Below are 72,089 nucleotides of genomic sequence, written 5' to 3' on the forward strand. Positions count from 1 at the left end.
AATGATTAAAGAGTCCTGAAAAGACCTATCATGCGATGAAAGAGATATTTTTCGTTTATCGAATTATGGAAATTTGACCTTGTTCTTATTTTTTTTTGGTGGGGAATATTTTTTGTTCTTTTTCAATTTTGATTTGTTAGGGTATGACTAGGAATATTTGCCAAATCAAATGTCAGGATATGATAAAATAACCCGTAAGACCATTTTCTTGGAAAACTTAAAAAAAAAGTTTGTAGCGTCCAACGTAAACTTCAAATAATTTGCTTATGGATTGTATTGTAAAGAGTGATTAACTACGCGAATAGTTAGAATAGCCCATAATGAAAAGGAACATAAAAGCTTAACCCTAAACAATTTGAAGAAATTAAAAAACATACAAATAAGTCTTCGAGCAAACATTAAGACCCGTATCACAGACCAAATAGATCTTCGAGTAAAAACCTAAATAAAACTAAGTAAAATAACCAGAAATTTTGACGTTTGAACAGTTTCGATCTATTTGGGACTCATCAGTATCGTGCGGGATTTGTAGATAATTGTTTATTTTGATTTAGTTAGGGTGTTAATACTTCGATACGGCTCGGGATAGTCGGGGATTTAAAAGTACTTTTTAGGTTTTAGAAACGTATTGCTAACCGCATTCAACTGTTAGGTTGTTAATTATTTTACCTTATATTAAAATGATTATTGTCCCGGTATCCAGTGCGGACATAAGTCCGTCACTGGATACCGGGACAATAGCAATGCAATAAAAGGCGGAAAATAAATATTAATCAGAATCAAGGCAACGAGAGGAGCGATTGATTCCAAAGAGGTTAGTGCAAAAACGCGGCTTGGCGATATTACGGAAAAATGGAAGCGTGTCTTGACTAAAGAGGTAGAATTCTCGAAGACAACCGAACAGTAAATTGAAACGAGGGGTCCCCCAGCCACGTGTCGCCCGAACCGGTATGCCTCTCCCTTTCAATATCAGATTATTAGAAAAGTAGAGAAAAGGTTGGCGAGAGGGTTTATAAGCCGAGTGAAGGCTGGTGGTGTGCCCCAGCATTATAAGTAATGCGTGATGGGAAGGAGGATCACCTCGTTATAAACGAAATGAATCTAAATTTTTTTAACTGATAAAGATCAATTTCCCCCCTACGAATGGACGACGTTATAAACTCCATGTCTCGACCGAAATACATCACCCACATCGACCTTAAATCAGACTATTGGCAGATTCCCTCGCAACCTTACTGTCACGACAAAGCGAAATATAGCACCCGAAAGTTTTGATAATCGACTTTTCCAATGCGCCTAGCACTTTTCCGCGAATTATCAACATGTTTATTAAGAACAGGAAAGAAGGTGTTTTTGCGTAATTAAATAATTATATTATAGATACGGACAGTTTTGTAGACCATCTTAGGCTAGTGGACAAATAATTATTTAAGTATCGGATCATAGGTTGATTGCGAAGGCCTCAAAGGCCCGATTTTGCATAAGCAAGACGATTATTTTTCGGACTAAGGTAGACCCGGACAAAATGAAATCCAAGAAAACCCTAGGCTCAATCAAGCAAAGATGTATGTAATGTACATATTTGTTTCTGATGAAAAAGAAAATTCATTCTCAATTTCGCTAAAATAGCGAAGCCCTTAATGGGGCTTCTCCATAAAGACCGCGCATGGTCGTGGAGGTGGGATAACTTCCAGGAATTAAACATTCTATAAAATGAAATAAATGATTAGGAAAATAACTTGATTAATTGTCCAACTTGAATATACAGAACTGCATTAATAATCCACTTCTGTTTTAATCAAATATATTTGTTGAAAGTTTAATTTCTTACATTGCAATTGAATAAAATATAACACAATTTGATTTGGAAATTTTAAATCTGCCCAATTTTTGATATAATCAAATTCGAGTAACCATTTTTATTAGGGGATAATTAAGTAATCCATAATTATTACTACTAAATCACAGATGTTCAAATGGACGATTTTTTTTAATTGTGTGATCTTGATCTAGAGTATGTTGATTTTGAATTTGAAAATGATAAATTTTTAAATCGGAAAATATGCAATATATACTACTATTACCGTTTTATAGTATAAGACTGACTAGAAAAATGTGGGCGCCGTTAGAAAGAGCCACAAAAATATTTTTGTAGAAAACCAAAAAAAAAAACAAAAACGTAGCATTTGGTTTCCTTAATACTTGCGTGTCACTATTATTTTAAAACGTTTTATAGGCCGTTACTTACCAACAAAAATTATAATTTTCCCAATTTTCAGAAAAAGTTTCCGATTTTCCAGTTTTTCAAACTATATATGTGATTTTAAATAACTCTATATTTTATATTTTTTAAAGTTATATAAAAAGATAAACAAAAACCAGATAACGCAAATGTATATTATCTTTTTCTTTATGTAACTTTCCGCTTGTCTCTCTGGTTTAAAAAAAAAACGTGTTATAGCTCGTTAAACAAAATAAAAGCTTAATTTTTCTACTGTTTCCACAGTTGTCTGAAAATTTGTTTAAATTATATACGATAGTTATTTGACTTTTTGGAAATATTTAACGTTAAGGAGTAAAAAACAACTATAAAATTTATAAATTCAATAAACGGTTTTGGAAACGATAACTAGAATATTCTTACTATAACAAAATGTATCCAGAAAACTAAATAACTAAAGCGTAAAAACTAGAATGGGGTATATCTGTACGCGATACAAAAGAAGAATTGGATAATTCTCCATTTGTATGGATTATCGCTTTGTGGAAGGAGTAATAAGCTTACTAGTTTATTGAAAAGAGCGTGAATATAGGGATTTCAAGAACGCAAAATACGTCTAGGAGAAACGTATCGTGTCTATTTAAGGTTACTGTTAAGCCTATCTACTTCTAGTTTAAACTAGACCTATGATTTAAGCTTGAGAAATGTTTACACATATTTGGCACTCTTTAATTTCAAATGACGAAGTGAATGAACAGGTGGTTTCCGCATTCAATATTGAAGGCTTAGAATATAGAAGAATACAAGACTGTCGTTTATTTTCCATCTAGTTTAACGCTTTCATTTGAATGTATTTTTTCGCCTGGTGTTTTCTTGTTCGGACAAGTGATTTTTCACAAAATCTACTAAACCGTAAAAATTTCAAATTTATACCTTTGGTATATTTACCGTGAAAATTGGTTGGTGAAATTTATCGTTTTTTTTTAAATTATTTTCACAGCTTTAGAAAAATTATTTATTTTACCACTAGGTGCTAGATCAATTTTGACAATTGTGAAATTTCAAGAGCATCATCTGAAATCTACAAAAACATTGGATTCAATGGAAAAAGACCTATTTTGCAATGAAAAACACGACTTGAAAAATAGACAAGTTGGGAAAGCCAAAATAAACTTGTTTGATCTGGAAAAGCGATAGTAGCGCTTTTGTACGAAAGCAAAGCTTAATCATCTTAAATATCAAAAGCTATTTTTGTTCCGAACGTTTTTTAGCCCCTAAAAAACTTGAAAAGGGATTTTGAAACCTCTATTTAGACATGAGTGAATTAAAAATCACGTACATTGTTGGAAGTCACTTTTTGTTTAACATCAAAAGTTTATTTTAAACCATGAAGTATCTGTCTCTATAGTATATAACTTACTATTTACTAGAAGTGAAGAGAAGCACATTGTGAAAAACTAAATGAAAATAGACTTAAAACGGTTTTAAAATTCACAATTTATTTATTTAAAAATCCAACGTTTCGGATTAACTCTTCCTCCTTCTTCAGGGATTTTTACAAGAAGGAGGAAGAGTTCCTCCGAAACGTTGGATTTTTAAATAAATAAATTGTGAATTTTAAAACCGTTTTAAGTATCTTTTCATTTACTATTTACTAGTTTAAACGTAGACAATTTCGGATGAATTTGGAGTTTTGTAATTTATTGGGTTGACGTAATAGCCAAATACTAAAAAAAAAAAAATTGAAATTAAAAAAATATATCTCTATGTGGTTCCATATCAGGTTTGCAAAAGTACTATGACACTTATCACCATAAAAAATTCAAAACTTTACCACCTTTACCACCCGAGCTACATGCGATTTACCATTTTATCTAAAGAGAAAGAGGTAAAATCGTAAAAAAAAGTCAAGTAAAAAAATTATTATTCTTTAAAAAAAAAGCTGGTACTTCATGGATTTAAATAAACTTTTATTTAAATCGGAGCTTTCAGACCATGGTCCTTCTTCAGCAAAGACTATAACGTAATAGTCGTTCGCTGAAGCAGGACCACCTTTATCACCCAAGCTACACGCGATTTACCCTATTTCATTCGTTAAGTAGTGGAGATGCGGTGCACCGTTGAATAATCGATTCTAAAACATTTAAACGAAGATGTACGTACACGACCTCGGCAGCTATCAGGTTGTTTGCTTATAAACTTTTTTCCAGTAGGGTTTTTTGAAAAATAATAAATAACTAGTCAAGAGTAAAGTTAAGGCACGTGTACATGTGTATCAATTTTCAGAGCTGTGTACCAATTCCGAACAAATTATCACCATACGCTCTCACTATTTAGGAATTCTTTGGAAAATCTAAGACAAATGCTTTGGGAATTAATATACGTTCAGAGTGCCCTATATGTCCTATATGTGAGCAGTCCATTACAATTTTAAGTTAAATTCTTCACCAATTATTGGATAACGGTCGCTATTCAGCAGACATCTCTTTGCTCGGGCATCCGAAACTAGTAGGGTGAAATATATTTTAAATAAAAACTCATGTGCATTTTATTAAACTTCGTTGGTCTCTCTTTCTTAAAATAATAATTTAAAGAATTCTTAAAAACATTTTAGTAAGTGTACACTGCGGGTCTGTTGTTTTATGATTTTGTCCTACCTAGCCATGTGCCTCTGCTTCACCTAATTTCCCTGATAAGAAATAATTTTTACCTCTCCGAGGGGATAGGAGGGGTATTGCAATCACCGTGTCTCTCTGTCTGTGGGTCTGTCTGTCTGGGTACGCATTTTTGGGGCAAAGTGTACTACTCACTGCGTTCGCAGTTTCTTGGAATTAGGGAAAAGCTTTTTTCAAAAGAGCCCTCTTCTTTATTGGGTGTAGTATAATTTTTTTTCAATTTGCGTTAGTATCGGGCGGGATTGGAACCAGAGCCCTCCTGCACCACAGAACCACGGATACATGTTACTATTCACTGAAAATTAGAAACTCTTCCGGGGAGAGATATATTTTGGTTAGAGGTCGGTGACGGTTAATCATTATCCATGATTAAATTGATTTTTTTCGGGGGAAAAATGTAAACAAAGAAATTTACCGGTTAATATTTCGGAAAATGATTAAAAAACATGTATTATTCGTAAAATTTGAGCTTTTTATCGAAAAAAACGTCGTTTTCCGTTTAATTTTACAAATTTATCAAAAAATTAATCGGATAATACAGAAATATAAATTACTTGATCAAAACGTTTTACGAATAACTTTGAGAGCTTTATCTATTGAATAAAAGTTAACCATCCCCGACCTCTAATTTTGGTTTGCCAACTTGTTTTTTTTTTACAATCGTAAAGCCGATTGTATGGTTTGGATGGGTTTTAGCGGATTATTTTTATTGTAAAAATCAGCTAAAGTTTAATGCCACTTTTCAGATTAATAATAGTGTGATTTATGTGGTTGTTTACTTTTAACAATAACCGAATAAACATTATTTGAATATAATTAATTTGAAATGTACCTCAATCATAGCACTTCAATTTATGGTGATGTTGTATATAGCTCGTAACGAATCTCGTAATGTATGCTGTCTTCCTGGTTGATATCATGAAATTAATACACCCGTGGATTATCGTTTCACGATATCAACCGGTCGCAAGGGCGGGACCTTAGAATCATTGTCCTTAGTGCGAAGCGGAAGTGAAATGACGTGGAAGCCTCGCAAGCTGCGACTCTTTCTCGCAGCTCATATGATTCCACAGCTAGAACGCCTAGACATTGGGTTTTGAAGCGTCGTTGAAATCGATATAGTCCTGCCTCTATATCTGAAATGAAGCTAATGATGCAAATTAAGCTAATAAATGTAAGGAAGTAAGGAGTAACTTTGGGTAGTATAACACGCGACAGCGAGGCGAATTTAATGATATTGAATACTAGTGAAGGTTATTTTTAATAATATACTGTATCATTAAAACCTATTTCTACATTTAGATATATCATAAATACCTAATAGTTTAATATAATTTATTCAGTGCATCATTCTACTAATTTAAAAACTAAGACTGGCCAACAACAAGCTAATTCTACAGAGAGCTAAGAAAATGTACCGATCGAAAATGACGCTATGCTGCAAAGGTATGTATGCGCGACGCGACCACTAAGCGTAAATGAAAATGGCTCACGGAATTTGCACGCAGAACCAAAATATTAAAATAAATACAAAAAAAGCATAAACCCACTCAGTATATTCTTAATCAAACTAATATTGACGGTGAAGTTGGTTTAAATAGTAAGTGTTGAAATCAACAAAGCTATTCTACGTGAGCGTCTTTCAGTAAACACTGCAAAACTAATATTAGTGAGATTACTTCTTGCATTTTATACAAACCCCTTTCATAAGTAAATAGAATAAGCTTAAAACCTTCACCTTTTTAAAATCGATATGACTTATAATGGTCAAAACGGAGTAATTGTTTTCGGTAGCTAGCGACATGTTGTCTTAGCGCTTCTATTGACGGAGCTTGTCCTGGTTCGTTTTATCATTAATAATAATAATAATGTGAATGTGTCCTCATTTACTGGCCTTATCCTACAATTTTCTTTATCCTGTACTTGAAAATGAAGAGAAGGCCTTCCATAAATGGAGCAGCGATAAAGTGTACTTAAGTAAATGAAACCCTTAATGTGCGCGTGAATTATTCACTTTGTTTACGTGATTAACTTCGCCAATATGTTCCTATTCTCACGAAACGGGTTCTTTATTCCGTTTCAGTCGCAGACCACTCACCTGGATATTAGTATTAAATAATGAATTGGAAAGGTACAAAGATCTAAAATAATAGATAAAAATAACTTATAACTACCCCGAATTGGAGCTCGCTAAAGTACGAGATTGTTTCGCTGTGAATATTATACCAGAACCCTAAATTTAGAAAAGTGTTTCTTTACCCCTTGAAGTAGCTCGTGCTTTCCCGAATAACGAAGTGTTATTGTCAGTTTGTGGAAATAGGCCGTACCTGTATGAGCTAAGGCAGCACTGTATTTCCCTAAAGTGTTGCGGGGAAGCGCCGCCTTGTCCGAGGACAGGATAGCTCCTTTTACATTTTGCCTAGTTACGGAAGTATTTTTAAGCGTTGATTTTCTACTTGGTTTTAGAATATTTAGATGCAACAGTATAATTTTTCGAAGAAAAATTCAGTTCGTCGTACCTTTGCTGGGTAAAAAAAGGGAATTTTATTTAGATAGAGATGATGATCGAAAAAGTGATTACGTCATTACCATTGCGTTAAATCCACAAACGGTTTTATAAAATTAAATAGGATTTATAGAGTTCGAGAAAAGACCACAAAATAATGTAGATATAACGTTTTTGAAAGTGGTTTTGGTCATCCTAAAACAAACATGTAACCAAATGTTTTTCGGAAAATCTTTGGAAGGGCGACATCGAGTCATTGGCAACACAAAATCGTCAACGTTTAAATAAGAGTTATACTATAGTTGACTGCCGTCATTATATTTCGAAAATTGTACGCCAGCCACTTAATAATTTGATCTGGTTTTAAAAGTCTTAGCAAAGAATGGCTTAGAAAGAATATTTAAATCAATTAAGTGTTATCTTTGATGTGAAAATCACATTCCAAGAAACCAATTTGTAGCTCGAAAATAGTACTGATCAATAACTAATATTTTTCTCTGTATAAATTTTAAATACATATTTTATGAGTTATGAAGAAATGAAAAATATATTTGTTTCTCGCATTCAAACGATAGCAAACCTAGTGAATCATGATAATATTTCATCTAAAATATTTATAAAATATTCCGGTACTTACGTATTAGAGTTTTTCGATAAAAGCCATAATAAGCTACGATATAATTTGTGGTGCGCTATTCTTTGGCAGAATATTACCCGAATATGATTATACGTTTAACCGCGTCCAAGGGAAAGAAAATAATTTGTCTGAGAACAGTATGAATGAAGCGAAGTGCCAGCTGACTTAATGACCACGTTTTCACACAGCAGCTATGGCCCTTATACTTTCAATTTTCAAGTAGAGTCATAGATCAATACATTTCCCGACAGCTATTGAAATTCGCAAAATAAATATTTTTAGTCAGGGTATATAAGAAGCACGTCCACTAGTTAAGAAACGAAAAATATGAAATGTCCAAGAATTTTTTTCCTGCTTTTTCAGAAGTAACGAAATGAGATCCGCTGGCAGTTGTGACGAAAGTGCTCGCTTGCTTGAAGAATATTATCTCGCAATCAATGACATTAAAGAAATATCAACATTGGCTATCATTAGTGATTCCTTGGTTCAGAACGGTATGTTGATATCGGTTTTTGATCTAAGCACTGGAAGTAGGAATCATTGCATAATAATCCAAGGTAGAGCAAAGTCACTCATATTTTAAAAACTAAGCCTAATAAGGTCAAACAATTTAAGAAGATAACTTAGCTGTATAACGGAATATTAGCTGATTAGGTATTATTCTACAACTAGAAAAATAATGGTAATCACTCATATTATTTTAATATTATTATTATTAATCTATACGCGCAAATTAATTTTCCGAGTGTCATTTCAAAATATAGGGTCCCTAACCAAAATCGAAGCTGATTTTTTATACCTCCAAAAAATAAATTTTTTAAGCTGCCGCATATCCATATTCATCCTTATATCGAAATTAATTCATGCTCAGTCTTAATCTCATAGAACGCTTATTTACAATTGTCGAATGTAGATATTAACCAATTTTATACACGCGCCAACAAAATAAACTTAAATAAATCCTTCTTTAACACTGTCTCGATCCCATATTCATCCTTGTAATAGAAATAATTAATGCACGCAATAGCATAATTAAGGACTCAAAATGGCATATTTATGAACTAACAAGGAGACTACTACTACGTTTTCGGTTGCCATGGTATTTGCATTTAATAATAATAATAATAATAATAATAATAAGCTAGGCTAATACCCAAGGCACCACCTTAGGCTTAAGTCATCAAGCGACTTTTGAAGCCTTAAATTCAGGTGGCCGGGTTATATGCGTAGGAGGGTGAAACAAAATCGGTGAGTAACACCTAGGGTAGTCTCCTTGTTAGTGATATATCGACAGAAAATAAGTTTTAAATAACTTGTAATCAAGTGATTCAAATACAAGTCGTTTTTTGATCTTAACTTTTAAGGTATATTTTATCGAAAACTATTAATATTATGCTTATTATTATCTAATTTTGAACTTGATCTAATAGGAAACCAAGCTGCCCAGGTTAAGAGATAATTAAGTCTTATCCGAGTGTCAAATTTAAGACCAATAAAACTAATTCAAATTATATTTAAATATGACCAAAACTTTAGCTTGAAAGTTTATATTCAGAATGGCGAAAATACTACTTTATTTCTATTTGATCCTTATTGCATTCTAAAATTAGTCTCCTGTTTTGGTTAGGTCAGCTAAATCATATTTTATTTTTAGTTTCTTCAGCTGAATAACTAATCCATAATTAATCTAGAAAGCGTTTTTGCTTGTGTAATTGTAATTTGAAGTAAACTTTATTTAATATTTAAAAAACATTCTCCAATATACGTTTAATCTCTTATATATAATTGACTTAAGCACTCGAATAAGGTTAAAATGAGTATTTTTTACCAACAATTAAGTTTGTAATTTTAGACATTGTTCTAAACTTTTCAAATCTTCGAAACGATGGAAATTTGCATCCCTATTTTCTCTTTATTACAGTCACTTTTAAAACTTATTTAGAACGGTCAAGCATTAACCACTTAGATAGCCCTATAGCCCGTTAAAAACTAAAATTTATAGCGAAAACCGCATAAAAATTATCAAGTGGTTAATTTTTAATAAAATAACGAAATTTCGGGAAATTGAAAAGCGCGCGTCCGCTGCGACACCTGGTGAGACAGAAAATCAACCTAAAAGCGCGCGCGGCTGAAGACGCTTAAGACAGAGAGTGTAAAGATTATGAGAGGCGTCTCTTCCTATTCCCGTAACGTTAAAATTTCGTACAAGATTTTGAGAGCACGCGCCCATAGGAGAGGTTACGATACTATCCGACACACGATGTCGCTACTGGAAAATTTTTAAATTTTGTAAAAATCCGGAAAGTATTTTTCATCAGTCATGGCTGTTAAACATAGTTGAATTATGCTAATTTAAAATTAATAAAATTCAATTCCATGAAAAATAAAGAAACGTAAGTACAAGAAAGCGGACTATTTATAATATTTTGATACTAAAAGAATTAATTTGTTTGATTAACCAAGGAAATTCATTGGAAATTTTATGAAATTGCCGAGGCTTAACGAGAACAGAGCGGTATAAGTTAAAAAATACGAGGAAACATTGAAGTTGGTAAAATGTGATTAATATTGTATTTTTAACAGTTTCCTAACTTATCTTTTCTGGGTTTTCATGTATTCATGGTTGAGATCTTGTTTTTTAAGGGAACTATGTATGCAGAATTCTATGAAAAAAGATATCATGTTTTGGTAAGCAGTTGCACATGGAGAATCTTCATTAGCTTTAAAATATTTCTTGTCAATTCTTTGAATGATGAATCTCTCCAAACGTCCTTTAATATTTGTCATGTGCGATAAAAGCTTAAAACTGGTGTCAAATACTTCATTTGTCTCCGTTACAAATTTGAAGAAACTATCAGTTGGTACGATGAGGCTGCTGAACAGCTGATAGAAGAATTCTTTGCTGGTTTGAAAGCTTAAAAGTAAAAGAGCAGATTTGTTGGGTCAACAATTGGATTGTATTTTTTGAGTTGACTTATGCAAGAAGAGCATTGAAGGTTTGAGTAGCAGCGGTGAATTAGATATTACTAAGAACATTTTGTTTTAGCAGGTTTGGACTTTCAATAGATTTACAAAATTCTAAGTCTTCATCGGAACATTGCCCCTGGCTTTGCGAGACTACAAGATTTTCAAAATTGGAGAAATCTTCATCCGGTCCTGGAGTTGCAGTTTTAAAAGTGTCAATGTTTAAAATGAACTCATCCAAATCATCAATGCAATTAGAATCCGGTGGTTTCAAGAGATTATTACAGAGGCAGCCCTGTATGCAGCTCGAAATTGTTGTCTATTGTGATGATCACGGTTGCCTCCTTTCTGTCTTATAGATCCAAGAAAATTATCTACAAAATCTTGGCTAATCCTGTCCGTTAATAAAAACTTAAAACCAAAATTATCATTTAGATCTTCCCAGAGGAGTAGCAAGGCTTGAATTGAAATTACCATTTTCTGAAATTTCCAATGGTGTAGAGTCATTAAGACTGAAAATTGTTGGCACAGCGGATGGTGTGAGCCTATTTTTAGTTCTAATATTCATGAAACTGGCATCAATGAAATGATTCGCGCAAATTCTATGGTTAACGTGTAAATATTCCGTAGTTTTATTTGTAAGTCCATCATTATTTACAATTTTCAGCCACAAAATAGAACTAAAATTTATATTAAGTTAATATGCCAATAAGCCTATCTAATGAAAATGCGAATTTACCAGGCTTTTCCTTTGGAAACTTAAAAAAAGATAAACAAGGATTTCTTGTTTTCGATATTTTACAATTTAAAACAAAAGAATATACCCCAGACCTACTAAATTATTTAAAAACCTTGTAAAACTAGCATTAAAAATCTGGAAAGTTTTTGCGTCTCTTTTAAACCTAACATCGAAACGCACGCGCTGTGAGAACGGCGCCACTGGTGGCGCCATCGCTCTTACGGTAGTAGTGGACATTTTTGGGAAAAAAAAAGTTAGTACGCTTTTTTGAAAGAGAGACGCCTCTCATAATCTTTATACTCTCTGCTTAAGATTTGTTTTGCACGCGCGGCGCGTTCCAGTTATACGAGACCTTAGCCTAAATTGCGCGATTTCAAAAGTTAGAATAGTTCGCACATCGCTCACTAAGGTGCTGCTGGCGCTGGCGATACACCTTAAGATGGCGGCGAAAATTCAAACCCAAATACTTGGCGTTATTTTTCATTTCAACTTTTTAGGCCAAAAACTATTTTTTCAAGACAAACTAAGGTACGTGTAAGTATATTGTATAATTTAAGTATATTGAACGTCTTGTTGATCTTTTGATATGCAAATAAGGCGATATTTGGAAAAGCTTGGCCATTCCCCTTTAATATAAATCAAAATGTAAAGTAGTAGTAAAGACATATTTAAAACATTAATAAGACTTCTGTGAATAAGATATTAAGTCTGAAAATATGATATGTGCTTGAGATTTCGTTTAGTCTTAAATATGTCATATTTCGATATCTCGGAAAAATCGGTTTATTTCAGTCTAGTCTAAGACTTTATCTTTAATTTTACTATTTCCTTCTTAAAAAGCGACACCTATTTTGGAAAGTTCTGGAATTGGGATTGAAAGTGGCGTGGCGGAGTGGTTAGCACTTTCGCCTCGCAGCAAGAGGAGCCGGGTTCGATCTCAGCTTGTGGCACTGGGTGAAAACTCGGAACAACTCCTTCTGCGTTGAGTTTGCAAGTTCTCTCCCCACTGGTTTAAGGGGTTTTCCCCCGAGTTCTTCGGTTTCCCCTTCCATAAAAACTTGTCTAGGTTAAGGGTAATAGTTAGAGTAGGGAGCTGTTGGCTCGATCTCGTGGCATGCAGGGCTTGCCACCACCCTCCTACGCATTGTAACCCGGCCACCTGAATTAAGGGCTTCAAAAGTCGCATGATGACTTAGGCCTAAGGTGGTGCCTTGGGTATTGGCCTAGCTGATTATTATTAAAAAAAAATCAAGATGATAAAGTCCATTATACCATTTTCTCTAACCATTGTGTATAACTGTTTCAGATTGCCTTCGCGTGATATCTTCTACTTTGGAGAAAAGGTTTTCATTAGCCATAGCCTTTTTCGAAATTCCAGACGTTTGTAACGTTGATTGTCACATTACGTTAAATGAACTTTCCAACTTTTCTAGAGACACAATGTTTCTACAAATTCTTGTCGTTGGCTCTTGGAATATTATTAGTCATCTTTTTTCAAAGGTAATACTTTTCTTTAATAAAAATAATTGTACAAAAATTATCTTTATCTTGACTGTGGCTAGATAATTTTTCATATTAAACTCTTTGTTGACTGGTTTAGTGTCATATTCTAAAACGACGTAAGAAATATTTCACCAAGTTGTTTAAAAATGTGTAAAATCAAAGGATCTGTTGGTTTTAATACTTTTGAGTTATTAATGACAAATTATTTTCATCTAAATGTGGTCTACATCTATTCATGTATACAATTTGTTTCGGTGTGTAGCATTTTACACCCCTAAAACAAGTTTCATTTTGGCCAGCTAAAACCATAATAATGTTACTGTCCACACTATCATTTCTTGGATTCATCAAAAGATAGATAGCGATCGAGGACACATGTATTAAGAGTGTCCACAAAATACTTCCTTTACATTGGGCAAGACTAGTTCTACGTAAAAAGTGAAAGTTAATGCACCCGTATTTTGTGCACCGTATGGCTGCATATATAACCAGTGGTAAAAAAGTTTTCTTTTAAACTGGCAATACGCAACGGTTGCTTCAGAGCGACTCGAAGAAATATCCTTGCTTTGTTTTGATATTGACAACCAAGAATATAACTTCATTAACAAAGGGTAGAAATGTAATAGAAGTGTCTCTATCATTGCGACCAATTCCTGTACTGTACTGAATTTCTTTTTTTACATTTTCTGGATACCACGGTTGGTTATAAAGCCGTATCAGTCATTTCCTTGGTTGACATATACGATTATACGTACTGGTATATTGTTATCATTGAGGTGGTTTGTGGTTTAAGTCAACTGTAAATATAATATTAACAAAACGGATTCTTAAATTAAAAATTGTTGCTAGTAGAGAGAGTAGGTCCATTTTCTGAATAAATATTTACCGAAAACGAGGTACAAAAAGTTTGCCATAAGATGAATTATACCTCCTTTACGATATTTGTAAAGCGTTCATATAAAAAGTATCAATATAATTCCTTATCTCTAACATACAAATAGCCAACCAAGTAGCGGAACTATGAGTTATTTCATTCAATGCTTCCGATTTCAATCAATCAAATTGCTCGTATTCATTAGTAATTTATTTGTGTAGGGTATCAAAATTGACTATCTATGCAAGTTTTTCAACTGGTGGACTTTACTAACCCCAGTCAACAACACAAATCAGACGATATTTAGTAGTAAAGATTGTCAAATTGCTTCAATTGAAGCAATAGGAAATACTACTTATCATCATCGCATTTATAAGTGGAGTGGTATTCAAGGAAATAGTTCCTCTTTTAAAGAAGTTGGAAGCTGGTCAAAAGCTAACGGGCTTGCAATTGAAAAACCCTTATTTGATACCAACATAAGAAAAATGGTGAAAGACCATGTTTTTAGAGTTGCAATGGAAAAGGTAAAAATTGAGACGAATCAGATTAAAAACATGGTTTTGTGTTTTGTCGTATTTCCAATAGAAAATAAGTATCGTAAAGTATGATTTTAAATTAATTATGCTAATAAACTATTTATTTATTAAGACTAGCTTACTTCATTTATTTATTTATTAGGTAAGTCAGAAACAAAACGGTTAGAAACATACAGAAACGTTTTCAAACAATTTCAATTAACTACTAAATAATATCTAAAAGAACCAACGGTCACACGCTCAGCTTTCAGACCGGTTTGAATATTGTTACATTGTTATTAATTAAGAAGGTGTAATATCAGCTACCGTAATCGAATTCTGTGAACATACGAATTCCTGGTTTCAATTTAGAAAAGTGGCGTGTATTAATCGAGGGGTAAGTCACTCTCGGATGACATGTACACCGAGTTCGCGTACTTAGTACGAACTCTTATAAGCACGGTCAGAGGTACGAGAGTGTACACCGAGTTGGCGGAGTGACCAACCCCTAGGTATTAATAGTGTAACAGCTACTTTAGTGACGTCCTTACTTCTGGGGTCTTCAAGGACCCTTAGGGTACGCGGAAAGGTTTGGTCACACGACTAGAAATGAAAACGTTTTTGCGCCTAATTAACGTGAGTAAGACGGTCCTTCAATCGAGACGACAATCTTTCAAAATGCATAGCTGTCTCTAGAAACTCTTTGCACTTTGTTGTTATAAAAAGATCAAAATCTATTGCTAAAATACCGAAAAACCAGTGCCACATTATCCAAAAGGCTGACTGGGCTGAAGCCTCTGGGACTAAGCAGAGTCCCATGCATCATAAGGATGAGGGGGATGTCGAGGGGCTCAAAGAAGTTCGCGGCCTAGGGACACTGCCATGGATTGGCTAGTATTACATTAACAACCTTTAGAGATTTTGATAAAAATTAATATTATCTTAGAAAAATCGAAATTCAACATTTAAATCGTAAGATTAACTTCATGGGACGGATACCTCAAGAGCTAAATTTACTGACTCTAGTTAAATTCCCGTTATCTCGTAGTGCGAGTTAGTATTCGCAGAGGCTTGACCTTAAAATTTACAACATTTCAGAGTTTATGGTTTTAAAGAATTTGTATATTTTTTTTAGTCTAAAAATAAAAACTGGACTTTGTTGTCAAACCGACAAGCAAACATCAGAATGTACTATCGTTACTACATGGATGTATAAACTAATAGATATTGCACTCCGAGAAAAACGTGTAAACAGAATTCGCCATGTTCGCTTGCGTCATCTAGTAACGATGTTTGTCTTTATACCGAAAGTGAGGCGCTACGTCCATGCTTTGGGGGGGGGGGGGTGGGATTACGTGCCGGGTATTTCACGCATGCTCGCAAGCAGAATTTAGGAATTTTTCAAATTTTTAAACTGATGTACGGTCGAAGGCATGTTGTTAAAGAACGTAAGTATGAATAGTTCACATTTATTTCTATTAATTACCGTAAATAATTATTAATAATTTTTAGAATGGATTATTGGAGCTTAAATACGTATGAAACTCTAGGCTTCTCCGAACAATATAGTAGTTTTGAATCAGACTCCGAAGATGAATATAGCGCAATATTAACATCTTCCTTTGAAAGTTCCAGTGAGTTTTTGTTTGTAAAGTAATTTTATATAATCCTTCAAATAACAATTATTAATTACAGGTGAGGGAAATTCTATATCAACTGCTATAAACAATGGTACTACACCCCAGAAATCTTTACGGTATGTTCTTAACAGTTAAGAATAAATTTTACTTGCAAATTTCAATTCGTCAGATGAAAACAGTACAAATAGTAGCGAAGGTGATTCAGAGGATGAACTCGAAAAAAAGCTTGATAACGATGCCATCGAAATAGCATTATTGGACCTTAATCCAGTATTACAAGTTTCTTCCACTTCAAATCTTCTAGGAACAATACCAAAGTAAACCCCCAGAAACATTAAATCTAAAATACTAGAAATTCCCACTAATCAATGACTTTTAGCATTCACACTCGAATTTCACCACCAAGAAATTTTATGATTGCTGGTATATTTTACTTTGAGCTTTAATGACGGTTTAGATTTGAAATAACTTAATACCAAATAATTTTTTAGACTAAGACTTCAATGGAACCTTTAAAGGGCTGGTTATTGAAATATAAAATAAATTGAAGTCTTCAGAATTAGGATCATTAAAAGTTGATGAGAGCCATAAGAAAATCTATTTGTGGATAATGAAGCTACACTTCAGGGATCTGAACGAACTTAACTATGGCCAAAAACAAAAGGAACGAAGTGTAAATTTCCTCTAACATACTACGGTAAAATGACTTTACTTACTCTATAGTGTAATGTTATATTTTCATGTTATTCCAGGGTTACAATGATCTCCACGAAAGGGCAAGAGTGGTGGGGTGAACCTTCTTTTGAAGCGAGTAATTGGAAGTGGTTCGAAGAGGACCGCTATCGTACCAATAGATGTTAAAGACAAAATTGAAGAATGACTTTCGGTGATTCAATCACTATGCAAAAAGAGTTTGAAGGCCGCTAAGTGCAAAGATGCGAACGAGCAAAAAAAAATCATCCAAGGAAATGGATAAATTATCAAAACACATGGGCTTTGATTTATCATACGCGGCAGGTATACGAATTCTTTGTAGAAATATACAAAATTGTTATACCATTCTATAGCAAAACGTACGTTGAAAATAGAGTTCCTAAGGCCAAAGCTGCTATTAAGGCGAATTAAATGATTATGGGATCTTGGATGCCGTTGTGCGAAAATTGCATTCCAGAAAGTGAAACGCTGAAGTTGTTCGAACACTGCCTGAAATATTTCGTAAATACCATTGTCAATGGACATCTCAAAAAGCGTAAAGACGAATTCAAAACCAAAAATAGATAAACCTCTCTTAAATCCTTAGCTTATTCTAAAGCGAGATTAAGAAAGCAGTTAGAACTACTTTCTTCGGGGCAATTTCCGAAGAAGTAAAACTATTGTAAAGGCTAAGTCTCATGAAATTTCGTACAAAGGTTTATAGTAATGTGGCAATAATATTGTGATGACCAGATAATTAGTAAGATTTTAAACTAAGATCTATTTTACTTTTATAAATTGCATAAGCAAACCGTGATACTTTAATACAATTGTGTTTTTATGTAAGGGCTATAATATTACCCAGCTTCAAATTTATTCACTCTAACTTTGCTGGTCCGAGGGCTTACGCAGATGTGTTTCCGTTAACATCAAGCGTAGGGATTTTGTAACGTCTCATTGTAAGAAGTGCTTCACGGTTATTTCTAACATTTTCAATTGTTGGATTAACATTTATCCCATTGGCTCCACGATGCTTTGAAAATTCAAGTTCCAGAGACTCTTGGAAAAAAAATTCCCCGTCAAAACAAACGAAGCACCTTTTCCGAGGAGAAATTTTATCACGGCAGCCATTGCCCTCGCTGCAATAAGAAATGAATTAGTGAATACATAAACTTAAAATATACTTAAAATGATTTTTCCTTAATAGTTTGTCCAAAGCCAGACAAAGGTTTCTGTGAAAATATTTTTTTGTTCCTGCCTTCAACTGTAAATCAGCAGGTCTACCCTGCGTTTCTTCTTTACAGACATCAAAGTATTCCAAGAAATCTTTTTCGAACCACTAAGAACGAAAAAAGTTATCATATTTTATTGGTAAGTACATAAAAATTGCATATTCACTTGTAATCGTTCGTCATTGTCTTAAATGGTCTTTTATTTGGTTTTCGCTTGGGGTAAGCTTCGTCAAAATTTGTTGTGTTACGAATGTCGAACCATTTTTCGAACATCTATATAGACTTCACAGTTTCCGAATACTCATTGCCAAACTCGGATGTTATTGCGTTGGCAGCTGTTTGATTGAGAACTTGTGCAGCATATCTAACTTTCATTTTGCTGTATGAATTAGGAAATATATGATCTATTGTCAGTTTGTGGGCTTTTTATCCGGCTCCCAAGTGATATTCTGTCAATTTTTATGCATCAGGCAAACTTGACACGGTTATTTACTTGAAAATAAACAATTTCTTGTTTTTTTGAGTAGGTGGGGTGCATCAAAAAATAAAAAATGGCCTTTCTTCATCCACACTAAATGGACTGATACAGTATTGAGGGGTATCTGCCGTTGCAATCATTGAAAAGAACTTTGGATTGGTTGCTGCAAAATCCCCGATAACCCCTAACACTATCCCAATTGCTTCGAGTTTCTAAATTGCTTCCCACATAATGGAGTTTAGATCGTCGCCTGTTAGTCCATTGGTTGCAAAATGCCCAAATCAACATAAAGACGTGACTTGCCACTTTTTTATCCGAAAAGTTTTCAGACTGCAGGCCATTTACCGGGTTTCCAGTTTCCTTTTTGTATATTAGTTCTTCTTTAACTTCCATTTCATCTAGAAGAATAGTGAAATATTGTTGATAGAGTTTTAGATTCCACGGTTTTCAATTTATTGAAAACATCATCAGAAAATCTTGGCAACTTCCCATCATGGGTAGAATGTCTCAATAAAATGCTATATCAAGGCAGCTGCAATATTTTGGAATTAGCCAAACTATTGTACGCATTTGGAGCTTTATGATACTGATAAAGACACCACGAGGGTCTTTACGTTTGATGGCTTTGAGTTGTTCTTGTAAAAATAAGGCTACAAATGATTTATCCTGTGGGTTCGGTATAGACTGTTTCTAAATTTCTTCTATAGAATTGTTATCCTCTTCTCTCTCTAGTCCGATCACTGGCAGCTTCTATATGGTTCCTTGCTTTTTTCTTTTGTTGCTTAATTGGCCTTCTTGCTTTTCTTTCGTCTGTCTTCGACTGCTTCAAAAATGTTATGAGTTCTTCTTTAAAGAGTGACTTGTATTTCCTTGGTTTTTGTTTCTTCTCTCCTTCAATAATGGTTTTTAACGCGTAACTTCTTAGCTTGGCACAGTGGATACATGTTTTATTTTGGGTAAATCGTATGCAATTAACATCTCGCATAACATTAAAGCTGTTATTTCCCCGAGATCTAGCCTTTAATAGGTCTTACATTTTTTGCTCTTTTATACCTTGGGAAATTTAAACTGGTTAATTTTTGTTAGGAATTCAGCCAAAGAATTTGCGCTAGATATAGTTTCTGGAATCCCAACCAATGGATGGTTTGCCAAGTTCTTTTCGTGAACTCTACCTATTCTGCTGTGGTCCTCATCAACTGTGATGGATACCAAAGGCATGCTGGTATCATTCATTACCTTCAGAAATTGAACTTTGTTATTTTCTAAATTAGAGAGGTTGGACAACCAATTTTCAATGACCAGTTTCATTCATTCTGGTGAGGCCAAAAAGTGTTTGTAAATGTAATTTTCAATAATCATATCTGTCACAGCAATAGAAATGTATTTATTTTAATATACATGTATAAATTTTTTGCTGCGGCTTGTGTTTAAATGATGTAAACTCGCAGTTTCTATGTATCTTACATTGCCTGATATTGATAATCGTGAAAGTGCTTTAGGCGTACTTGACTAACTCTGTTTCACAATAGATATATTTTAAAAGAAAACCCAAAATTTGATGTAAACACTGGAATTATAAACATTATACTATTACTAACGTTCGTTTGTGCTGTTTCTTCCAAACTTGATTGGTTTTCCGGAATCGTATTCTGCGCTGACACAGGTTTTAAAACAGAAACCAAGCTCTAAAAAATTCATATATTATATAGTTTTTCAAATTAAACGATGAATACAAAACTGTATGAGATGAGATGTTATTACTTGGGAATTCCTGAGTGGGTCCTTTCAATCCGACAAAATGTTTAGTGCATGAAAACGTGCTTTTATTTATCTTAGCTTGATTAAAATCTTTTCTAACCTCTTTAAGGCATTTTAACCATTTAAAACATAACGCGGGTTTCGATATTGGATTTAAGAAAGGTATAAATGAGACTCCAAACATGTGTGGTTTATCAGAACGCCTTGAATCGCTATTACAGGACGTATACTATGCAGTTCTTATTTCTTCCAATGATAACTAGTTGATTTTGGACGTCTTAATGATTTGAATTATGTTTAATAAATCAATTTCTGCGAGTGAAATAACACGAATTACACGAGTAACACGACTAACTTCCTAAAAAGTACAACCGTTGAAAACAATGCCGACGACAATTTAAAAAAAACAGGAAATTCGTTTCGCCAAAAAGCGCCTCACTTCAGCCGTGAATAGCAGATGACAAGATCCGAGATCGCGATCTACTGAAAATGCCTTACAGAAGGTACGTGTGCAATATCCATTACTTTCTACATCCATGGTTACTACACCCGCCCCATCGTGACTTATCCCTGAGCTAATTTATTAGCTTGACCTTACTTTAATCACATTGGCAAATTAATTAAAAGCAAAGGAAGGGGCTAACTTTTACCGTAATCTGAGTTATAGTAAAAAATTACTAAAGACCATAATTAAAACACAGTGGCCAGTGCTATTTTGTGATATTTAATATTTATTGATATAAATTTAATATATAACTGAAATGTGTAACAACTTACAATTTGGCAAACAAATGAGTAATTTATTTCAGAATTTAATATCTTTTAGCACTTTCCGTTTTATATACCACCAGAGAAGAGTAAGCAATCAATTCATGAAGGACTTGATGTTTATCTTTTTCAAATACTACATCAAAAGTTAAAGTTCAAGTATGTTAATATTTTAAAATATTTTAGACGTTTAGAAAATGAGAAAATATGGCATTAACTATAGCAAAATTGACTAACCAATGACCAGTGGTAGAGTTGGCTTTGGTTCGCTCATTTTGGGGCCTCTTGACCGCCCACAGCTGTGTACCCTAAGGGGTTTTATATCACCATTGCTGTCAGTGTCGTTTCCCTTCAATTTCCCTTCGTTACTTCACTAATTGTCTTTTTTTTCTTCCTATGAACAATCGTAACGGTATAGGTACCTTTCGCGTTATTTCGTTATCTTTGTGGTTAAAAAATAAGTCCATCACCCCATGAAACACAAATAGGTCCATTAGATATCCAAATGATATTATCTTGGATATCCATGATGCCTTTAGTATATCCCAATATCAAGGTATAATATTAATGAGATATTCACTAGATATCCATATATCATGGGTTTGAAGACCCAGTAGATATCAAAACGCAGGATGTTCAATATCGGGGGAATTTTAATGGGACATACTAAAGATAATAAAATAACGTTTTTGTGATAAATATATTAAACATAACATGCATAGTTGATTTTTCATAGATAAGATTTAAATTTCAGTAGCGTTTTCTATCTTCTTATGGTATTTAGTATTTATATTTTAACTTTAATTAGGAAAAAAAATATTTTTTCCGTTGTATATGTTGCTACTTTAGCTTACAACGCACCTTTGTATGGTTTCAATAGCATCATAGACCACTCCAACATTTACAATATAAGAGTCCAGGTCAATTGCATCCGATAACTTTATAATATGTTTAACTTATTAGATCCTCTTTGTTCTCCTATGGATTGAAGAAATAATCAAAATAAAATTTGGATAGTTTATTTTTTTCACAATTTATGACGTTGTTCTTTAATTGTTAGGAATTCTCAAGATTTTGTTCCAAATTTCTTTATAATGATTCAAATGTATTTTGATAAAACTTTAATTCAAAATTGACTATCTCCGAAATCTTTACTGAATAATATTTATCGTATATAATTTACCAAACTAAGTTGTATTGTTTATTCATATTTTTCATGGACAAAACAAAGTGTATATTTTTTTGGATATTCGGATACGAGCCCTATAAGCGTTTTGGATCAAACCAAGATATCCTTGTAATATCATTTTTTTGTGATATTCGGATACCACATTCGAAGAAGATTCGGATTGAAAAGATAACCTTGGGGGTCTAAGGTGTTTAGTCGGTCCCTTTCCTCGTTTATGACCTGCTTTTTTTTCATAAACAGATTCCTAAACTTCGCCGCTAACCTTAGAAAGAAGAAAGATATTAATTTAAATCCAGATTTCAAACTATTCGAAATACCAAATATTCTCAACCCCTTTTTCGAATATTCGACTATTTGATAAGAAAAATTGAAAATTCGCGAATATTTCAGGCTCTATTCAATTCAAGGAATCACATACTCGATTTAATATTCTATCGAACTATTTGGTGAAATCAAATATTTTGCACACCCCTAATAATTACAGATAATGATGGATATTTGATTTCAGATATCAAATTGTTCGTCCACCGGACAAAAGATGGGGATCAAAGGAAAACGGCTCTTGGGTTGGAATGATTGGACAGGTTGTGAGAAAGGTTAGTTATTATGATAGATAGCCCACTTTTTCCCATTAATATTCTCTATAGCTAAAGATCTACTGGACTACTAGAGATTTAACAGACGTTACATTTCTGTAAATACTGTAATCACAAAATCAACACTCGTTCGCAAAAGACTATAATTCTAGCTTTCCAAATGTGAAAATTCAGACATATTTCAGTTTGTTAACAATAATGCACTGCTAAAGCTATCGTTGATATAAAAACGAACGACAAATATCCGGGTTTAATTCGAAATAAAAAATACAGTAAAATATAATTAAATTCTGAGATATATTATTTGAAAAAAATTAAAACTTCTGAGATAAATTTTGCATTATGTTTGATTGTTAGACTGATAACTTGCAATTATAAAAAACAGGAGCCTTTGATTGTAGCATCTTTGTAGTCTTTCTCAATTGATTATCCTTTCTTCGAGCCTTTTCATCTTCACGATGTTTTTAAATCGTTACTTTTTATATTTTATTTATTAATAGTTTTCTTGTTTATAAGGATGCTGACATGGCAGTTGGTGGAATGACCGTCACTGAAAGTAGAACGAAAGCCGTATCGTTCAGTGTCTACTACATGCATGACAGAGTTACGTTCGCCACTAGAGCTCCGATTTCCGCGGATCGTACTTGGGATATAATTCTTCCATTCTCTATTAAGGTAAGAGAATGATTAAAAAACCCCTTCCCTGTCGTTGTCCTTTAAAAGCCTCCTTCACCCAAAACTATTTTATTTAACTATATTTACTTACAAAAAACTTTAAAAATTAAAATTAATTCACCTAAATTCATTTTAAATGTTTTGATCTTTAGAAGACAAAACTTTAGCTTTAAATTTCCACATATAAGCATCAAATATCGATTTTCTGCGATTAAGAAGCTAAACAAAGTTATTTAACTAAATCAGACCAATTGATAAGAGCATCATTAATTCTGACAACGTTATTTGCTAAAGATTTTCCTTGGGGAATTTTCTCTGCACTGTCAAGTGAAAGAATCTATTAAAGATTTGATAAATACCTTATCAGGACTTCAAATATCCGATATTTATATCTACGATGGTACATTACTATATTTATAGTTACGGTTATACTGTAGAGTGGATTACTTAAATTTAGGGTGTTAAATTGACAAACACTTTCTACAATTTCAGGTATGGGTGGCATTGACGGGCGCCGTGTTTTTCACATCAGGAATTCTTACCATAATCGAATACATATTTTGCCGATTCACTTTCGTCAGCCGGTGGAAAAGTCAAAAACGACCAAAGAGCCTGTCTTACACCGAAGCTTGTTTTCAAATTTTTAAAGCCCTTGTCATGCAAGGTAAAGTCTTTTCGTCATACTAGTACAGTTCTCTGTAGAATAAAGATCTACTGAATTTTGAATGAAAAAACCTTCACAGACATATTTTTCGAATAAAAATTATCCTCCTAGCATGTAGGATGAGTTGAATTTTCGTACAAATTGTAAATTTTTGATAAAATAATCTAAATTTCTACATATTTAGTCGCTAGATGGCTTGGGCCTAGGGTGGTCCCTCGGGTATTAGCCTAGCTAATTATTATTATTTTATTTTTTAGGTGATCATTTTTAGCCTGCATGCTCAACTTTTGTCCATCTTTAATCGAATAAGGGGAAATTGTATGTGTAAAAGCTTCTGTTGAGTTTGTTGGCTGATATTTGTCTTAGCTTTATAACGGCATTTGTGTAGTTGGGTTATTCGTTGACGTCAGTCACCCAGGATTCTAGATAGCGGATTTTGAATTTATATTTATTAATTGCGAATTATGGAAAACTGGCTAAGCCTTGTACTTACTAGTATATGAAGTGAAATCCACTATAGCACAGTTTCAAACTGTGCAATAGTGGATTTTACTTTAAAACCTAATTGCAAAGTTCTTGCAGAAATCACAAAAACATCGTTATATCTATCGTCCGTCATTATGAAACCAAAATGGCAGTTATTTTATTAATTACTAGCTGCATTTTGTTTTCGCTAATTCAACGGAATTTAAAATTAAAATCTCGAATCCAAGATGGCTGTTATTTTACCATGGCAGATTTTGAATAGTGGATAGGCTCTTGCCGCCTTCTGGAACCAGCATGGTAAAGGCAGTGTTTAGCGTGTTCTTCTAGTGCCACTTAAATTGAAGGAATATTTTCAATTAATCGCCTTTTCTTCGTGACAATGTGGTTTTACAATCCTTTATGGAAAATCTTGAAAAGGCTCTATCGTAGAGCGAAATGACAGAGCTCAGCTCAGTAGTAGCTTTTGCCTTTTTCATTAATTTTTCCATAGCGCACAGCAATTCTACAAATGTTTCACATTATTGAATAAACTTTAAGCAGCCATGTGATTACGAGAAGCCCGTAAACGCTTTTATTACAGGCAGATAGCAAAAATATTGTAGGTCATAATGCTATCCTATTTAAACGGTGTGGTAGTTTTGGTTAAAGACTTTTTCAAAGAGCTTGCTCTAGTGAAGCTTTATATATCTTTGGATCTAATAACCATCAAACAGACAGATACCTAAGTTTGGGTATCCAAGATGACCAAAAATAGGCATAAAGGCTAAAAATGATCTACTATATTTTAAATACTTCTGTGAAAATTTTAATGCTGTTATCGCAAATTGAAGTATTCCGGAGATATCCACCCTACTATCATAATTTAACACGTTGGTTGGAGGAGTGATGAGGTGAAAACTTTCTCTTTTTCCTCATTGGAATCTTCGTTGAAGTTGCGAAAGTATATGTTTAATTTCTTGGCCTAAGTTGTCATCGCTTAAAAAGTAGATAATTGCTTATCATTTTAGCAGCGAACACTTTTACGTAACCGTTCTTAAGTTGGTGACACTAGTTTTATTCCCATGTTTTACCTTTTATTAACATTTTCCAGACTCATATACAACAAAGAGAAATGGCAGTAGAATAGTAATCGCCACCTGGTGGATCTTTACTGTGACGGTAATGGCCGGCTACAGCGGGCTTTTGTTCTCTTTCATGACTTGCCCCAGGACGGAGGAGCCGCTTGATACTATTGAAAAATTAGTCAACCAAATAAAAGTAGGAAAGTTTCGCTGTGGAACCATAAAAGATTCATCTGATCACAATATATTCAAGGTATGTTTCCGTATCCCAAAAACAGTTTATCATAAATAAATATTTCATAAAAACGTTTCGGAATACGCCTCATGATTTTTTTCAAATAGTGTTATTTAACGCGTGCCCTTTAAACTAGTTCCCTTAGGCAAATATCAAGGTGAATTTCTAAACCAATTCTCTGGAAAAGTTAACTCTTACGCATTGTAAAATAGTTCTTCATGGTTCACAAACGCGTCAGTGAATAGACCTTTCTATAAATTCCTAGATAAACAGGACAACACTTTCACAAAGACAACATAGCACTACTTCAGTAGGACTTGCAAACTTATTTATTCTTTGGTTTTTAAAAATCTGCTTATGTTCATTCCAATTTGATAGTTATTTTCTGAAGCGTCACTCATAAAGTCGATTTTCAAAATATAGCTAAGGTAGCCTACGTGAAGATAGTATATTTCAAAATATAGTAGGTCCATAACTGAACTATTTACCAAATCAATGAGTTATAATTAATTGACTATATATAATGGTTTGTATAAAACTATAATCGTTAAATGAGTAAGTTTTGATAAAAAATCCCCTAGTTATCCAGACAACTATGTTGGTAGGTTTGCCTGATAATCCTTTTTGGAGCGTCCCTTCCTTACCAAAATGTGGGTCTTACTTGACTCGCTAATTAGTCTCAATGAAGGATCAAGAATTTTTAAGTATTATGTAAGCATAAAAAACAGAGACCAGAATTTTGGGTCCTAACTAAAATGTATTTTAGTGTCACTAAAAGAGTTTTATTATTTTATATTTAAATGAAACTCATTATAGTCTCATTTGGGAAGACCCAATTCTGGAGACTTGAAAGAAGCTTAATTGAGAGTTGATTGTGGGTTACAATATTAGATTAAAATAAGGGTTATTTAAGACTTCATTTTAGTCTCATATTGGGAGACTCAATTTTGGGGACTTGAAAAAGGCTTAAATGAGAGTTGATTATGGGTTACAATATTAGATTAGAATAAGGGTTATTTAAGACTTCACTTTAGTCTCATATGGGGAGATTCATTTCTGGCGACTTGAAAGAGACTTAATTGAAAGTTCCTTAGAGGTTACAATATTAAATTAGAATAAGGGTTATTTAAGATTTCACTTTAGTCTCATATTGGGAGACTCAATTTTGGGGACTTGAAAAGGGCTTAAATGAGAGTTGATTATGGTTTACAATATTAGATTAAAATAAGGGTAATTTAAGACTTCACTTTAGTCTCATATGGGGAGATTCATTTCTGGGGACTTGAAAGAGACTTAATTGAAAGTTCCTTAGAGGTTACAATATTAGATTAGAATAACGGTTATTTAAGATTTCACTTTAGTCTCATATTGGGAGACTCAATTTTGGGGACTTGAAAAGGGCTTAAATGAGAGTTGATTATGGTTTACAATATTAGATTAAAATAAGGGTAATTTAAGACTTCACTTTAGTCTCATATGGGGAGATTCATTTCTGGGGACTTGAAAGAGACTTAATTGAAAGTTCCTTAGAGGTTACAATATTAAATTAGAATAAGGGTTATTTAAGATTTCACTTTAGTCTCATATTGGGAGACTCAATTTTGGGGACTTGAAAAGGGCTTAAATGAGAGTTGATTATGGTTTACAATATTAGATTAAAATAAGGGTAATTTAAGATTTCACTTTAGTCTCATATGGGGAGATTCATTTCTGGGGACTTGAAAGAGACTTAATTGAAAGTTCCTTAGAGGTTACAATATTAAATTAGAATAAGGGTTATTTAAGATTTCACTTTAGTCTCATATTGGGAGACTCAATTTTGGGGACTTGAAAAGGGCTTAAATGAGAGTTGATTATGGTTTACAATATTAGATTAAAATAAGGGTAATTTAAGATTTCACTTTAGTCTCATATGGGGAGATTTATTTCTGGGGACTTGAAAGAGACTTAATTGAAAGTTCCTTAGAGGTTACAATATTAGATTAGAATAACGGTTATTTAAGATTTCACTTTAGTCTCATATTGGGAGACTCAATTTTGGGGACTTGAAAAGGGCTTAAATGAGAGTTGATTATGGTTTACAATATTAGATTAAAATAAGGGTAATTTAAGATTTCACTTTAGTCTCATATGGGGAGATTCATTTCTGGGGACTTGAAAGAGACTTAATTGAAAGTTCCTTAGAGGTTACAATATTAAATTAGAATAAGGGTTATTTAAGATTTCACTTTAGTCTCATATTGGGAGACTCAATTTTGGGGACTTGAAAAGGGCTTAAATGAGAGTTGATTATGGTTTACAATATTAGATTAAAATAAGGGTAATTTGAGACTTCACTTTAGTCTCATATGGGGAGATTCATTTCTGGGGACTTGAAAGAGACTTAATTGAAAGTTCCTTAGAGGTTACAATATTAGATTAGAATAACGGTTATTTAAGATTTCACTTTAGTCTCATATTGGGAGACTCAATTTTGGGGACTTGAAAAGGGCTTAAATGAGAGTTGATTATGGTTTACAATATTAGATTAAAATAAGGGTAATTTAAGATTTCACTTTAGTCTCATATGGGGAGATTCATTTCTGGGGACTTGAAAGAGACTTAATTGAAAGTTCCTTAGAGGTTACAATATTAAATTAGAATAAGGGTTATTTAAGATTTCACTTTAGTCTCATATTGGGAGACTAAATTTTGTGGACTTGAAAAGGGCTTAAATGAGAGTTGATTATGGTTTACAATATTAGATTAAAATAAGGGTAATTTAAGACTTCACTTTAGTCTCATATGGGGAGATTCATTTCTGGGGACTTGAAAGAGACTTAATTGAAAGTACCTTAGAGGTTACAATATTAGATTAGAATAACGGTTATTTAAGATTTCACTTTAGTCTCATATTGGGAGACTCAATTTTGGGGACTTGAAAAGGGCTTAAATGAGAGTTGATTATGGTTTACAATATTAGATTAAAATAAGGGTAATTTAAGACTTCACTTTAGTCTCATATGGGGAGATTCATTTCTGGGGACTTGAAAGAGACTTAATTGAAAGTTCCTTAGAGGTTACAATATTAGATTAGAATAACGGTTATTTAAGATTTAACTTTAGTCTCATATTGGGAGACTCAATTTTGGGGACTTGAAAAGGGCTTAAATGAGAGTTGATTATGGTTTACAATATTAGATTAAAATAAGGGTTATTTAAGACTTCATTTTAGTCTCATATTGGGAGACTCAATTTTGGGGACTTGAAAAAGGCTTAAATGAGAGTTGATTATGGGTTACAATATTAGATTAGAATAAGGGTTATTTAAGACTTCACTTTAGTCTCATATGGGGAGATTCATTTCTGGCGACTTGAAAGAGACTTAATTGAAAGTTCCTTAGAGGTTACAATATTAAATTAGAATAAGGGTTATTTAAGATTTCACTTTAGTCTCATATTGGGAGACTCAATTTTGGGGACTTGAAAAGGGCTTAAATGAGAGTTGATTATGGTTTACAATATTAGATTAAAATAAGGGTAATTTAAGACTTCACTTTAGTCTCATATGGGGAGATTCATTTCTGGGGACTTGAAAGAGACTTAATTGAAAGTTCCTTAGAGGTTACAATATTAGATTAGAATAACGGTTATTTAAGATTTCACTTTAGTCTCATATTGGGAGACTCAATTTTGGGGACTCGAAAAGGGCTTAAATGAGAGTTGATTATGGTTTACAATATTAGATTAAAATAAGGGTAATTTAAGACTTCACTTTAGTCTCATATGGGGAGATTCATTTCTGGGGACTTGAAAGAGACTTAATTGAAAGTTCCTTAGAGGTTACAATATTAAATTAGAATAAGGGTTATTTAAGATTTCACTTTAGTCTCATATTGGGAGACTCAATTTTGGGGACTTGAAAAGGGCTTAAATGAGAGTTGATTATGGTTTACAATATTAGATTAAAATAAGGGTAATTTAAGATTTCACTTTAGTCTCATATGGGGAGATTCATTTCTGGGGACTTGAAAGAGACTTAATTGAAAGTTCCTTAGAGGTTACAATATTAAATTAGAATAAGGGTTATTTAAGATTTCACTTTAGTCTCATATTGGGAGACTCAATTTTGGGGACTTGAAAAGGGCTTAAATGAGAGTTGATTATGGTTTACAATATTAGATTAAAATAAGGGTAATTTAAGATTTCACTTTAGTCTCATATGGGGAGATTCATTTCTGGGGACTTGAAAGAGACTTAATTGAAAGTTCCTTAGAGGTTACAATATTAGATTAGAATAACGGTTATTTAAGATTTCACTTTAGTCTCATATTGGGAGACTCAATTTTGGGGACTTGAAAAGGGCTTAAATGAGAGTTGATTATGGTTTACAATATTAGATTAAAATAAGGGTAATTTAAGATTTCACTTTAGTCTCATATGGGGAGATTCATTTCTGGGGACTTGAAAGAGACTTAATTGAAAGTTCCTTAGAGGTTACAATATTAAATTAGAATAAGGGTTATTTAAGATTTCACTTTAGTCTCATATTGGGAGACTCAATTTTGGGGACTTGAAAAGGGCTTAAATGAGAGTTGATTATGGTTTACAATATTAGATTAAAATAAGGGTAATTTGAGACTTCACTTTAGTCTCATATGGGGAGATTCATTTCTGGGGACTTGAAAGAGACTTAATTGAAAGTTCCTTAGAGGTTACAATATTAGATTAGAATAACGGTTATTTAAGATTTCACTTTAGTCTCATATTGGGAGACTCAATTTTGGGGACTTGAAAAGGGCTTAAATGAGAGTTGATTATGGTTTACAATATTAGATTAAAATAAGGGTAATTTAAGATTTCACTTTAGTCTCATATGGGGAGATTCATTTCTGGGGACTTGAAAGAGACTTAATTGAAAGTTCCTTAGAGGTTACAATATTAAATTAGAATAAGGGTTATTTAAGATTTCACTTTAGTCTCATATTGGGAGACTAAATTTTGTGGACTTGAAAAGGGCTTAAATGAGAGTTGATTATGGTTTACAATATTAGATTAAAATAAGGGTAATTTAAGACTTCACTTTAGTCTCATATGGGGAGATTCATTTCTGGGGACTTGAAAGAGACTTAATTGAAAGTACCTTAGAGGTTACAATATTAGATTAGAATAACGGTTATTTAAGATTTCACTTTAGTCTCATATTGGGAGACTCAATTTTGGGGACTTGAAAAGGGCTTAAATGAGAGTTGATTATGGTTTACAATATTAGATTAAAATAAGGGTAATTTAAGACTTCACTTTAGTCTCATATGGGGAGATTCATTTCTGGGGACTTGAAAGAGACTTAATTGAAAGTTCCTTAGAGGTTACAATATTAGATTAGAATAACGGTTATTTAAGATTTAACTTTAGTCTCATATTGGGAGACTCAATTTTGGGGACTTGAAAAGGGCTTAAATGAGAGTTGATTATGGTTTACAATATTAGATTAAAATAAGGGTAATTTAAGATTTCACTTTAGTCTCATATGGGGAGATTCATTTCTGGGGACTTGAAAGAGACTTAATTGAAAGTTCCTTAGAGGTTACAATATTAAATTAGAATAAGGGTTATTTAAGATTTCACTTTAGTCTCATATTGGGAGACTCAATTTTGGGGACTTGAAAAGGGCTTAAATGAGAGTTGATTATGGTTTACAATATTAGATTAAAATAAGGGTAATTTAAGATTTCACTTTAGTCTCATATGGGGAGATTCATTTCTGGGGACTTGAAAGAGACTTAATTGAAAGTTCCTTAGAGGTTACAATATTAGATTAGAATAACGGTTATTTAAGATTTCACTTTAGTCTCATATTGGGAGACTCAATTTTGGGGACTTGAAAAGGGCTTAAATGAGAGTTGATTATGGTTTACAATATTAGATTAAAATAAGGGTAATTTAAGATTTCACTTTAGTCTCATATGGGGAGATTCATTTCTGGGGACTTGAAAGAGACTTAATTGAAAGTTCCTTAGAGGTTACAATATTAAATTAGAATAAGGGTTATTTAAGATTTCACTTTAGTCTCATATTGGGAGACTCAATTTTGGGGACTTGAAAAGGGCTTAAATGAGAGTTGATTATGGTTTACAATATTAGATTAAAATAAGGGTAATTTGAGACTTCACTTTAGTCTCATATGGGGAGATTCATTTCTGGGGACTTGAAAGAGACTTAATTGAAAGTTCCTTAGAGGTTACAATATTAGATTAGAATAACGGTTATTTAAGATTTCACTTTAGTCTCATATTGGGAGACTCAATTTTGGGGACTTGAAAAGGGCTTAAATGAGAGTTGATTATGGTTTACAATATTAGATTAAAATAAGGGTAATTTAAGATTTCACTTTAGTCTCATATGGGGAGATTCATTTCTGGGGACTTGAAAGAGACTTAATTGAAAGTTCCTTAGAGGTTACAATATTAAATTAGAATAAGGGTTATTTAAGATTTCACTTTAGTCTCATATTGGGAGACTAAATTTTGTGGACTTGAAAAGGGCTTAAATGAGAGTTGATTATGGTTTACAATATTAGATTAAAATAAGGGTAATTTAAGACTTCACTTTAGTCTCATATGGGGAGATTCATTTCTGGGGACTTGAAAGAGACTTAATTGAAAGTACCTTAGAGGTTACAATATTAGATTAGAATAACGGTTATTTAAGATTTCACTTTAGTCTCATATTGGGAGACTCAATTTTGGGGACTTGAAAAGGGCTTAAATGAGAGTTGATTATGGTTTACAATATTAGATTAAAATAAGGGTAATTTAAGACTTCACTTTAGTCTCATATGGGGAGATTCATTTCTGGGGACTTGAAAGAGACTTAATTGAAAGTTCCTTAGAGGTTACAATATTAGATTAGAATAACGGTTATTTAAGATTTAACTTTAGTCTCATATTGGGAGACTCAATTTTGGGGACTTGAAAAGGGCTTAAATGAGAGTTGATTATGGTTTACAATATTAGATTAAAATAAGGGTAATTTAAGACTTCACTTTAGTCTCATATGGGGAGATTCATTTCTGGGGACTTGAAAGAGACCTAATTGAGAGTTGCTTAGAGGCTACATTTTGAAGTTAAAATAAAAGTAATCGTAAATTTCATGTTGAACTTTCGACTGGATCCTCTTATCTAGCTATATTTGTAATGTTCTATATAATGAGTTTCGCTCTCGTGCGGTGCAGTGAGGCCCCAATTATATAAATATATGTAGTTTTGTACAAACGATACAAAAAATGTTTCATATGTTCCACTGCACTATACTTCTGACCTATACTATTATAATTATATTATAGTATATTCCAAGCAACTAAACTCATCTTCATGAGTTCTACAATAATGGCCGCTTTAGTTTAATATTAAACAGGTTATTAAAAACTTATTGTTCAACTGCCATGATGGATTGCAACTTGAATCTTGAAGCTTGGTTACAAAATGGTTATAAGGGATTGGCTGGTTAATTTCGGGTTAGCTCAACTCACTTGAAACCCTCTCATACTTTTTTGTAATAAAATAACAGTTTAAAAATTTTAAGTGTACTTTTATAATAGAAATATATATACATTTTCAAACAAGGATATTTCCTTTCAAGTAAAATTAATTCTAAGTATGAGTGTGTAAATAAACTGAGCTAAGTTAAAAGTAGTTTAGCATCTAGAGCCAGCCATGAAGTCTAAAGATTTTAAAACTTGCAATCCAGCATGGCAGCTGAACATAGTAGTCATTTTTGATTCAGTGTTTAATAATTATCTGAACGTTGGATTTTAACGGACGCCTGACCGTGAAAGTGGTCTGCTGTATAGCGACCGCCATGCAATAATTTGTGAAGAATTTAACTATAAATTGCAGTGGACTGCTCACATATAGGGCACCCGGGTTGTATATAAGTTTCACTCATATCGGCAGATTTACCAATATATCCAGAGTCCTACACAGCTCTGATGAACCCTAAGAGGACGAGACAAGTCTGCTGTTGGAATCTCTGGCTGGAATTATGCTTATTGATATAGCTTTAACGGTTTTTACTTCTATTATGTCTGACAAATTCCCAAAAATCTTATCTAGCTGCTTCAAACCCCAAAAGCCTAGTTTAGATCGAGTCTCCTAATAGTCGCGTTAAATAAATCTAAGTAGATTTTCCTACAAATAGTAAAACACAGGTCTTAATTGAGGCTCCTACAAATAAAAAATCATGGGCTTAAAAGGAATCTCCAACAAATCACAGAAAGCGAATTTTAAGGCAGTGTCTTTCAAATCGCAACAATCAAGTCTAAATTGGGTTTCCTAAAAATTAAAAAATATGGGTTTAAACCGAATCTCCTAGAGATCACGGAAATAGTGTTTAAATCAAGTCTCACACAAATCGCAAAAAAAACAAGTTTTAATTAAGTCTCATACAAATAGTAAAACGCGGGACTAAATTGGGTACCTACAAATAATTTTTTTGTTTCAATCAAATCTCCCAGAAATCACGGAAAAAGGGGTTTAAATCAAGTCTCAAACCGTCTCAAACAAATCTAAACTAAGTCTTATGAAAATACGTTGAAACGAGTCGCAAAGCGGGACAGTGGCGTAGCTAAGACCCGCGAGCCCCCCCCCCCCGCAAAACAATATTCGGAATTTTATCCGGTATCTAGTATATACTTTGATATGAAATTAGGGGGCCCCTTAAGCTCCGGGGCCCCCCGCGCTGCGGGGTCTGCGGGGGCCTTATCTACGCCACTGAAGCGGGATATTAAATAGAGCTATAAACGAGTCTTTTTTAAGGCTAGCTTAAAGAAACCTAAATAAAACTTGATTGTATGTACCATTTAAGTATATTTTTAGTCTTAGTTTTGGACTGTGGGAGACTTATTCGGGATTTATTATGGGCTTTGAATAAGTCTTTTTTAAGGTTTTATTTTCGAAACATAATTTTGGTAAGGGCTGATTCATGAACAATCGGGCCAAACCTTCTGCATCTTTATACACAAAAGTAAATAAACACAAAAGCAGTATTTTATAGAATGGTCTATTCAACGATACCTAGACTTTATTATAAAGTTAAAATAACGTTTTAATTAGAATTGTTCAGCCTTTTTACAGTGGTAACGGTAAATCCAGCATTACTACGATACCTAGACTTTATTATAAAGTTAAAATAACGTTTTAATTAGAATTGTTCAGCCTTTTTACAGTGGTAACGGTAAATCCAGCATTACTACAGGGGCGGCTCCAGGGGGGGGGGGGGGGCATGGCCCCCATGCCCCCCCCCAAATAGTTGATATTTACGATGAGTATCATTTTGACCTAAATCAAGGCCCAGTATTTCTCTTTCCCCTACACCACTTTTCTGATACTGTAAGTAGTATTACGGTGCATGGGTATACAAATCCACAAATGTCTGTTTTCTATGTCTTGAAAAAAATCTACGACGGTGCCCCCCCCCCCCCAAAATATTTGTCTGGAGCCGCCCCTGATTACTAGCACAATTTTATTTTGATAAAATTACTCTTGTGCAGCGTGACAAGTTGAAGCCTGTCTTACAAGGGAGGGTCGAGGACTGTAAGTAGGGGATCCGAGAAAATGTTGGACCTTTAGACCATGTCCCAGAAAGGTAACAGCCGGGCAGAGTCAAAAGGTCAAGTTTTATGACCTTTCGAAATTTTGACCTTGGTTGATCCGAAAGTTCCTTATGGGATTTTATATGCTAATTTCGACTTTTTTGATGCCCATGTCAAACATGCGTAAAAGTGGTCATTCAAAGTTAAAATTAGGTAAAAAGGCCTAAACTGGTCAGTTGGAATCAGGATTGGTTAACATGGTCAAAAATGGTCAGTTTGCTATGGGAGTGGTCAATATGATCCTAAATGGTCAGTTTCCGATTGTAGTGGTCAATATGGTACAAAATGGTCACTTTGCTATGGGAGTGGTCAGTATGGTAGAAAATGGTCACTTTGCTATGGGAGTGGTCAATATGGTATAAAATGATCAGATTGCGATGGGAGTGTTCATAAGGTAAAAAAAGGTCAGTTTGCGATTGGAGTGGTCAATATGGTATAAAATGGTCACTTTGCTATGGGAGTGGTCAATATGGTATAAAATGATCAGATTGTGATGGGAGTGTTCAATATGGTACAAAAAGGTCAGTTTGCGATTGGAGTGGTCAATATGGTACAAAATGGTCACTTTGCGATGGGAGTTGTCAATATGGTATAAAATGGTCAGTTTGCGATGGGAGTGGTCAATATATGGTCCAAAATGGTCACTTGGCCATGGGAGTGGTCAATATGGTACAGAATTGTCACTTTGCTACGGGAGTGGTCAATTTGGCTCAAAATGGTCAGTTTGCTATGGGAGTGGTCAATATGGTACAAAATGGACAGTTTGGGATGGGAGTGGTCAATAAGGTACAGAATTGTCATTTTGCTACGGGAGTGGTCAATTTGGTTCAAAATGGTCAGTTTGCTATGGGAGTGGTCAATATGGTACAAAATGGACAGTTTGGGATGGGAGTGGTCAATAAGGTACAGAATTGTCATTTTGCTACGGGAGTGGTCAATTTGGTTCAAAATGGTCAGTTTGCTATGGGAGTGGTCAATATGGTACATAATTGTCATTTTGCTACGGGAGTGGTCAATTTGGTTCAAAATGGTCAGTTTGCTATGAGAGTGGTCAAAAACGGTCAGTTCTACCTGACCTGCCCCCTTGTCGAGGGCGTCTTTGATTTTACGCTTTCGTGGATCGAGGATCTTTGCAGTCATAAGCATTCAAAATGCGACTATTGTTTTATCGTCCAAAACCGGCAACATGATTTTTGTAATTTTATTTTATCGTTATGAAAAGAAGGTTATTGGAATTTTATTACTCGCTAAGGAAAGAAAATGTAAATGTAAGTTTTGTAAATTTTAACCTTAACGACCAAAGTGCCAAAATTTTTAAACAAGTGAAACAAAATGTAACGGCGCGTGTTTGTGCACACCGGGAACGCGCACTTAATCCGAACACTTACATATCTGAAATTGGTATAACCAAAATTTTCCCTTGAAATATCAACTGCGAAGCGTATGAAATGTACACTGTATATGCCATTGTAAAATATTGAAGTCCTGTTTTAAAATCAAGAAAAAACTAAAAAACAATTTGCGATGGAAGTGTTGAGAATGGATAATTTTTTATTGATTTTAGAAATTTTATAAGTAATAATAGCGGGAGGTAAAATTAAAAAATCGCCAAATGAAGCTTCAATGACGCATCAGACTGCATCTGAAATTGAATCTAGAATAACTAATTACTTAACCCTTTCAACCTGGGGATAGGGCCGTGGTTGAGATATGCCTGCGAACAGCCCTATCCCCTTATCAAAAGAAGTGTAGTATATGTTTTAAGTAAATGTATATCAGTATTTTCAGTATGAATGATTTCTTTATAAACCATTTTTTGGTAAAGATTTTAAATTCAATTAGCAGTTAAGTTTAAAGTATTTATTGAACGCATTGGAAAGGAAATTTAACTTTTAAAACAACTAGTGTTGATGGTTTTCAATTGAAAAATGCACCATGCACAAAACCAATGAACAGTGGCTACAACATATGAAAAACCCATCTTCGCAATCTGTAATTTCACAGTTGGGCGATTTTTCTTTAGGTTAGGTAAAACAAACCTCGTTATCATTACGAAACGTATTTACAATTTAAATATAACCACATTTTTCCCAAGCATACTTTAACATTGGGTGAAATTTAGGAGACTGAATTTGATTAAAAATTAATGAATGCATCCTAAGTATATTGATCCGATTCCCCAAGTCCATGTCGAATTCATCATTAAAAATTCGATTGGTCAATTAAGTGCCTAGTATTTTGTATTGACGGAAAAGTAAAAAAAAAAACATTCAATGGTTGGAAATCTGTAGTTGTTCCAGCTGGCAATACTTCTATCTTGCAATTGCTTGATATCTTTAAATGTTTAGACTACATAAACAACGATTATTTTTAGATCATTTAAACTAAAATGAAAATGTAAATTATCTTCCGTGAAAAGCTCTATCTGTTTGTCCAATCCACGAGTCCAACTTTAACAAATTTTGGGTTTGGCTGAGGTTTGACTTGAAACAGAACTTTAACCCAAGCCTATCATTTACTTTATATATTTTCCCTGATTTAGACGCGTCATCGACATCCTTTTGTATTCTAGGTTCGAAGCTTCCTTCTGGTTCTGGAAGGAAAATAAGTAAAGTGGATAACAATCTACCATCCATAGAAATCAAAGGCTGGATGGTGTAGGCGTGTGTCACTTTGTTTCTAGATAAAAATTTCCAAACACTTGTCGTTGACCTTGTTCGGCCAGGGTCCTTTTTGGTTCAAGCTCATAGGAAAACCTAGATTGATCAGTGTTGAAGAGAAAACGAGATTGAATTGTGTAAAATTTTTCTTTGACATTGTGTACAAATTGCACACCGTTTTCAAAAATTTGGTCATGATCTTCGGTATCTTTCTTTGAAGTAAGTTTAGTTATTTTCCTAGATACATTTCGATTCTTACTTTGGAAACCAATTAGCCAAGTTTTACCTACAGTGAAATTTCATACAATTATTTTAGCTTCAACCGCTCCCCATCTGCGCAAGTCCAAACCCTTCACTGTGTAGAAGTTAGCGCTAGCGTCCATAAACGTATCAAAAATATGGCCTTCAACTTTGTCAAACTTTTCAGAAACTGTTCCACATTGATCCAAATACTGCTTCCATCTTTTGATGTAATTCGCATGCTTGAGTTTGGGGTATTATCTTTTTGTTTGTTCATATTTTCTAGTTTTGGCAGCATCATAGAGCGCAAGGGCTTTTTGTATGTAATCAATTGAAACAGGCTCCACCCCTTCCATATAAATTTGCTGCCATTCTTGGGACAGACTTTGCTTGAGCTTTGTGATGCATTAGTTGGTTCATATCGAGGTTCATATTCCACCACATATTCATATTGTATTTCGCAATATTCATCGTCGACCAAATCCAAAGTTTTCTCTTTTATGATGTTATTGGAGAAAATGAGATCCATTAACGTAGGAAAAATTTGATCTGCTTTTTGAATGTCTGATGCTGAAGTTGATGGTGAAGGGGCATGAAATTTGTAATTTTCAATAGGATGGTAACAATGTTGACAGCATGAATTTTTGACACTTTGATTTGACGATTATAATAGTTTAAATGGAAGACGACAAGGGACAATAAAAAGGGGCAGCTATAGACTAATTTGAATGAAATATCAGTTCAATTAAATTATAGCCCATTTTAAATTTTTTATAGAGAGTAAGATGTGGATTATTTAGCCAAACGTTCGGATTTTGCAGTGTTAACTTATTTTGCATATAAAAAAATTTATTAGTGCCTGACGGCTCCGCGCACTCGCCTAACTCCAGTTGGAAATAATTACCACTGGGATATATCGAATTAAACCAAGTTAAATCGTACCAACTGAAATGGTACTTATTCAAATCTCAATTTATCCCAAAACACACTTTTCTCTCATAACATTGATTTTCACTGAAAAAAATATGTTTGCCTCTTAAGTAGAATATATGTATCCCCACTCGAAGCTCTAATTTTTTCCCTTGGTAATGTAAGTATTGTTGGGATACCTCGAAAATGGATAGAAACATTGCAATACAATGGGTTGAAAAACGACAAAACCCCAGAAAAATAATCCTCATTTGTCTCTTAAATAGAGTATTGTTTTCCCACCCAAAGCTCCTAAAATAGGGGTAAGTATGTTGAGATATTTCGAAAATGGGTTGAAAAATGGACAAACTTCGTTGAAATTATGCAAAAATTCCTAACCTTTTAAAAGTTAGTAGTGTTTTGCATTTTATTATTATCTCTTTGGTCATCACTTTTACTTTATACAATATTTTACCAAATATTGTCTTAAGGAAAAATCACTAGAAAATCCAAACTTCAAGGTTCCATAACAAGGAAAATAATCAAAAAGTTTTGCCAATAAAATAATTCACATTTTGTTCTCTTTAAAAAATAAATAAAATTGCGTGGGGGCAGCTATGCTATAGTGTATCCTAGCATAACTTACCTGACGCTAACGATGGATGTATTTTATAGTCAAATTGTAAATTGGGCATTTTTATTAGGTCGAATGTTGGATAAATTATAGAAAATAAATATTAATACTTCAAAAATTGAATAAAATTTGGCAAAAACCAAACTAATGTAACCTAACTATCCCAAAAATCACTTGATTCTGACTAATTAGACCGTGATAATAATAATAATTTTGACCGCTGCTAGTATTTTTAAAATTTGTTTGTTAATTTCAAAACATGTGTTTGCTGGTGTTCACCAAGACAGTTTTCGCCGAAAACGCCCCTTTTCGCCGCAAAGTGGAAACACTGTTGCTGTAACTCTGGCCACGGCCAACTTTGACACTCGCGCAATAGCGGCCAACTCATTCGTTGAAGTTTCTATGTTGCCCTACGCACAAAAATATATCAATGCGTTAAGTGCCCCTAGCGGGAAATCATTTTTATAATAATTTTGCATTGAAGCCAATACAAAAGCGAGCGTGGCGCTGAGCTCCGATAGTTGATAGCATGGTTTCCATAGCGGGAAAATCCTTGTTGATGAAATTTCGGCGAATAGGCTGGCCTCTATTGCGCGAGTGTCAAAGTTGGCCTTGCTCTGGCAAAGCGTCTACAAAGATACGTACCCTAGATTCGAAATCACGGCGTTTCTCGGTAGCGCGTTTTCTCGCGAGGCTTTTACTGTCAAGTGTGGTGGCGGAGTGGTTAGCACTTTTGCCTCGCAGCAAGAGGAGCTGGGCTCGATCCCAGCTTGTGGCACTGGGTAAAAACTCGGAACAACTATTTCTGCGTTGAGTTTGCAAGTTCTCTCCCCACTGGTTAAAGGGGTTTTCCCCCGAGCTCTTCGGTTTCCCCTTCCATAAAAACTTGTTGAGGGTAACGGTAATAGTGAGTGTAGGGAGCTGTTTGCTCGCGTGACATGCAGGGCTTGCCACTAACCTCCTACGCATTGTAACCCAGCCACCTGAATTAATGGCTTTAAAAGTCGCTTGATGACTTAGGCCTAAGGTGGCGCCTTGGGTATTAGCCTAGCTGATTATTATTAGAGTTTGCGCCGGAATTGGCGTAGCTGAGAACTCAGAGGCACCCCCGCAAAAATCTCTATGAGGCCCCCTTTTTAATTTTTTTTATGGTTAGCGCCCCCGCCCCTCCCCGAAGCTCGAGGCCCCCCCCCTCACCGCGGGCCCTGCGGGCCACCATCTAAAAATAATGCATTTTTGATTAAATAGACATTTGACATTTCCAAGATGGGGAAATCAAGTCAATATGAGATTTGCAAAAACAACGGTATATCATTAGCTAACAATTCTGCCTACTTAAATCGCATGCTCGCCGGTCAGGTCCTTTCTGAGCTCTGCCCGGTTTTGTATGGCGCTAGTTTGTGCGGGGTTCGGCCGATCGCTGTGGGTTGTACGCTTCGTCTGGTCACCAAGGTGGCCTGCTCCTCCGTCATACCATCTCTCAGTGCCGTCTTTCGACCCATGAAGTTGGGTTTCGGCACTCAAGGTGGAGCTGAGGCAGCAGCTCACGCCGCTTGTCGATTTGTCAATTACCCGCATGCCGGTTCCACGGTTTTATTCAAGGTCGATTTCCTCAACGCCTTCAACATGATTCGCCACGACCACCTCCTCGAATGCGTACATAAGGAAATCCCGCAACTCTATCTTTTCCTACGCCAATGCTATAGGAACGCATCCCACCTCACCGTCGATAACTCCGTAATATCTTAAGAGCGTGGTGTCCAACAAGGCGACCCTCTAGGTCCGGCACTATTTTGTCTCCGAGCTCGACATTTGGCATCTAAAGGACTCCACCCTCGGTGACCATCCGGATATCGTGCTTCGCGACTTGATTCTCCTCCAAGAAATTTCCGCAGACATAGGCCTCAAGCTGATACCATCTAAATGCGAGCTTCTAATCCTTAATTCGAACGCCTTCGATGAAGCTCACCTAACTTCTATGTTCGACGTGGCGGCCCCTGGAGTTAAAATCATCGCTCTTCCCGGCTTCAGGCTTTTGGGTGCGCCTCTCTCAAAAAAGGCCATTGTGGACAGTCTCTCAAGTAAAACGGAAGCTTTGGGAATCATGAAAGAGAACCTTCTTCGCTGCGCCCCAATCTACAAATGCACGGCTGGTCTTCAGGCATTCGACAACATCTCCGTTTGGCGCTTCAGGACGTCATGAACACGCTGATCGAAGAAGAACCATGGGCTCAGTCATCTCACCCCGTGTCCCGGAAAGTGCTGGGAATTCGCCACGCGTCGAGGCTGGCCCTCCCAGCTTTCATGTCATCTTTTTCCAACGTCGAAGCTCTGGTGCGTGACCTCCTCCCCCCAGCTTTCGTGGATCCTGTCGCGCCGCCCTCGACCAGTGGCATCTTTGCACGGGGTCCATGTCTCCGCCTACTGACCTTTGGAGATACCAAAGTGCGTGGGAGAATCCTATGACCGACCAAACTATCTCGCATTTGTACGACCGTGCCACGTCTAGCCGCGACAAGGCCCAGCTGTTGTCGGTAAAATCCAAGGAGTCCGGCGCTTGGTTGAACGCTCTTCCGTCGCTATGTCTCGGTAGCCATTTGGACAACGACTCGTTTCGTATGACCGTATCGCCGTTGGTATTCGTCTAGGTGCACAAATATGTGTCCCACTCACGTGCGTTTGCGGGAGTGCCGTTGATTCCTACGTTTATGACTTTACTTGTACAGACCCTCTAGCGCCATCTTATTTGGCTTCTTCTTCCACCGCCCCTCTCTGGGCAGCAACCCAGGCTGAAACGAAGAAGAATGTTATTTGATGTTCCCTTAATTCTTCAAAGCAAGTCTATACATGGAATAACGAGAGAGGGAACGGCGGCCTTGTGTTGTAAAACTGGTCGTTGAAAACTTTAGGATCCCCCTTTCGGTTCATTCCCCTTTAATATAGTAGTTGGAACTTGCATGTTCATTTGCGCACACTTATCGCGCATTCACTCTAGTGCGATCGGCTTAGATGTCCGTATTTGAAAGCTATCAAGTAAGGTACAGTTTGTTTGTTTGATAATTTGTTGGCAGTTGTTGCAGAGGATTTTTAACGTGACTTAAGGCGGAACAAGTTAACTTCAATTTTCAACCCAGATTTAATCGCCTCTTATTGTAACGAAATCAGTTTCGATGCAATTTCCAAAATCTTATTTAAATGTTAGTTGATAGATTTTTTGTCAAATATTACTCCTATTAATATTTAAAATGAAATGGTGCGTTAGAATTGTTTGATAAAAGCATAAACGTGTTTATGATACATTCATGATGAAAGGTAAAATTTCAATAGATAACCCAAAATTATATTACTCACCTTTTGTTTTATTTAGTTTAGAAACCTTTTTATGATCCATTATTGTTTTAAAGAGATATGGCAGAATTTTCTACGTATATGAAGTTTTTTCATCAATTATTGAAAAATAAAGTAAAGAAAAATATAGTTATAAAACATTTGGTATAAATATAAATATTCACGATTAATTTAAAATTTTAAAATAGATAGATAGCGTAACTTTTTTTATCACATACTGTCTACGTCATTGATAGGTTGATGTTTATTGGTTGCTACTAGAGCGAGCTGGAGATAGAATTTTTAGGGGATGACAGGATGAAATTTTACTCCCATCGCTTTCTTTAGATCCGAGTTTCCCGCTTTCGCACGCTTTAAGGCCCTCATTCGATGGAAAGTAATGGAAAGATAAGCCACTTTGGTTGTTATTATTACTGCAGGAAGGAACTGCACAATACACGGTCTTCGGTGCTTTCGGTGGCATCTTTCCGTAGAATATAAATATTGTTATAATGACTACGTATAAGAAATAATGATATATCGATTTTTTCTTCAATTTCTACTTTGAAAATAATATTTTTACGCGTAGCCGGCTCGTGAAGTCGTGATTCGAGAATCTCGAACCGCTTGGTCCGCGAGAAGAAAGTCAAAAAACGCGCTTACAAATCCTCTACGCGATAGTAGAAAAAGACTACTGGAAATTCCCCGCCGCTCGAGCGCGCCAAAATCGACCAAACTCATGACGTCAACAATCTGTAAAGTTTTGACGCGGCTATTGAAATACCATTATTTTACATTAAAATATAAAACTAAATACTAATTGAAAGTGCTAATATCAGGGTGACCACTGAAAAACCCCAAAACATTTATAGGAATATAGGAAATTCAACAGTCGATTTATAGGAGAATATAGGAGTATTATCTTTGATAATATAGGAACATATAGGAAATTTGCATTAATAAAATTTAAATTTGTTTTAATATTAAAGGAACTTCTTTTAAGCAGACGACGATATTCTTAATTCCGTTCAGTGCAGTTCTTTGGAGAAGCAGTTTACATTTTATCAAAAGGATTTAGTACATTGAGCGCCATCTGTATTACGAAAAGCGAACTAGGCACGCGGGAAATTCGAAAAAACCGTGCGAAATACAAAATAATATCTAATTATAGGAAAATATAGGAAAATGATTAAATTATAGGAAAATAAAGGAAAGCATTGATATATAGGAAAAATTATAAAATAAAGGAAGAATGGTCACCCTGTAATATGTATATATATTCGGATTCAGGACTTAAAAATCTATCATAACGTGTAAGCCAAAGAACAAAATTTTAAATTAATCTGAGTTGGCACTATCTCTTTAAAACAATATAACGCAAAAATTTCTGCTATCTTGAAAACCGCAAGTCAAAAACCACGGCTCAATTTTCAATAAAACTTCACGTTTTAACTAGATGGCGGTAGCGCTGCCATCTCCATGGAGGCAGATTTTTCCGACTTCTGCTGGGAACTCAGTAAGAGGCTGAGTTTACTCGCAAGGAGCTTGATTTCCAATCTAGGATACGTAGTTATATTGTCTTTGGCGTCTACTAACATCGTCAACTCGCCAAGATAACCTATCTTCAAAGATATTGTGAGTACCGTAGGATAGGGTGGTAAACAAATGGAAAGACACAATGGACAGACTAAACTAAAGATTCTAAAATACTATAGATAACGCCAGACTACCATGATTTTTAAATGGTTTCGAATGAAATACATCAATAACTGTGAGCTATGAGTTTCAACATTTAACATTTAACCGATATTAAAAAATCTTTTTGGACAAAAAAATTAAAAACCATCAAATTAAATATTCCCAATTATTGTGGATTAACTAAATACGTATATTAATATTTTGGGAAAGGAGCAGTTTTTTATTACAGGAGCTAACTGAAAATAGCCATATTTTGGAAAAGGTGCCATGGTTACATTTATTTCCGGCCAAAAAAGCACTTTTCCCAAAATATTGCTTTACACATTAAGTTCCTGCACCTTTATTAAAATTTATATATTCAATCTCATAGTTCATTTATTGATGCATTTCATTCCCATCGCGAACTTGCCATTTTGAACCATATTGACCACTCTCATCGCAAACTGACCATCTTGAACCATATTGGCCACTCCCAACGAAAACTTACTATTTTTAACCATATTGACCACTCCCATCGCGAACTTGCCATTTTTAACCATATTGACCACTCCCATAGCCAACTCATAATTTTGGACCATATTGACCACTCACATCGCAAACTGACCATTTTGGACCATATTGACAACTCCCATCGCCAACTGATCATTTTGGACCATATTGACCACTCCCATCGCAAACTTTCCATTTTTAACCATAATGACCACTCCCATCGCAAACTGACCATTTTCGACCACATTGATCACTCCTATCCCAAACTGACCGTTTTGTACCATATTGACCACTCTCATCGCAAACTGACCATTTTGGACCATACTGACAACTCCCATCGCAAAATTACCATTTTTAACCATATTGACCACTCCCATCGCAAACTGACCATTTTCGACCACATTGATCACTCCTATCCCAAACTGACCGTTTTGTACCATATTGACCACTCACATCGCAAACGGACCATTTTGGACCATATTGACCACACTCATCGCAAACTGACCATTTTGAACCATATTGACCACTCCCATCGCAAACTGACCATTTTGGACCATATTGACCACTCCTGATTCAATCTGGCCAGTTTTGGCAATTTTACCCAATTTTAATTTTGAATGACCACTTCTACGCATGGGTATCACAAATGCATAAATTTTAAAAAAATTCAAAGGTGCCCATGAATTTTATCTCATAAGGAATCTCCGACTCGACAAAGGTCAAAAATCCGCCTGGCTGATACCTTCCTGGGGCATGGTCTTAAGGTTGCCATAACGTTTTCTCTGATCCCCGACTTACAATCCAAGACCTTCCTTTGTTAGAGTTTTAGTAACAGAAATACATTTTAGTTTTTCAATTTTATTTATTTTCCGTAAAATGCAATAGGCCATTGCTCAGTAATAACATCTTATAGTAAATACGAACCACCGATGGACTGTATTTCAATTAAATTTGGAAAAAGTAGAAAGTTTTAAAAGTCCCTCAATAAACCGGAAAAAAATAACATGTAATCCATTGTCAAAGTCTGGCTCTAGCTAACCGTACTCGTAGAGGTTTTGAGATAAATACAATTTTTTTTGTTTGATAGTTAGTAACTGAGCTTCTTACTAACCAGCTCGTGCCCCATCAAAATTTATTGAAAACAAATCGTACGAGTAATATTTCTATCATGAATATAATTTTCAACTTTGTCAGTCCCCGCCAGGAATCGAAACATAAATTTAGTCAAGGGCACAATCGCTCTTGTAGTTCTTCAATCCTTTTCCGTAAATAATGTTTTACTTTATTCTTATATACCATGTTGATTCGATGGTTGAATTTACCCTTCGATACGAGCCGGGAGGGGGGGGGGGCATCAATGACGTGTGCTTCAATCACGTCAGTTATAGGGAACCAATGGAATAACAAGCGAATTTAATTATTTTAGCGGCAAGGAGCTTAATTTTCGAGCCTAGGGGAGAAATGGAAACCATGGGAATAATAGGCATTTTGCCTTAAAATAAATAGATACATTTCAGGCTCAATAAGATACGTAAACATACGTAAATACAATAGTGGGAAATATTCAAAATCAAGGTAAACATTACTTATTGTCAAGTCACAAACACAATTAATCTTTATTAATTTTAATACTTTTAGTCATGGTTATTTTTATATTAACTTTGTAACGTACGCTTTCAAAAGAGTTTTTCTTGGAAGAACGAAATTTTGGTCGTATTGTTTCCTTGAGCGATTGCATCTGATTACGATAACCTTAATCAAAACATAATAACTGAGGCCCTCTAGAATGTGGCGTTGACTCTGTCATGTGTCCATTTCTTTTCTCTTAATGACAAAAGTGTTGCAAGTAACAACCGGGAGGACCCGCGAACGATGTCCCTTCCTAAATACTTGAAATGGATAAATACTAACGGGTGGGGAGGGGGTTTCCCGGAAAATCATTTATTTCAAAATTTGTCTACTCCATTTGTTAACAATGAGCCTCTAAGGCACCTGTTCTGAAAATTTAGAATATGTTTACTTAAGTTTTAATCCCTTAAATTTTCTATTTGTTTTTCGACAATAGAAAGATTTTCCGTGTTTAACTTATAAAATACTTCGACTTGTAACGTTTAGAAATGATACTGACTATAACTTAACATAAACAGTTTCTTTACTTTATGTAAATACATTAAGATTTCAAGGGGCTATAAGTCGCTTGAAGACTTGGCCCCTTGACAACCGACTTAACTCATAAAAAAAATACTTTGATTTGATTTGATTTTATTTGATCATGAGATCCAAAAATAATTCAAAATTAGCCAGCCAAAGTTTGTTTTGGATCTAAGATTTATGATTTGGATCCAAGATATTTTAATTTAAAAAAAGTAGTTATGGGTCAAATCTGAAAGTTATCGATTTTTCTGTATTAAATAAATAAATAAAAATAAATACTCAACTATAGACAAATACCCAAGGCATCTTGCGACTTATAATGCCTTTAAACAAGTGGCCAGGTAACAATGCGTAGGAGGGTGGTAGCAAGCCCTTCATGCCACGCGAGCCAACAGCTCCCTACACTAACTATTACCGTTAACCTCGACCAGTGTTTATGGAAAGGGGAAACCGAAGAAATAAGCTAGCTTTTAACAATGTAATGTAGAAACCTTGATATTTAGTTATTCGATATGATAAATCAGTGACCCACGCTCAATTATTATGTAAGTGCTAAATTTTTTTCTGTTCCGAATAAAAGAATTTTTTTTAAAAATCAGGGTGCTCATTCCGAACAATTTTCTGCTATTTTGAAGAGCATGGAATCCAGCTCGAAGAATTTCGTTAAGAGTGACCTAGACGGTCTTAGAAAATCATTGATCAGTAATTACGCCTACATTGCTGGTGAAATGACCGTTTTAGCAGATATGGAAATTCCATCTCAATTCATTTTCGCGAAAGACAGTTTCAGTAACTCTGGTTATGCTATTGCCTTCCGAAAAGAATTTTGGTTTGCCGAGTTGTTCAATTTATGGTACGTATTCGCAAAGAATTGAAAATTATTTGATACGCTATGACTTACAATTGTTACCAAAATTACATGTAGGTCATTAAATTTCGAAAACACTATATAACACAAACTAATAAAATAAAATTAAAAATTAATTTTGCTCAGTAGATACTTTATAATCTCTCCTTAGCCACGGAGAAGCGATTTACTTCATCTTTCATAAAAGTCTTCAAAACAAAATATTCTTAAATACATGAAAAAATAGTACAGAGGGTGTAAAAACTCCGTAAAAGTACCGTCTTCTCTGTTTTGTCGTGAAAGCGAATTAACAACTTAGATTCGGCAGTATAAAACCGCAGAAAAACAAACTTACGAATTTGGTGAGATCAAAATAAGCTAAACCATTAATATTTGAAATTTTTAAAACACTCCCGTTGAAGGTTATTTTCGTTAAAAAACGCGCGACATTACATTCCACAAACAAAATGATGCTAACTCGCACGGTATTACCAATATGAATTTAAAGATATTGTATGTCTGTAGTTAAATATTTTAGTAACTCTTACATATGATATTAAACCACCCCGTTAAAGTACCCTCTTCTTTGCTATTGTGTTATTAATTTGTAACTGTTGACGGCCACATATCTTTCGATTAGTTTTGTACAGCCTATACGTTATTATCAACACTTCTTATAACTATATATATAGATAAATTTACCATTACAATATAACAGCTAATATTTTTAATGGCTACGCACCTTATTTATTAACATGAATCAGTTTAGATAAATTTTATTTGGCAACAGCTGGACATGATATTTGGAATTCTTTGGTTAATAATAAATAAATTCAATGACACGAAATTTGAATGGTAAATGATAACATTTATACAACGTTACTTTTTTGGTTGGAAACATTTTTTTTACACGAAAAGAGCGAAGTTCGTGTGCCCAAGACAGAAATTTCTCCATAGCGTCTTGGTTTATCTTTTCTTGGAAGAAATTACTTTTGGCGTTTGTTTTGTTAACTTCCCAACAGGATCCATAATTTATGCGAAGGCGGAATTATAAACGAGTGGGGAAGAAGGCTGATTAAGACCGTGCAAAGACATCGAGAACCACAGGACGATTCGCCCAGAGCATTGACCTTCAGAGAACTTCAGGGCTCTTTCTACATATTCCTTCTTGGATGTTCATTCGCAATATGTGTAAAATTATCGTCCTACCTGTCGGCGTTGACCTTTAAGTCTTCGAAAAACTTGTGGTATGTGAATTTACCTCAGCTATTTGCAACATGTAGGGAAAACGTCAATTTTACTATTCCCGAAAAGATTGTAGTTCTGCTGATAGCTAATTATTATAGCTTTGAAAAATACGGACGAAATTTCCCTAATTCAATGTTCGTACTAATTGAAGTGATATTTTTATAATCTTAAAATGAATGCCTACTAATTTATCTCATATAGTTTAAAAATATTATTCAAAATATTAAGTTTATCATTATTCCTTATAGTGGCTCAGTCAAATATTATTTTAAAGGCGCGGAAGCTCGTGCAAGGCTCTAATACAAAATATAAATAAAAGTATAATTCAAAGCTTAAATTTCAGTGTTAGCATTATTTATTTGAGAAAAATAAGATTACATGGTAAATCGAACCTTATTCCTAATTATGTATTTTATAATTTTAATAATATAATTAGGAACTACATGTATGTATTTAATTTGGTCTGAAAGAAGACGCCCAAGAGTTTAGGACTGTAAATAGTTAAAATGTCAAAATGGAACCTATTTCTATGGTTTCCTATATTCCTTATTCTGTTTTTCACCTGAAAATGGCGTCAGCTTTCTAAAGTATCCAAACAGTGTAAGTTGGTCACAAGTAATTCTATGCACAAAAAACCTTATGGTATACAAGAATTAATCTAAATAGTTCCATCGCGGATAGCAAAGCTTATCTAGAACAATAAGTAGTTTTTCCTGACGTATTTAATAGACAAGTTAGGCCACTCTAGAAAACAAGTCGCTTGAACTTGTAGCTAAGTGTGGATGGAGCTTTATTTATAAGGTTTACAAGCTTCACTCCAACAAGATCCCCAACATGATTTAGAAAGCTAGCGTAATCTTTATAATCTCTAAATTTTTAATTTTGGTATCTTTTTATTTATAGGAATAAAACAAGGTTGAAGCTTCGAGCTATTAACACGGTTAAAAGTGGTCGCCGTATAAAATCTTCGCCGGTTGTTCCGATAATTTCCAATAAAAAACATAAATGTTATTAGAATATCTATGCATGCGCGAGAACCAAAAGTAAGCAATGTAATTATTTTCGTAGCTCAAATTTTAAGTGCGCATGTTTATTGTTCAGCAAAATGTTGTCAAAAGTATTAATACATTTAAAAAATTTACAATTGTAGAGATCATTACAATTAAAATTATGTCGTGTATGGTAAATGTAAAATTTGAATGAAATAAGTAACCTTTTTCAGATGTAGGTTAGAAGGAAATTCAATTAGCGTCAGAGTAACAAAACAATTTTGCAAATTATGAAAGATTTTAAAGTGAAATCTATATTTATTGTGCTTTATTTCTCTTGGATAAGTGAGCCGGCTGAAATAATACCATGGATAGTATATTAAGGCTTAATTGACCAAGAAAATCGTCGATAGAATTAACTATAAACATTAGAACTAAGTTTAATGCGTTAGTTCTAGAGCAGAGTTATTTAAAGCCTCACAAACTTTTCTATGGGGAAAATTAGTACAACCAAATGCGGGAACGTTGATAGTCGGACCTCTAAAATGTAAAGACTTTTCGCTTTGTTCTAAGTATTTTGATTTTCAAGATTCGGTATTATTAAGGAAAGCCACAATTATTCTTACTGTCGACGGAAAACTCTTTAAAATTGTATTACTTGTAGCTGTAGGTAAAAAGCTGTGTACATAGTAAAAAAATGTTTGTATTAGAAGGCTTCGAACTCCCTTCTGCGCTGTTCGTGGCCAGCTCCTCCGTAAAATGCCAAAATTGTCTCTGCTCCATAAAAGAAATTCATCGAGCTTGATCTTGATTTTAGGACTTTACAGCTTGTGTTAACTTTTCCTTGGATACATTTTGTATGAAGTACGTGTGTAATAAAAAAATGTATTATTATTATTTTATTTTTGGTGCAGATTACTGCAATCAATAAATAATATCATTTAGATATTAAAATGATACAGCAATCGATAGGTGATATCGTGCCCTCGCCACCGCTGTTTCAAATTTGGGCATTGGGAGTAAGCGGTCCTTCAAACCCTTACTGCTACATGGGGAAATAGACGATTGATTACCAGTTTGTCAGAATTTATAGCCTAGTGTACTTAGTATCACCCTACTTACGTAGGTAAAGAGTCATACCCTTCAGAAAGAGCTTCTAAAGGGGAACGACGGGCACACAGCGGTCCACATAACCCGGCACAGCTGGCACCGGAGATTCCGGTGTGTCCCAAAAGGCCAGGAAACAGGACCAATGCGCCTCATACGGAGACCCACCGCCCCACAGTAGGCTACCCAATCCGCCGAGGCGGCCAGTTTGCACGGACCCTCTCCGTTAGCGTGCGCTGTAGCTCAGTCTCCATCCCCAACCGGAACGAAGTCGGAGGTGGAGATAGGACCATTTGATTAGAGCTAACATCTCCCAGTGCGCCACCGCCCTTATGGGATAATAGAGCCGGACCCCGACTCCCTGGTAAAACCACCAGTTATGGAACACTCTAACCCATTTAGGGCCCTATTAATTACCAGAGGTAGGCAAATATTGTGAACAACTTTGAAAAATGAATGTTCAGAATTTTCTCACTTGGTGGATGAATTAAGCGAGAGCTCACGACAGATGATATTATTTTCTTTCTCTTCAATTTTGCAAGCTCAGGCTGAGCTCAGTCAGTGATTGTACACGGCGCAGTGAGTGAAATCGGCTGATCTACGAGCTAGCCTGCGCAATGTTAGGCACTGCATCCTCTAGCGGTAGGATAGTTCGTTCACTGGAAAGCGCTGACTGCGGGCTGTGCAAGATCGTGCCGAGAGACGCAGTAGTTTGTCCACATTGAAGTTTATCAACACACTGAGCGACGGGATATTCTGTTAATCGACTAAAAAATGTATATGAAGCCCAGTTTTAAGAGGAGTCTCTTTTTCTTTTCAAGTTTTACCTAAAAAAACAGTACCGCGATGACTTTACCCCTATATTATACAAACGCGCTAGATAAAAATTAGTTGGAATAGTTTCCCCAAAATATATACCCTGGATGTGCACACGTAATCTTTTACAATTAAATATTTTATCAGTTTACTTTAACGGATTCAAAGCTCAAATTTAAGTAAAGGGTATTAAAATCTATACATTGTCATCAGATATTTCAATTTCTAAAACGTTGAGGTAAATAATCTACAATTGTTTTCGAACATTTATCAAATATACTGAAATTTATTTTATGTTATAAATTATTCTATCTAAATTATCGTCAATATCTGTTCCTTGGTAGATCTCAATTCACCACCGTTAAATGTGCCTTTATACTGCTTTGATAGAAGTATTCTTACATCAATAAATAATGGCATTAAACAAAACGCAAAAGACTCCATTAAGTTCATCACTACATCTATTATCAATCTTAGAAAGAAGGGAATCGCTTTAAAAAATTCAAAACAAATACAGTGGCTTATTTTTCAAGTTAAACATTGACAAATGTTAGATAATAAATGGCCCTTCCTTGTTTTTATATGGATAATTTCGTTTTTCATTGCAGAGAGTAAGGGAGTGGTGATAAATAGTTTTAGGTTTTATTTTGACCACACACCCAACTTCAGTTCTTTTGTTCAATCAAAACATTCACCGGCAGATCGATAAAGTACAAACTAGCCGTAAGTGATGAGGTCAATATATAGTTCATTTGGAGTTTTGTCTCTAAAACGGAACAATATCAGGCTGATGTATGACAATGAAGATCGGTCATATTCAAAATATGGGTTATATCGAAAAATCTCCTTCAAGATCTCAAGACACTTTCTCATTTCAAACCCTGCCTTTCCCAATTTGCGCACCGAATCAGCCGATTATGTTAAGAATATTTTTTTGGGTATCTACCATCTTCACGAAATATTTGCTCATGGTTGAAATGTACTACCTATACAACTATCCCACCCACAGTTTCGGCCTTTCGGGAATTATTGTGAGTCAAATTGGAGCGTTATACTCAATCATCTTCATATTCGTTTATAGAAAAGAAGCCAGAAATCTGTTCTACGACTCTTGCGCCAGACTTTATCGCTGTGATCCAGCGCGGTTGAAAAATGTTAATTATCGTTTTAAAATTTTGTTCTGTTTTTATTTCGTCTACGTTAATATCGTGCTGATACTACAATTAGCAACGGATAAGGTTGTGACAAAAGGACCTAATAATGTCACCGACTACGCGAAGTTTCTGGCGTTCGATTACACCATTGATGCGCCTCACTGGGTGCAGATTGCGAGCGCTTGGGGACTTATACTAGGACACAATCTGTTTCTATTCCTTTTGAGTGGGTACTTGGTTATGTTGGTGAGTTACTTGTCAGTGGTGATTGCTAGCGTTGGCGACTGTGCGATACAAATAATGGATAATAAAGGATTTCAACACGCTGACGAAATAAACAATTACTTTTTGGCTTTTGTGAGTTTAGTAAATCGCCTAAGTGCTTTATTGAATAATCTATTGGTGTTATGGTTCACCGTTACTCTTTACGCGTCCTGCAACAACGCGATCAAATACATTTTGGAGAGAAATGGGTGCAATTCAAAATATCTTAATTTTAAATTGCCATCTTTGTTTCATGATATGTTAAATTTGGCTATATTGACTTTCATGGCTTCTAATTTACCTGCCGTTAGCGATAGGGCGGTCCAGCATTTGCTAACCAAGTCCAGCGGAGTTCTATCCTTGGATAGGTCAAGAGAATATCTCTTTTTGAGAGAGCAATTTAAAAGTGGACCATACGGTTTGAAAATCGGTGGAATGTTCTTTATAACGACTCGTCTTTTCATATCATACTTGGGTCTCGGTATTACTTACGCTATCATCTACATTCAAATGAATCCGATTCTGTTGAGAAAACTGCAAGGCGAACTGGAAACCAATTATACACGATAACTTATTAATTGTAGCAGTATATGTATGCGTCATTTTGACGAAAATAATGGAATGAAATATTGATAACATTAAGAACTACACAATTTTTTTTATAAATGTGTTGATGTTCAAACAATGTTATTAAATGTTCCTGTCTAAAAGTACAAGTAATTTTTAACTACAGTGTAACTTAATAATTTATAATTATGGTTTATCTCGTTAATGTATCTCTGTTTTCACAAATAAAATAATAAGACTATAAAACATTTAATTAAAACAAAATAAAAATCTGCTTTACACCTTTCGACGCAATTGACAAAAGTATCAAGTTTAAATAACCGTTTTGGTAATATAAGATATAATACGCCGTGGTTCTTTTTTAATAAACAAATATATTTATTAGATTAGAGTATCAGTTATGATAAAAAATCTTGGTTAAGATGAGTTTAATTTTTTAAACTGGAATTTTTATACTTAAAGTTTAGAACGTTAATTTAATCTATAACTATAAGTCTTAAAGTTTGTCCTTTTATTTATTTATTTATTTGAATGTCATGTTCCTAAAAACTCGAGAACGGTTAGCTCCAGAGCTTTGACATTTTAACTCAATGTTCAGGGCCTGATTTCCAACTATACCTGACATGGTTATTAATCTAATTCAATTTTCTGTTTATTTTACTCGACTTTGGACTTTCGCCTCGTTGCTTCCCTTATCTAATATTTTAGCTGGTTTCGGCTTTCAATTTTTTTACTCGACTTCCACCCCTTTGCTTCCCTTATCTCCTCTCCGAGTTCCTTGCGCCGGTCCCGACCTTTAAACTTTTTTAACGGGTGAGTGTGAAATTAGTAGAAAGGGAGTTATTGTGAAAGAAAAGGACTTCGTAGAAGGGGAGGTTTAGTTGGGATTTTTAAGTAGTTTAGAACTTTTTTCTACGCGTGTTACGTGTGTTACGTTTTTTCTACGCGTGTTCTACTTCATTAAAACTAAGACCCCGGGCGAAGCCGGGCATTAAAGCTAGTCTACAATAAATTGCATAGATCTGATTAATTCTAGTTTTTCGTTGTTTAATACCAGGGCCGTGCTTAAAGGTCTCGATGCCCTGGGGAAAATGCATGGATAAAACTGACAATTGTGAGTGAAGAGGCCCTTCTATATATACATCCCTATGTCAAGAACAGCCCTGTTTAACACTCATAATAAAGGCAACACCTCTTCAGCAAGTATTATAGTTTCAGAACTCAAGAGATTACCAAGCCATGCCATTTATATATAAAATAATTATATGGTCCCTCATCTAATAGCAGCTCATCGACAGAAATATAAATTGTAATAGCTGCTTATCGCCTGATTAATTCGACCCCTCGTCTAAAAACGACTAATCACCTAATATGTTTGGTATCTTTTCTAATATCTTATAATATTAAGTGTAGGGAGCTGTTGGCTCGCATGGCATGAACGGCTTGCCACCACCCACCTTCGCAATTTAACCCGGCCACATGAATTAGAGGCAATAAAAGTCGCAAGATGACTTGGGCTTAAAGTTGGTGCTATGGATATTATCCTAGCTGATTATTATTATTTTCAAAATATTCGGTCCTTCGTCTAAAAACGGCTCACCTCCTAATATATTTGCTCTATCTTCTAATAACGGCTAGTCGCCTAAAATATATTGTCCGTCTTCTAATAACGGCTAATCACCTAAAATGTTCGGTCCCTCTTCCAATAACGGATAATCGAGGGCTAACCACTCTCCGTGACGGTGTATACACCGTATTACATATAACGTGGTACTACATTATCATTTTATGGTAATACATTATGGTTTTACGGTAATACATTATTATTTTACGGTAATACATTATTATTTTACGGTAATACATTATTATTTTACGGTAATACATTATTATTTTACGGTAATACATTATTATTTTACGGTAATACATTATTATTTTACGGTAATACATTATTATTTTACGGTAATACATTATTATTTAACTTTAATACATTATTATTTTACAGTAAAACATTATTATTTTACAGTAATACATTATTATTTTCCGGTAATACATGATTAATTTACGGTAATACATTATTATTTTACGGTAATACATTATTATTTAACGGTAATACATTAATATTTTAAGGCAATACATAATTATTTTACGGTAATACATTATTATTTAACTTTAATACATTATTATTTTACAGTAAAACATTATTATTTTACAGTAATACATTATTATTTTCCGGTAATACATGATTAATTTACGGTAATACATTATTATTTTACGGTAATACATTAATATTTTACGGTAATACATTATTATTTTACGGTAAAACACACTTTTTTTGTATTTGTCACTTTTTGGCTAGAATAAATGTTCATGTAGCTTTTGCACATTTCATTTTAAATCGCAGGGTGACCACATGTCCTATTTTAATAACTTTTCTTATGTTTTCCTATAAATCCATATTAAAGTTGGAAATAATTTAGTCCAAAACTTCGTCAGTCAACGACTCACGCAGATTCGAGCCAAAATATTTTTCACCATATTGAAAATTGGAACTCATTGAGACTTAAATTAAACAACATTTCTTTCTAAAACTTAATGTCCCCCCCCCCCAAAATGTATCTAAATTTTTATTCTTCTCAATTTTCAATAGAAATAATCCAACTGTTTCCTATATTTTACAACATATAAAATCATAAAAATTTTATTTCATTGCGCCTCACATAGGAGGCAATGAAATATTAGAGAGGGTCACGCCGCCGCCGCTGCCGGATTTTACCAGAAGAGCCCATTTTTAAAAAACCGTCTTCACCGAGATTCAAACTCACGACCATCCGCTTAACAGCTTTAAAAAGTCTCACCTTTACGATCTACATCGTCTAGCTCGGAAGACCTAATTGATAGGTGGCGCAAAATACCATCTTGACCGCGAATATTTAAAAACCTAATAATTTTAGCGACCGCGAAATTTAAAAAATCATATAATATTTTTGGCATTGATATGACCGCGAAAATTTAAAAACCATATAATATTTTTAGCATTGATATGACCGCGAAAATTTAAATACCATATAATATTTTTAGCATTGATATGGCCGCGAAAATTTAAAAACCATATAATATTTTTAGCATTGATATGGCCGCGAAAATTTAAAAACCATATAATATTTTTAGCATTGATATGACCGCGAAAATTTAAATACCATGTATCATATTTTTAGCATTGATATGACCGCGAAAATTTAAATACCATATAATATTTTTAGCATTGATATGACCGTCGTCACTGGGATTCGGACTCACGGCCCTCCGCATTCATAACTGACGATTTAACGATCTACGCCATCCTCTAGCTCGTAAAACATGATTTAAAACTTCTAGTGTAAAATTGTTATAGATTGGAAGACCTAATTGATAGGTGGCGCGAAATGCCATCTTGACCGCGAAAATTTAAATGCCATGTAATATTTTTAGTCTTGCAAAATACCATCCTGACCGCGAAAATTTAAATCCCATATAATATGGTGCGTTATCTAAAAACCTTCTAGTGTCAAATTGATATAGATTGGAAGACCTAATTGATAGGTGGCGCGAAATACCATCTTGACCGCGAAAATTTAAATACCATGTATTATTTTAAATCTTGCGAAATATCATCCTGACCGCGAAAATTTAAATATCGAGTGTACATATCTCGCCATAGTTAGCCTTTCATGACTTTTTGAAATCGAAACCCAAGAAGTTGGGAATTTGGCTTTGTGTGGTAGATATTTTGTTAAAAGTTAAGTCCGGCAACGTTAAAAAAAATTTATTGGATAGGTAAGGAATAAGTTGAATTATCCCTTCGGTGGGATGCTTACAACGTATGACCTGAGGTAACAAATAAGTGTGACACTTATCGGAGGCCGTTCTAATATGACCGAAAGTAACAAATAAGTGTAACACTTATCGGAGTAATAGGCGATGCTTACAACGTATGACCTGAAGTAACAAATAAGTGTGACACTTATCGGAGTAATAAGCGATGCCTATAACGTATGACCTGAAGTCACAAATAAGTGTGACACTTATCGGAGGTCGTGAATTTCTCTCTGGCATTTTCCAAGGCCGTTCTAATATGACCTGAAGTAACAATTAAATGTGACACTTATCGGAGTAATAGGCGATGCTTACAACGTATGACCTGAAGAAATAAATAAGTGTGACACTTATCGGAGGCCATTCTAATATGACCAAAAGTAACAAATAAGTGTGACACTTATCGGAGTAATACGCGATGCTTACCACGTATGACCTGAAGTAACAAGTAAGTGTGACACTTATCGGAGTAATACGCGATGCTTACAAAGTATGACCTGAAGTAACAAATATAACGCGCATCATCCCTTTTGCCGATTGGAAATTCGTTAGTTCAAATTCAAGCTCTGAAGTATTCTTTGTGTTATGAGTATAATTGTGATTCTATACAATATGACCTATTTGATAGTTTAAATTTTTAATTTTATCTTCACACAATATAAGTTTCGTTGGTTCTCTTCTTTAGGCTTAACTAATTTAAAACTTCGATTTGTCAGTCATTTCGGAACCTCTTTCAACGCGATCTAGGTTAATTTATACTCGATACAAGAGCAGGCCTCCCCTCCCCCCTTCTCTCCTTTAAAGACATAATCAAATAATTAAATAACCTACTCTCTATCGAAATTTAGATGCAAATTTAGAACAAAATTATATTTACATTATTTTATTGATAAAAACTTTTAATTTAATAAAATCATCGTGTATAACTTTCCAAAAGTATACGAAATTTTTCTTCGCGGCTTGGGCGTTGGGATTACACAGCGTGGGCTTCTGGCGTTCAGAAGGTTGCGGGCTTTAATTTTAAAAACACTCTATAGTAAAAACGTTTGTACTATAGAGTGTTGTTAAATTAAATTTTAAAGAAACCAATTTAACACAGTTAAACTTGATATCATAGGTCGGGGGGCTCTAGGCTTCAAAGATCGCCAATGCCCTAGGTTAGGCTGGGGCTCGCGAGCGCAGTCGCTCTGTTGTATATTAGAATGCCGATCTCTGCTTGATATAAAACGGTTTAATTGAGAGCCGTGCAATGAAATAATATTATCGCCTTCTTGGCGAACTTGTCTCAATTGTGGTCACATTGATATCGCTATTCAAAAACATTTTATACAGGGTAAGATGGACAAGCATGCCAAAAATTAAGTGACGTGTTCTTTGGGTCATATTGAGTCGAAAATGTCTCGTGAACATGGGTCCCAAGATGCATTGCTTCTGAGCAATTGGCTCTCGAAAATGGGCGTCCAAAAACGGGCAAATGTGTAGTTCCTATTATTCCTTGGACCCAATTGTTTCCTTTTACTAAGAATTGGTTTATTTTTTTAAACACACGAAAACGATCACTAGTATCAATAGTGCGTTATTAAATTAAAATAAGTAGAGTAAGTGTGTAAATTACATTTTACGTAAAACGAAGGTGTTTCAAAGTTTAACCGTTGTTTAAATGAAAGTTTCTAATTTAATTTGGATCTTTTTATTCTTCAAATGGCATGAAACACGTACAAATTTAATTTAAATACAAAAATTGTTCAAAATGACCACCCACATATGACTCTTGAACCCATTCTAAGATTCGAGGCGTGTTACGGGTAGATTCACATGCATCAATTAAATGAACGTGTTTGCGTTTCGCTACCTTATTTCCAAAACCAGGTAACTCGAACCGCTTGGTTTTTATACAAATTAATTTAAATGAACGTGTTCGCGTTTCGCCACCTTATTTCCAAAACCAGGTAATTCGAAAAACTTGTTCGCTACCTTATTTCCAAAACCAGGTAACTCGAAAAATTTGTTTTTTATAAAAATAAATTAAATGAACGTGTTTGCGTTTCGCTACCTTATTTCCAAAACCAGGTAACTCGAAACGCTTGGTTTTTATACAAATTAATTTAAATGAACGTGTTTGCGTTTCGCCACCTTATTTCCAAAACCAGGTAATTCGAAAAACTTCTTCGCTGCCTTATTTCCAAAACCAGGTAACCCGAAAAACTTGGTTTTTTTAAATTAATTTACATTAAAGTGTTCGCGTTTCACCACCTTATTTTCAAAACCAGGTAACTCGAATAATTATTTTCCGATAACATTCCTCTTGGGTTTATTAAGTTAATATATCAGTGGGATTGTGTGTACTCAAATGTCCGTGACATCTTGTTTCCACACTTTTCGTACAAATACGGCTGACAATAGAGAACGACCTTCAGAGAAGATTTTCTCTCTGAAGTAAACGTTATATTTTTGGAATTTTAGGCTTATTTACAACATTTTAAATAGTATATACAACACTTTGTTATTACAATAGTTAATACACTTAAATTTTTAGTCCAAACAAATACAATAACTTACAACAATTTCTAGAACGCGCAATTATTTATTTTTAACATGACCGATTAACGGCCCTACAATTTCCCTCAAGGAGAATCCATTTCAGGGGTCCTTTCATCGTATATCCGGCAATGTTTATCCCTTGCCAAAAATATTTATAAACACTACAAATTTCATTATTTGTAAGAGATTGGAAGTACAAGAGTTTAACAATACTATAGCCGTAGAGGTCAGCGGAACAAATAAATTAACAGCAAAATTTTCAATTTATCATTAAAATTAGTATAATTTGTTTTATACGAATAAATTATACGATTAAACAACGATTTAACATGCAAAATTAATAATTTTTTTCGAATATTTCTGAATAATTCTCGGTTATGGATAAATATAAACAATCGTATAATTTCTTATTCAAACGCCGACCTCTAGGTAAAGGTACGCCATAACGTTTGCAAAAAATACCAGATTTTTTTCACCAACTCGATACTTGTTAGTAAACTGAAATAGATTTGGTAATATTCCATTGTAGTTATGCACTATTATATTTGCTAATTAAACTATAATAATTGGATTAATCAAAGAAAATTAAACAGTTTGAGGTACATTGTGTACACCGGATTTAACGAAAAATTTGTGTAATACACGAATAAGTTGTGTAATACACGAATAAGTTGTGTAATATACGAATAAGTTGTGTAATATACGAATAAGTTGTGTAATACACGAATAAGTTGTGTAATACGCGAATAAGTTGTGTAATACACGAATAAGTTGTGTAATACGCGAATAAGTTGTGTAATACACGAATAAGTTGTGTAATACGCGAATAATTTGTGTAATACGCGAATAATTTGTGTAATACGCGAATAATTTGTGTAATACGCGAATAAGTTGTGTAATACACGAATAAGTTGTGTAATACACGAATAAGTTGTGTAATACACGAATAAGTTGTGTAATACACGAATAAGTTGTGTAATACACGAATAAGTTGTGTAATACACGAATAAGTTGTGTAATACACGAATAAGTTGTGTAATACACGAATAAGTTGTGTAATACACGAATAAGTTGTGTAATACACGAATAAGTTGTGTAATACACGAATAAGTTGTGTAATATACGAATAAGTTGTGTAATACACGAATAAGTTGTGTAATACACGAATAAGTTGTGTAATACACGAATAAGTTGTGTAATACACGAATAAGTTGTGTAATACACGAATAAGTTGTGTAATACGCGAATAAGTTGTGTAATACACGAATAAGTTGTGTAATACGCGAATAATTTGTGTAAAACGCGAATAATTTGTGTAAAACGCGAATAATTTGTGTAAAACGCGAATAATTTGTGTAATACGCGAATAATTTGTGTAAAACGCGAATAATTTGTGTAATACGCGAATAATTTGTGTAATACGCGAACAATTTGTGTAATACACGAATAATTTGTGTAATACGCGAATAAATTCTGTAATACGCGAATAACTTGAGTAATACACGAATAATTTGTGTAAAACATGAATAATTTGTGTAATACACGAATAATTTGTGTAATACGCGAATAAATTCTGTAATACGCGAATAAATTCTGTAATACGCGAATAAATTCTGTAATACACGAATAACTTGAGTAATACACGAATAATTTGTGTAATACGCGAATAATTTGTGTAAAACGCGAATAATTTGTGTAAAACGCGAATAATTTGTGTAATACGCGAATAATTTGTGTAATACGCGAATAATTTGTGTAATACGCGAATGATTTGTGTAATACGCGAATAATTTGTGTAATACGCGAATAATTTGTGTAAAACGCGAATAATTTGTGTAAAACGCGAATAATTTGTGTAATACGCGAATAAATTCTGTAATACGCGAATAACTTGAGTAATACACGAATAATTTGTGTAAAACATGAATAATTTGTGTAATACACGAATAATTTGTGTAATACGCGAATAAATTCTGTAATACGCGAATAAATTCTGTAATACGCGAATAAATTCTGTAATACGCGAATAAATTCTGTAATACACGAATAACTTGAGTAACACACAATAAATTTATGTAATACACAATAAATTTATGTTATTCATAGAGACTACTTGGTAATACACTACAATGTTTCGTAATACATGATATTACATGATAATACGTGATACATTTGGTATTCCATTTGGAATAATTTGCTAATACAAACCAAAGTGTACACTACAATACGCTGGTGTTTGGCTTTTCGCGAATTATCGCTTAAAATATTTGGCCCCTCTTTTAATAACCGATAATCGCCTAAAATATTTGGCCCCTCTTTTAATAACGTCTAATCGCTATAAATATTTGGTCCCTCTTTTAATAACCGGTTATCGTCTAAAATATTCGGTCCCTCTTTTAATAACCGGTAATCGCCTAAAATATTTGGTACCTCTTAAAAAACGGCTAATCGCCATAAATATTGGCTCCCTCTTTTAATAACGGCTAATTGCCATAAATATTTGGTCCTTCTTTTAATAACCGGTAATCATCTTAAAAATTCGGTTCTTCTTTTAATAACTGGTAATCGCCTTAAATATTTGATCCCTCTTTAAATAACCGGTCATCGCCTAAAATAGTTCGTCCCTCTTTTAATAACGAGTAATAATCAGACCTTGTTTATATTTAAAAAATAGACACACCCCAATTTTACCTCTTACAATGCTGTTATTTCTAGTATAAGTCCCCGTTTTTATTGAAATAAGTGACAGATATAATGCATCATTCACTTTTAGTCACACCCCTTTTGACGCACCTTAAAATGATTGATGTATTCCAGCAACTTTTTTTTTCGGAAATCAATTTAGATTCGTTACTTCTTAGAATTCTTGTAAAACAGAGAAGCTCTGCAAAAATTAAAGGAGATGACAATTTCAAGAACAGAACCATTAAGCGCTTCGGTGGTCCCGTCATTGCCCTTTCCAATATGTGCCCGAAATACAAATAGAGCCCTCAATGTATACTTCTGGTGTTCAATGTTCTTTACCAAGTACGTGATAGTGGCATCCACGTATTACCTTTATATATATCCTAAACACATCTATAATATATCCGGTGTTCTTTTAAGTCAAATAGCGGCGATAATTTCAATTTACGTGATCGTTTTGTATCGGAAAGAAGCTAGAACTTTATTCGAGGACCTTTGCGCGAGTCTGCACAGCCTAGATTCAGCTCAATTGAAGAAAATTAACTTTCGTTTCAAAATATTCATTGTGGTTTATTTTATCTACACTAATATCGTAATAATACTACGATTGCTATCCGATTCCGTTGTAACTCAGCAATATAAAAAGGATAAAAACTACGTGCATTTTTTTGCACTGAATTATTCGTTAGAAACTCCGAAATGGGTTCAGACAGCCAGTGCGTGGATTGTAGTTTTGGGACAGTCGTTATCGCTCTTCGCTTTAAATGGATATTTAATGATGTTTTCAAGTTACACGTCAATGGTTGTAGTTGGATATGGGAAATGCATGATTAAACGCATCGAGCAGAATGGCATACGGTATGTGGAAGAAATCAACGATTCGTTTCTGCTCTATGTTCAATTTGTTAATCGTCTGAACGTTTTCCTGAAGAACCTCTTGCTGTTATGGTACTCCGTGGCTTTGTACAGTTCCTGCTCGAACGTAATGAGATATATAATGGACAAGAATAAACCTAACTTTGTTTCGCTAAACTTTAAACTGCCATTCATGTTTCACGATCTTATTAATTTGGCTATCGTTACTTTCTCGGCCGCCAAAATAACGGACGTAGTTGATTCTGCCTCGGATTGTTTGTTAATGGTGTCTAAGGGAATTCTTAATTTACGAAAATCCCAAGAATATATGTTCCTTCAGTTACAATTTATGAATAATAAAAGAACTCTAGGCTTAAAAATTGGTGGAATGTTTCTCATAACTAGAAATTTATATCTTTCGTTCTTAGGACTCGGAATCACCTATGCAGTCATCTACATTCAACTAAATCCCATTGTGTTACAAAATCTTCAAAACTAATTCTAAATTAATTATACAAACAATTTAAAAACTTTTGTCATTTTAAGTTTAAGGTATGTGTAGTAATAAATATGGTAATTAATCTCGAACGAATACCTTTTAAAAAATATTTGGTAGTTTAGATATTTATATTTCTCAGTGTTTAAATAAAGATACATGTAGAATAGGAATTGTAAAGTTATTTTCTTAGTCAGAATTCTCACTAAATGTAAGACTCAAGGGTCGAATACCTTAAAAAAATTCATTCATAAATAAATAAGAAGAAAATTGAGTAAAATATATATTGGTACAGCTCTGAAGCACAGAAAATTATTATTGGAAATACTGTTTAAAATGTTGGATTTTCTAATCATACGGCTAATTTACTCCTAATTCTGCAATTATTTCGTAAATAGCATGAAGATATTGTTATTATTTAATGTGTACATTGTATACACCTAATTATCTTACTCAACATAAAAAACGCGATTATACGGATACTGTTAATTAAATCCAAAGCTTTTACTATTAATCCAAAACTTCTTTTGTGCCGAGCTAATGTTTCGTAAAAATATATATAATGAGAGAGTATTATAGATTAAAACAACATTATTCTAGCGCAATGTATTTAATAAATACATATTAGGTTCCAATGTTGCTTCGTAACAATATTACCTAGACTGAAAATTTCTTAAACCTGCCAAATAATTGTATACAGCACACTAGCTAAATCAACCCTAGGGACGGTTTGCAGGGAGCAAAATCTGAAAAAAGTTCATTGACAACGTTCCCTAGCGGATCTTCGCAGAGCGCCGGAATGGTGATTCAGTTTTTTTGGAGGGAGGGACGTCACTCAGAGGGAAAAGCAAATTGTTGCCCGCTAGACTTAGATGATTTGGTTAAGGATTAAGAATGTACAGTTGCGAACTTGTGATAAACCCTTTCATATGTATAATATATTATATTTATATTTAATATAATAGAATAGTTTTTCAAGTGGTTTAGTTGTGATAATGTTCAGTGCAAATACGTATGAAACGTTAGGTATTCCTGAAGTAGACCTAGGGAATATTAAAAAAAAGAGCACCTTGTGATGATGAAGAAATTAGTTTTTCAGGTATGTTGATTTTATTCCTTGGCCTGAGACCTTAGCCATTAGGATATTGAAGTTAATTAAACTATTTTTAACAGATAACAGCGATGATAATCTAGTGAGATTTGATAATTTAAGTCATTGGAACGATATACAGGATAGTAATGCATTGTCAGAAATAAAAAATAATTTATATAACATTTATAAACTTATAAACGTAGATTAGTTTAACAAGTGGGCCCGGCAGTCCCAAATAATAGTTTCACACGAGCCAAGCTTTACGAACACAACGAATAGTAGTATACTAGGCTCGTGTAAAACTAAAAACCGAGCGATAGACGGCGTTAAGAACTAAGTCGTTTCCGAATTGAATCTCCAAACCGTCCCTAGCTTTGATTAGTTCCATTAACCCACTCACATAGAGTGCAAGGCTCTCAGCGAAACTTGTTAACACTTTTCGTACCCAAAGTCTTGTTTTCCAGGCGTAAAATAAACAAGTTGGATTAAAGGTAATGTACAATATCTGGATAAAAAAGTAAGTTTATACTCTAATAAATGTAAAACCAACACCATCGCTTTTCGGACTATATTTATTCATGCCCCGAAAACAAGCTGGCCCGTTAGGATTAATGTTTAATGCTCTTCCATAGGGCCTTCCACTCGATGCGAGTGGGTTACTCTATACTTAACATACTACAAGAAAATTGGGCTTTTAATGATGGCATGGTTGGTGACGATAAAGGGCATATACTTCTGCCGTTACTTTTGATTAATAGATTAAATAACTAATAAAACCCCTGTATAATATGAAATCGGAGTAATTTATTTTAAAATATAAAAGGACTGATGACGAAGGACCACGGTCCGAAAGCTTCCAAAAATATTTTAATTTTAATTTTGATATTAAAATGATTTTAAAATCCATGAAATAGCAGTCCTTATACAGGGTGTCCATTTTTATTCGAAAAAGTGATTTTTTTCAATAACCGTTGTAGTTAGAATTTAGAAATTTTTTGTGTTAATTGTCAGTACCGGGGGCCATTGTTGTACATAATGTTTATCGGCTTCAAAAAAATATTTTCAAATTTTGAAAAAATAAATTTTTATTTATTGGAAATCGTAAAATTTTACCAATGAGAAAAATGTAGAGCGACGTCGAAAACATAAGAATAAATTTTGGTCGTTGCAAACAAAATAGTTTTTCACGAAATTACACGCGTTTGAAAATTGACTTAACGGGTAAACAAAATAATTGGAAAAATACAAAACTAGAATATTTTGGATGCAGTGGAAGTCGTAAGACAATATAATTTTTAGATTGAACTAAATATTAATTTTATTAATTTAATTAAACTTAATGAAAAATAACCGAAAGGGAAAACCAAAATTGTAAAAACAATATCCCGAAAATGGGACACAATAAAAATTAATTTTATTTATTGTTTCAAATAAAAAAATCTTATTTTATATATCCCGACGCGACGTTCTATTAACGATTTTTTTAATTATTTAAATGAAATTTAATGAATAATAACCGAAAGGGAAAAGATTTTTTAATTGAAGGGCTTCACCAAAATTCAAGTTGTCAATTTCAATTAAAAAAATCGTTAATAGAACTTCGCGTCGGGATATGTAAAATTAATTTTTTTATTTAAACTATAAATTAAATTAATTTTTGTTGTCTCCAATTTTGGGGATATTGTTTTTATAATTTTGGTTTTCCCTTTCGGTTATTTTTCATTATATTTCATTTAAATTAATAAAATTAATATTTAGTTCAGTCTAAAAATGATATTGTCTTACGACTTCCACTGCATCCAAAATATTCTAGTTTTGTATTTTTCCAATTATTTTGTTTACCCGTTAAGTCAATTTTCAAACGCGTGTAATTTCGTGAAAAATTATTTTGTTATTCTTATGTTTTCGACGTCGCTCTACATTTTACTCATTGGCAAAATTTGACGATCTCCAATAAATAAAAATTTATTTTTTCAAAATTTTAAAATATTTTTTTGAAATCGATAAACATCATGACCCCCGGTACTGACAATTCACACAAAAAATTTCAAAATTCTAACTACAACGGTTATTGAACAAAATCATTTTTTCGAATAAAAATGGACACCCTGTATATATACATTTATATCAATTGTAAAATTACCATGGATCTAAAGATTAATATTTAAAATCGGAGTAATATTGAAAAATTACCTTGATTCCTTTCTTTCTCTATATTGTTTCTTACCTTCGCACAGTTTTTGCTCGTGGGTTCCTTGCCCTTTTCATCATCTTCCTTTAAATATGTACCCAATTTTAAATAAGAGAGTATTCGTTCATTATAACAGTATAAGCCCTTTTTCGTACGAGGAACTTAGTTTGTACGTGCATTTTATTCAATATAATTATATCAGCTTTCTAAATGGCTATCACAAAAATGACACTTTCTAAATTATTTTTCCTAACTGGATTTGGTTGGTGTTTTTAAAATCGGAACGTTATTCGGCCTTACATGAAGGCATTTTATTAACTGAACCACAAACAAAATGTTTTGGAATGTTTCCTAACCCAATTGAACTATTTCTGACTATTTTTGGGTCAAGAAAAACGAATATGGCAATGAATTTTTTTTATTAACTACCGTTTCCAAGATACATAATACATAGACATTAATACATAATACATAGACATTAATATGTTATGGGCTGTTTCTAATGTTTCGAAATAAAATGACAATCGGTATGAAACGAAGCAGCCGCAAGCAAGGGGAAATAGGTCAGTAGTAGAGCATTCGACTGCATATAAAGGGTTCCTTAGTTCTTAACCGAAATCCCCCTTGGTGATTTCGCTTTATTTTAATAATCTTGATTAAATTAATTAAATCAATTCACTGAACAACAAAGAAAATGTTTCGGGCTCAAAATTAGCTGATATTAATGTATTTTTGTCTGCTGAACACGAATATGACAATAAAAAATGTTGGTTAGCTCTAGTTTTTGAGATACCAACATTTTTCATTGTCATATTCGTGTTTAGCAGACAAAAATACATTAATATCAGCAAATTTTGAGCCCGAAACATTTTCTTTGTTGTTCAGTGTAATTGTCATTATGGGTCATTCCACGTGAAATCGTCAAGCGTTGTTGCTCGATAGTGATGGATTTCGCCCAAATTTTTTGGCCTGGTTTATTTACCCTAAATATGAAGCCTCCTGGAGTTTAGCGGGCTAATTTCAAAAATTTGAAAAGTTATGATTTTTTGAAATTTCATGCATTTTGGCCAGAGTTTCGTTACTTAATAAACATTGTTTTCAGTAACATGATTCGTAAAGCTCCTCAAAATATGGAAATTGGTACTCTTGGGTAAAAAGACCTACAGATTCCGAATTTGGCTCTAGTTTTTGATATAAGAGCTGTTTGGGGGGGAAGCGCAAAACATAGTTTTTACAAAGGGGTCCATCTCAGAATTCAATAAAAATTTCAAATAAGCACTTCCTTGCACATAGAAAGGTCCCCCTTAAATTTGGTGTTGGCGACCAAATTATTTTCATCAAAACAAATTTTTTTAAATTGGCCATTTTTCGCGTTTTTCGCAAAACTGCGGTGTACGAGCTGGATAGAGGGGTGGAACTTATCATTTATTATATATATTATATATATTATATATGCCACATCCAAATTCAACGAAATTTTCAAATGAGCATGTTCTTACGTATTGAAAGGCCTCTGTAAAATTTGGTGTTGGCGACGAAACTATTTCTACCAAAACAAATTTTTTTGAAATTGGCATCTTTCGCAAAACTTCAGTGCCTGAGCTTAGGCGGGGTGGCACTTAATATTTAAAGATCCCCTCCAAAATTACCAGGAATTTCGACCACCTTTTATTTCTAGGTTTCAAAGAGCTTAATATTTAATTTTCTATTCTTATTTTTGAGATGAAATATTTAAAATATTAAAAAAATCAACAGATAATTTTAAATAAAAATAATAATTTTTTTAAATAGTTTTTTGGCCTTTAATAAACACTCAATTGAAACGCAGGATTGCCTTCCCCTTGCCGATTTTGGACGATTAACAGGGCAAAGTATTACACTATGCAATCGGGCATCGATATACACGGAAAAAAATTAAAAGCCGACTTGAAAAAGCCAGAACCATCCAAGGAACACGAAGCCATCATTCTTTTATCCCAATTAGCAAATCTGAATTAAAAATATCTCGCCTCTCGGGCGAAGAATCCTTTTTAATAGTTAAATTATGTGATGAAAACTTGGCATTGGACACACGATCCGAATTTATTCAAGGACAGTATATTTCGATAGTTTTTTGACCAAATGTATATTTGGGGTTGTTGGGGAAACAAATGACAAATATCGAGAATGACTAATAAGTTTCATTCACCCTCACGGTATCTTAACTTTTTATAATTGGCCCAATCGAAAAGATGAGCACTGGATTCCAGAGTGTGAAATAATTTGCCCTGTTAATCGTCCAAAATCGCCAAGGGGAAGGCATTACTACTTTTCAAATGAGTGTCTATTAATGGCCAAGACACTATTTTAAAAAAAAGTAAAGTAGGATTTTAATTTAAAAGTATCTGTTGATTTTTTTAATATTTTAAATATTTCATCTCAAAAATATTTCATAAAAAATAAGAATAGAAAATTAAATATTAAGTTCTTTGAAACCTAGAAATAAAAAGTTGTCGAAATTTATGGTAATTTTGGAGGGGATCTTTAAATATTAAGTGCCACCCCGCCTAAGCTCACGCACTGAAGTTTTGCGAAAGATGCTAAAAATGGCCAATTTCAAAAAATATTCATTTTGGTAGAAATAGTTTCGTCGCCAACACCAAATTTTACAGAGGCCTTTCAATAAGTAAGAAGGTGCTTATTTGAAAATTTCGTTGAATTTGGATGTGGCAAATGTCGTTAAATAAATGATAAGTGCCACCCCTCTATCCAGCTCGTACACCGCAGTTTTGCAAAAAACGCGAAAAATGGCCAATTTCAAAAAATTTGTTTTGATGAAAATAATTTGGTCGCCAACACCAAATTTAAGAGGGACCTTTCTATGTGCAAGGAAGTGCTTATTTGAAATTTTTATTGAATTCTGAGATGGACCCCTTTGTAAAAACTATGTTTTGCGCTCCCCCCCCCCCCCCAAACAGCTCTTATATCAAAAACTAGAGCCCATAGAGTAAATTGGAAGCCAAATTCAGAATCTGTAGGTCTTTTTACCCAAGAGTACCAATTTCCATATTTCGAGGAGCTTTACGAATCATGTTACTAAAAAAAATGTTTATTAAGTAACGAAACTCTAGCCACAATGCATAAAATTTCAAAAAATCATAACTTTTCAAATTTTTTAAATTAGCCCTCTAAACTCCACGTGGCTTCATATTTAGGGTAAATAAACCAGGGAAAAATATTTGGGCGAAATCCATCACTATCGAGCAACAACGCTTGACGATTTCACGTGGAATGACCCTTCTGAGAAGGCTCTAAATTATAGTAACGCTAGTCAGGGAAGAAAATATCCCGGCAGGGATATACGATTGAATTTTTGGGCCTGGTATGAAAAAGGCTTTGGTCCCATTCGACCGAAATCCCATTCGTTCGAAAACGATTTAACATCGAGTCCCAATCGATCGAAAATACCCCAATTGTGCGGTTTACAGCCCAATTTTGCACGTTTATATTATTTTTTATAGTACATCAAATTTCGTTTTTATGAGACGTTTTTT

The 72,089-nt window shown here is 34.0% G+C and overlaps 1 protein-coding gene and 1 long non-coding RNA gene across 4 annotated transcripts; both read left to right on the forward strand.

The window, feature by feature from the left end:
- Positions 1-10,342: 10,342 nt before the first annotated feature.
- Positions 10,343-11,310, forward strand: LOC149940398 (uncharacterized). Of its 3 annotated transcripts, none has more exons than XR_016481289.1 (4): positions 10,343-10,432; positions 10,503-10,727; positions 10,839-11,035; positions 11,089-11,310. It is a non-coding gene; the product is annotated as an uncharacterized LOC149940398 (long non-coding RNA). The 3 variants fall into 3 exon arrangements; XR_016481290.1 differs by having other exon boundaries at positions 10,503-10,597; positions 10,683-11,035; XR_016481288.1 differs by having other exon boundaries at positions 10,503-11,035.
- Positions 11,311-21,196: 9,886 nt separating this feature from the next.
- LOC149940399 (glutamate receptor ionotropic, delta-1-like) lies at positions 21,197-50,990 on the forward strand. Its single transcript, XM_090179231.1, has 9 exons — positions 21,197-21,230; positions 21,287-21,362; positions 22,901-22,988; positions 23,505-23,663; positions 24,156-24,327; positions 25,904-26,127; positions 48,451-48,704; positions 49,721-49,945; positions 50,850-50,990. Exons 1-9 carry the CDS (start codon positions 21,197-21,199, stop codon positions 50,959-50,961), a joined length of 1,344 nt encoding a protein of 447 aa, XP_090035357.1. The 3' UTR covers positions 50,962-50,990.
- Positions 50,991-72,089: the final 21,099 nt, after the last annotated feature.

This window comes from Leiobunum rupestre, chromosome 6, assembly GCF_980474605.1.
Source record: "Leiobunum rupestre chromosome 6, qqLeiRupe1.1.hap1, whole genome shotgun sequence".
Classification (NCBI taxonomy): Eukaryota; Metazoa; Arthropoda; class Arachnida; order Opiliones; family Sclerosomatidae; genus Leiobunum; species Leiobunum rupestre.

Bases quoted from the DNA above. Each gene is read 5' to 3' on its own strand.
- LOC149940399 (XM_090179231.1), top strand. From the start codon at position 21,197: ATGTGTAACAACTTACAATTTGGCAAACAAATGA. The intron at 22,989-23,504 runs GTTAGTTATTAT...CTTGTTTATAAG, and splicing joins TTGGACAGGTTGTGAGAAAG to GATGCTGACATGGCAGTTGG. The intron at 23,664-24,155 runs GTAAGAGAATGA...CTACAATTTCAG, and splicing joins TTCTTCCATTCTCTATTAAG to GTATGGGTGGCATTGACGGG.